The sequence below is a fragment of the Vespula vulgaris genome, chromosome 9, assembly GCF_905475345.1.
Source record: "Vespula vulgaris chromosome 9, iyVesVulg1.1, whole genome shotgun sequence".
NCBI classification, from domain to species: Eukaryota; Metazoa; Arthropoda; class Insecta; order Hymenoptera; family Vespidae; genus Vespula; species Vespula vulgaris.
In genome coordinates, this window is record NC_066594.1 from 4,533,129 (window position 1) to 4,605,217 (window position 72,089).

Sequence of the window (72,089 nt, forward strand, 5' to 3'; positions counted from 1 at the left end):
GAGTAAATCCACTCGTACAGCCCGTTCCGCTTGACGTACATATTAACATTAACTATATTAAAAATTCTAAATACATTCCCGTGTACTAATATTTGTAATAGCTTATTTCTATGTTCTGCTTTTCCCGGTATCAGAGGTAGAAAATCATACGCACGGACATATAAATAGAAACATATTAAATGTGTTATACTACATCGTGATGGTGAATTAAAACGTACCGTATACGCGATGAAATTTTTCATTACAATCCAATTCATTCGACGTAACAGTGATATCGTTCTAGTAAAAAGCAACTTTGACGAGTCGTTTCCGTACACTATCCGGAAGGTCAATCTTGTAAACAAATAGATAAATGTTTTACCTTTCGTTGCGTTAATGATTAATGATATTTCCGTCCAAATAGGAATAGTAAAAGTTTACGTTATCTGCTTGAACGAACACAAAGAAAGTTTCGTCACATTGTATCAAAAAATAGTGTAAGATTTACAACGCGCTATTCTCAAATAAGAGATTACGAGATCTTAAATAGTTTATTGATTCAATGTATTCCAAATTCCACAACTATCGTGCACAAATTTTCATTAATTTTATACAATTTTAACTATTTAACTTATTTAATTTTAACAAATGATAGATAGTTATCTATAGGTAAGAATAATAACTTTTTACTTACTTTTTGAAAAAAGGATACTATTACGTGTAAAGCGTAAGGATTCCCTGATTCGAATTCCGGCCTGTCCATGACCTACTTTTTTGAGCATCTATAGTTGCCTTATACAATAAGAATTACGAAAGAAACTCGCGAGCATTAACTTTCTTAAAGGTGGAACGTTAAACGGCTCTAACAACAAAACCTGCTTTGCTTGCTACGACTTACTTCCATTTACTTCGATCGAAACTTTTTCTCCGTTTAAGCATGGTACTTTGGACTGCAAAGTGTCATTCGAGGGAGTGGTTATGCTGTTAGTACGTATTACTCTGTAATCGTTAACTTATAGAGGTGAAGAAAAAGCGACATTCCGTCCTCGAAATTCTAAGAAGTTGTAAAAGTGCACCGATAAAACGTTTAAATGTTACCGCAAAGAAGATTGCATCGTCCAAAGACACACAATCGGAAAAAAATATAACTGATGTATCTCGCAACAGATGTACTATTCGAAAAACAAAATACAACGACGGCTTTGCCACTAAGAAAATTATATCGCGATCTTCGTTAAAGAAAGAAGAAAGAAAAATAAGAAAGAGAAGCGGAGTAAAAGAAAGCAGCGTGCCTTCCTTATTTCTTCCGTACAAAAGTTTATTTTATCTTTCTCCGTCATCATTGTCTAACACACATATCTACCTTCTTCTTTTCTCTCTTTTCTCTTTTCTTTATATCTACAACTACTACAACCAGTCCCGTTTCTTCTTTTCTACATGATTCAGTTTCTCCACTCCGCGTCATTCGTATCCTGCGAAGGCAGACACGTGCCTCATGGAAAAGTACGATAGACACGATTGCGGTTCTGAAAAGATTATGCGGAAAGCGATGAAATGGAATTGGAAGAAATGCGTCTTTACTTTAAAATGCCGAGTTCGACATTCCTCCGGAAAAAGTTTTTTGTAGATCCGAGCTCCTTTCGAGATCCGTTGCTACCTTTCGAAAGGGAACATGTCTTTTTTATCATTTTTAAAAAGTTTCCGCGAAATGGTATTATTGAATTTCTTTAAATGCAAATTGAAGAATAAATTTATTAAATCGAACTAGATCGTTTATGAGGAATCTTCGATTACATGTAATTCGATTCTTTACTATCATTTACTACTGACTTGTTCGACGACGTCATCGAAGCCGTCGAAAGCGGAAGAAAGAAATGGTGGAAACGAGTTCAGATAAGAAGTTAGTTTGTAAAGACGCCAACGAGACCGTATGTTTCCTTCGAGAAGCAAAGCTACGGTCGATAAGTAACGAGCCATGAAGCGCGATTAAAACTTCGAAATGGTTTCTTTGGAAGACAAGTCCGCATTTCAACATCGACACCAACTTATTCAACTGTGCTGCGTTTTCCACTTGTCTGAATCATTATCGCGAATAACCAACCGGTTGGCACTATGAATTTAATAAATGATATATATATATATATATATATATATATATAAAGAAAGTAAAAAGGAATATCCTAGTTGTTGTAGAATACTTGAGAAAAACAGAGTTATCGATACTAATTGTAACTACGCTCTAGTAGAGGCTTCACATACCAACGTGGGTTAATTAAGTGGCCGCCTCGAGCGATGTCTTACGTTACTCGAAGGTGTTCCTTTCCGTTCGTGACTCTTTCTTGATGTAATCAGATAGCTCTAGCGTACGTTTCGACGGTACCGTTAAGGCCGCTAGATCGATATCGAGAAGAACCATAGAAAAGGAAAAAACAAGTGTTAATTGTTACGGAACATGCGCCGATAAAGAACGACAGATAAAAATACCGAGTCGTTTTCGTAAACGAAATCGAGTATGACATGACTACCGTGCGTAACTCAAAAATTAGTGTAACCTCACTCTCGTTTTATCCACTCCTCTGTCGGATAAAGATCACTGCTATGCGCATTCGTTCCCCTTGCGTTTCACGTTTCGATAATGGACCGTATAAGATAACGCGAGAAAAGGGTGATGTTGAAAAAAGTGTGACAGTTCACGCCATTTCTCACTCTTTCGGCTGAGTATAATTTCGTTAAAACGAAGAAACTACACATACAAGGAAAACATCAACGAAGATGTAGTGTTATCTCGTTTCTTGCCAAATTCTTGCTGAACTGAATTTTCTCAAATATATTTCAAATTCTTTTGACATAACTTTTTGGAAGAATGAAGGTACATCGTAATTTCGTATAAACAATATAGAAGAAGTTGACAGTGAATGTATATAGGTAGATATATAAGTACGTAAGGGTGTACCAGCGTAACCATAGTCAGAGAGTCGTGGGGTAATGTTCAAAGTGACCGCGTAAGTGCCTCGCATATCGCGTTGTCGTATAGTCTAAGTCGTTATCATTCCGTGCTTTACGATCGTTTTCTATGGTATCGCGAATACGCGCTACAAATTGCACGTAGTTCCTGTTTCATAACTCGTGAACCTCCCAACGCTTAACGATACTCAAGCTGCATGTAATGACTAACTTTTCGAGACCTCGAATAATCATTATATTATAGGAGTCATCGCGTCGTTATTCCACGTTCCTTCGTAAATATCATTTGGAATTTCTATAATCCTTTGAAAGCTCAATAGATCGTTTCGAAAGTACTTTCTCCTTTGATTCGCAAAATTATTTAGAGATATTTCCGATAATATCCTTTATCGATCTATGTTATATACAATACTAGTAAATTAATAGTAATTTCAATTCGATTTAAAAGTTAATCATTCAAATGCATTTGAAAGACAAGAATATTGCGATCCGTAATCGTTGGTAACGCGGCAGCATTGACACGTTATTATTTTTATGAGCTGTCGTTCCTCTGGGAAAAGAAATTTCTCGACTCCTCTTTTATCCCTTTGCTGTCTCGCATCCTCGCATTTGACACTGACATATCGTTCACGCTACCTATGACTGACGAGCTTTCACTATTGGCCGATGCCATTCTCGCGTTTCTCGTCTTACCCAATTTCCCCTAGGAGACCATGACCTATCGAGTCTCCGACCACTATCATCTTGGATCCCATCGACTTTTTCTTGGCCTCCATGGAAGTACCGCCTAACCGCTTCTTATCTAATCTGATAAGGCCTCAGGATATAACTGTTGATACACGTTACGTAAAATCATCTGTATTGGCCAACGGAATTACGTTATAGTTAAGATATACAATCGTTCTCTTTATAACACGTGACAAATAGATTGATTTTATAAATAAAAAAACTTTTATCGCGAATTGCATTGTACAAGAAATGTCTGCGTAAAATATCTTGTTGAATATATATGTATATATATATATATATGTTGCTTTATTATTCGCCTATTTAACCGAATTTCTGCTCTATAAATGTTTCATTAAAATTAATGCCATTTATCCTGTTGTATTAATCGCATTATTGTATTTACTCTATTATTAATAGAACATGCTAAACTCGAAATTATGATTAATTATAATAGCAATGGTGATGATGATAATAGGAATATGATCATTAATATTTCCATAAAATTAACTAATTTCGTTGGTTATCATTATTCATTCGTATCAAGATTACTATATTCTTGTTTTGATGAATAAAAATAACATTTTGTAACCTGGTAAATATAACGAGTATGAAAAGAAACAGAATTAACTTAAAATTTATTCGATTTTTTCAACCTCCTTTCCTGTCACAAATCGTATATGTTGGTATATCGCTGAGTAAATAAGTATGTATATGCATGCGCTCTATGTTCAAAGAAATTTACTTTTAAGAAATTTAATTTTTGGAAGAGAACGCTGAGAAAATTTTCAATAATAAAATGAAATGAAAATTAACTCGATACAGGAAAAAACAATTTTGTGTCAGTTTTGTTTTCTTTTTAACGAATTTGATCCAATCTTCGAACGAGGGCCAGAAAGAAAGAGAAATAGAGGGTAAGAAAGGAGCGAAAAAAGGATTCCTGCTCACTTAACGGTAAATTTGTTAAGTCGGCCGATAACTTTTACGGAAAGTAGGGAGATTACTCGAGCAAGTTAGTAAATTAATCCACCCTTAACAAACCATGGATCCCTCTATTACTTTCCATTCTCCCTCGGCATCTTTCTTCTTGCAACGAGGGCGAATGAGGCAACGAAACACGGAGGCGTATTTTAGACGACTCGAGCTCGAAATTGCTTAAAGAGAGAAATCTCCAAATACGCAAGTCATGGTCGTTAGTCGACTGACATGAATTTGCGAACTTCTAATAATTGTTTCACTTAACTTAGCATACCGAAAATGAGCCTTTCTCCCGCACTAAGAATAACTTTAAGAATAGACTATAGTTCGCTCTAATGCTTTGAAAGTTGCTTAGGAAAAATAATAACGGAGAATATAAAACCTTTGCATTTCGATTAGATCTCGTTCTTTATCTCGAATTATTTATTTACCTCGTGGATCACTTTATATCGTACAAATACGATGATTTGATTCTTTCTTTTATCATGTGACCGTTGCGGAGTAAATAAAATTTTCTCAGTAATTTCTTTCGAAAGGGCGAAAAGTCGAGGATATATGTACCATAAAATAAGTGGGTAAGCACTTGTCTTTTTCCCTCTTCGCTTTATCGTGATTACAGTTCGTTTGATATAGGTTTGTGTCCACTTATTTCGAGAAAGTCAGACAACTCTAAAACGCAACCCAATGGTGGAAACAATCGAATACAAGGACGAGACTAAACGGGGTGGACTCTTACCTCCGAGTAAACTCCGATTCCACTAGGTCGCGTGAGGAAGATCGAGTTGGTGGTTCGCACCGTTTATCTCACTTCCTATCCTAGTCTTTTCCTCTTGTCTCCTACTCCTTTCCTGATATCCTTCTTTTTTCCACCTTAGTGAGAATCGACGATAGAAAATAAGTCGAAAATAAGTCGTTCGATAGGAAACAATACCGGAAGCCGGAATTGCCTGTTTTACTAAAATTCAATCGGTAGTTGATAAACTCTTGATAGAAAATTCTAAGAAAATCGATGATATCTGAATTCGTCGATACAATATTTATGCACATACGGTAGAGAAAATTGTAAAAGTCGCGAACGACGGTTTATTCCGGAAACATTGACCGAATGATTTTGCAAAAGTTCGAATTAGATAAGTTCGAATTAAATTTGGATTTGTATCCACTTTCATATCGACTTCACTTTTATCAATCATTATTAATCTATACGATTAAGTTCTACTATGATAGTAGAAACAGAAGCAGAGACAGACAGACGTAATGTTTCCGCTATCTAATTGGCTCTTTTTACCACCGTTACGATGTTACGATGTTATTTGAAGGTCACAAGTAAAGTCACGAGATCGGAAGACGTTTACGGGTCCCTTGATGCCGATAAAATGGTTGTGAGACATCCAACAACAAACTCCAAAGTATTTCTTCGAACTATTATTTCCTATGCTTTGAATTCTTCGAGCGAAAACGTGTAAACTAGGAGAAACGCAGAAAACATTTTAATACTCGCTTTTTGTCGAACGCGATGACAATGGAAGGCATTGAAAATTGAAAGAAAGTGCTCAAGACGGAAAAACACTAAAGTTTTGAAGTCCTTCGTCTGTTTATATTCAATGGGACAAAGGCAACCATCGCAATATGAAAAACGACATGAAAGACAAGGACGAAAATATAAAAGTCCATTGAGATAAATAAACAAAAATGAGTTTCTACATCAGACAAAATAAATCCTATTGAAGACAACTGCTTCGCATAATTTAAATACGACTACGAATAGCATTGGGATACGCAGCAACAATTTTGGAGACAGGGTAAGAGGAAGGGTAGGGGAAGGAGACAGAGAGAAAGAGAGAGAGAGAGAGAGAAAGAGACCCCTTACTAGGATCTTCTCCTCGAACTCCCTAGTCGGTGACAGTTATAGGACGTCTCGTTTGTAACTGTCGGCACGACAGGATCGAGCACGAATCCCCGAGATGCATTCTGTGAAAACTAGGGGAAGAGGAGAAGAAGGGAAGGTAAAGTCTGACGAAGAAGAGAAGGAGATGGAGATTCGAGACGACACACAGTCGGGATACATCGAAAAATATTGGATTCGACGTGTCTAAAGTAGAACGAGAAAGAAGATAAAGAGAAAATGACGAAAGGAAAGAAAAGAAGAAAGAATGAATACAAAAAATCACATAAATTGATAACCGATTTCTAGTTTCAATGGACGTTAAATAATTCATTCCGAGGATGACTTTCGACTTTTCGTAATTGCGGCGTGAGATCTTTTTTTCTTTCTTCCTGCGTTAAATTAGAAAAATATCGCAGAAGTAAAAAATATACTAACGTAGTTCTTCTCGGAGGAAATTAAGGAATGGTACGCCCGTTAAAAGAGGGTGGCGTAGTATGAGAAGCAGTCGTCTCGAGTGAATGAGAGGTCGCGAGGAAAAGATTGCGCCAGAGTGGAAGTGGGATGGAATGTCGGAGAGTAGCTCGAAAGACGGAAGAACGGTGTAGTGAGGTGAGGGTGTGCTCGGGTGGTTCGAAGAAGTCGGTCTCCAGGAAGGAAACTGCGGCGAATCGGTTCGTTAAACCTTCCACCGAAAAAGAAAAGTCAACAAGCTCGATACGATTCTGAAGATCCTCTCGCGGCTTCTCGCCCGCGTGTGCCTTGATATCCTTTCCTGTCTATTCTTTAACATGTACAAGAGAAGCTTTTCATATTTTGTACGTCCGAAAGGGAATCTCGAGTTCTACCAAAAATTTGTGCCTGACGAAATGGAAAAGATGAATTATATGAAAACCGGATAAATTCAAAGTATAATTAAGAATAGATATCAATATGTCGAGTACAGGATAAGTTTAGTTAGCTCATAAATAGAATAAATTCTTAATCTATGCTTATTCATAGTTTTTTATAATTCTGAAAAGAACAGATACAAATTTTCATAATTATCATTTATTCGAATAGAATTCGAATAGATCTTGAAAATTTATAAATATTGCTTTAATTATACTTTAAATTTTATTTAAAATACCGATTAATCGATATTGTCTTTTGTAAAGTCGAAAAGCTTCGTTTCTTTTTTCTCGTTAACGTGATATAGCTGTTACATTGACCGATAGGTCATACGAACATTTCACCACGATTTAACGAATCTCATCGAATCATAAACACTCGTAGCGCTACAGAGAGCAAATAATTCGATTATTTGTCACATTAGTATTCATGTTACGCGACTGCAAGTGGTGCGAATCTCAATAAAATCCCTAATAACATATAACGGACGTCGATAATCGTCGCGTTTCGAGGATACATTTATTATCGCGTCGAGCCACCGCTACTGGTTCACCATACCTCCGGTCAGGTTTCATATATATTCTTCCGATTGTATTTTCTCCAGCTATTAACTAGTTCAGCTATCATTGTGTATCAATAATTAATGAAAATTACATCGACCACTCAGAAAAATCCTTTCGCCGAGAAAGAAAAAGTGAAATAAAGGAAACCTATCGTATTTCAAAGATGAATCGAATAAATAAGAAAAAGGAATTTAATTAAACGCGCTAATTGTCATTCGTGTTAAACGAAATTACTTCAAATTATACAGACCGTCTTGGCTATAAATAGATAGGAGCTTAAGAGAAGACATGAATGAAATTAAAAATAACGTGATAGAAATTAAAAAATAACGAATACAATAGAAAATGGTGATAGCTACATATGAGACAAGAAGCGAGTCAAGGAAAGTATCAATGCCAATGTGCAAGGTGGTCTCTGCGCAACGAGGAACGTGGTCCAAAGAGAGCACACTGGATGACGGAACGTGTCCCAACTTCGATGCTGGTTTCCGACCCTCTTGAGGACTTGCTAGCCACCTCTACCCATGCTGTCGTCCTTCTCAACTCACCCCTTTAACTTTAGAAACTCTGCGCAAAATTCAGCTATTACAAAGCGCCAACCGTCGTTCTCGCTCTTTCTTTCTCTCTCTCTCTCTCTCTCTCTCTCTCTCTCTCTCTCTCTCTCTCTCTCTCTCTCTCTCTCTCTCCCGACTATCCCTCTCGTTCCCTTTAATACGTCCGCTGTTGCAGGTGCATCTTCCAAAGATGATCATCCTTTCTTCGTCTTGAAGAGTCATGAGTAGTTTTCAGGAGCTGCCACGAGTAACGTTACCGAGTTTTAACGACACGAAAGACGATGTATTTCGAAAGTTTGCTAGGACGAAGGTACTCGAGATTGAATTTTCAAATACTTTATTGTATACGTAGAAAATACGGTTAACAGAGATGAAAACTCGTGGATGCTCCTCAATTGCTCTGCTCGTAAACTCAACTTGTTGACCTATTAACCTTATATCTGCTCATTCGATCGATTTTCCGTTTAAGTTTTCTACTATCAATTCTATTATTATGGTATACTTAGTTGTTTTTCAATGGATAAATGTGTAAGTGATAGCTCTAGAAAATTTTAACGACCAACTTTTCAAACGTGCAGTAGATAATGCATCAGGCATATCTTACCTTAGATAAAGAAAGACATCAGATGTACGTGTGGTTTTAGTCGAAATAAAACAAAACGATTTTTATATGTATGTATGTGTATATATGATCGAGAATACTTTGTCATTAAGTTTGGTCTTAATAAAGTTATCTTAAAGAAATTGGAGTTTTTTATCTTAACTCCCCCGCCTTTTTCCCTACAATTTGACTCGATTCTGCATAGAAAAAATAATACATTGGATAGAAGAAAAAATGATGAAATTAATAAAATATCAAAAAATATTGTCTAGATTTCTACGATTAGAACACGTACGAAGTACAAAAGTCGCTCGCAATAATCATATGTCTTCTTTTATTTCACGATCGTGATAAGTCACGACTTGATGCATCCTGGATTTCGTATAAAACTGACGCTGAACGTATGACGAGTCAAGCGGCAAGATTTACAGAGAAAACGCATTTCGGGCGAACGAATCCGTCTTTCTCGAATCGCAGAGGGCAAAAGAGTACGTATGTCTGTATGAGAGAAAAAGAAAGAGTGAGAGCAGGATTGGAGGAAACTCGAAATGTCTCGCAAGACGACGTTAGCTGATTTCCGTGGCGACGACAGAACTTTCATACGCTTTTCGAAAAAGAAACGGGAGAAGACGTGCATAAAATCAATGTACGGATAAGTCGAAGAAAATTCAAATCCTGTCAAATTCGATTATAGCTAGCCTACTTTCTCGTCTTCGACAACAGTTCACCAATCGAGAAAAATATATCTCCATTCGCTTTTTCGTTTTTAACCGAAAATTGGAAAAACGCGAACTTTAAGTAAAATCGCACCGAGTCCTTTTTCGTTTCTATCATCGAGAAAAGATTTTTCCTACGTACATACACACTCATCTATACGACTATGAGAAATCACGAGATGGATCGATTTAAGCTCGCGCCGTTACCTTCTCGTTTCACGTTCTTTTTCGAATGGAGAACGACGTGAATGAACGACCGAAGATGCAAAAAACTTTTAATTCGCGTATATCAAATATAAAACGTGCACGAGTATAACATTTAAAAATGGTCACAGTATTCGTTACTACTGTCAGAGGACACGTAAAAAGAATGAAATGAGACTAAGAAATATATATACGAAAAAAAGTGATATAGTATAGTATCAATAATTCACATAATCAGTGAAATCTTCAAATAGACGAAAAATGAAAGCAGTGCAGTTCGCTTAGTCGTAAAATTTGTAGTAAGGTGAAAGAAAAGAGATAAAAATGGTGCAAGCTTTTCTACCTTTCTATTTCTTCGATCATCAAGGTGGAAAGATAAATAAAGAATGAGAACTCACCTAATTTTTCATCCGAGCTGAAGGAGATCCCGGCGACGTAGAAAAGAGCTTCGGTTAGTCCAAGGAATAGCACTATACTCCACATGTTCTCTCTGTATTCCTCGTAATCCTCGTCGCGAAAACTAGACGCGGTTAAGCTTTCCCGGATAGAAAAAGCACAAGGGGACGTCGTAAATCCAACTAAAGAGACATCCACTTAAACGACTTAAATGTCAGCTTTCGTCGTCTCGATTCCTCGCTTTCCCGGATAACGGCAACGGCATGACGCACCACGTAGAGAAGACAAACAGTTCCTCCCGATCTTCCTTTGCTCGCGCAAAGATCAACCGATCTCTCTAAGATCATTACTTCGTGAAAGAGAAAAGAGAATGAAGAGTTTTGAATGACGTCACCGTCTTCGTTTGCGTATCGGGAACATCTTCCGTACTTTTCCGATAGAATTTGCAACGAATTCGAAGTGAATTCAAACAAATCGAAACTGTCAAGTTTTCTGGATCACCAAGCAGTGATGCGTTTATGTCAAAAACTTTTTCTATCGGAAGTATATCGTCGATTCCGTCCTGTTTGTTCGATTAATTTATCAACGTATTAACGGGCACCATGCGACAGCTGTGGCTGTCGCTGATGATCCTTCCGTTCCTTCTATATCCATTCGCTCGTACATATGTTTTTTGCCTTTAATTAAATACTAATTAAAGCTCCCACACTCTTGACCTTAAGCATACGAGAGCGCTCGCGCACGTCTTCTCTCTCCGTCTCTCCTTCACCACGTTTTATCCAGTTTCCAAGCGATCTAGAGCGTCATTCTTTCTCGTCTCTTAGCTTCCCTCCTTTCTTCTTTTTTTTCTCTTGCTTGCTTCTTATCTGCTTTTGTGATCTCTTCTTTACCGAGCAGATAATTTCTTCAATATCTTGATCGTGATTGATGATTAGTGCGATCTCAAAGCATCTCTCTCTTTAATAATACGATTACGCAATTTAGACAAATCAACGTGATATATTTTAAATACTGCAATCGAAGCGTCATCCACGAAATTTTCACGTATCTTCGATAGCAGCTATCGTATATTATTCGATGGATTTTGGTTCGACGAAAGTTTTAGACGAATTGTTGCGTCTATGTGGATTTCTCTAATGCGATTTCTCTCGCTACTTGTGACAAATTTTACCAAAGTGATATTAATATCTGGTAGCGTACACATATATGTAGATGAAGCAATAAGACGAAGAAGGAGAGGTAGAGAGAGAGAGAGAGAGAGAGAGAGAAAGAGAGTGACCGGTCGATACGATCTTCGCCTTTAGGCCCGACACCCTGAGGAGTACAGAATGCGACGATATAAAATATCTTCATCGATTCGGGTCATCCCAGCCGATGCACAGAGCTTATCGTTGTCCCGAATAAAAGTGCTCGAGTACGAGAGAGAGAAAGAAAGAGAGAGAGAGAGAGAGAGAGAGAGATAGGGAAAAAGAGACGAGCAGCAAAGCGACAACGACGGCACACACGACAACGATGGTACATCCACGAACACGGCACACAGAGATAGAAGAAGGGTCGTGGGGACGGGGAAAGGTCTTCGGTGACTATTTTAGGTTCATGGACGGCCCACTCGAAGCAAATGGTAGGTCAGAGAGTGTCTAGGGTGCTGGTGAACGCACGAGGGACTCAAGGAAGGGGTTGAAGACCCTCGTGAACAACACTCGCGCGTGATAGCCGCGAAATTCGAGGCTCCTTTGGTGTCCAAAGAAAGAGTAGAACCTATGAGGGACGCAAGTATGGATGTGTCCTCATCGATCGTTTTCCTCCTACTCTTTTCCTTCTTTTTATATTACCACCTCCGGAAGAATTGAGCTTCGACAAGCTTCGACAAGCCGCTCTGCTAATCCAAATACCGATAATCCATTCTAAAGTCTCGATATTCGTACATTTCAGCCCGATCGTTTTCCTTTCTTAAGATCATCCATAAAATCCAAATCCAGAAGATAAATCAACATTTTTATATTTTCCGTTACCACCGTTCTTTCTTCGTTGTCTTTTTATTCTTTCTAATTATTTAAAAACCAAAAGAAGAAAGAAAGCCAAAATTCGTATCTGATGCGGCACACGTGCGAAGTCGCGAAGGATCGATCGGTTATACGAGTTATACGAGAAGATGTCGAACGAGGCACCGATTTCAATCAATTTTTTTTCTTTTTCATTTCTTCTTTGACGTTGTCGAGAAAAGACTATTTACACTATATTTTCGAAAGAAAATACTTAGATGGGATAGAAAACGAGAGAGAAACGTGGCTCACAATAACACGAGATCCTCGACCGACGGCGGACGGCACACTGACGGAAAAGACGAGCAAACGGCGCGGCGACGGACGCGCAGCCTGCGAAGCTTCCACAAGAGGTAGAAATGCTGCTAGTGGTGGTGCTGCTAGTGGTGGTGTAGCTAGTGGTGGTGGTGGTGGTGGTGATAGTGGTGGTGGTGGCGGTGGTGGCAGCAGTGGTGGTGGAGGTGGTGGAAATAGTAGTGGTGGTAGAACCGGTGGCAGAGGTGGAAGAGGTGGTTTGCAGAGAACAGTCGGCTCGAAAGGAAGGGAAAGGGGTTGCTTCATCGTACAAGAGCACCAGCTATGCCTGCCTACCTTCTACCTATCTACTTATGCTACTAGACAGTAGTATAAGCTCGCAAGCCTCTCTTATTGACTACCGTCCTTACCAAAAAGGATCATGTTTCTATTTCATACTTAACTTAAGGACGGAATCCTTTATACCTTTGACTACTTCTTTCTTTTTAGAAAAATATTACTTTACTTTGATCGTATTAGAAAAAGAATGTAGAAAATTATGAAATCTTCCAAAATTGAGAATTGTTGAAAAATACAAAATATTTAAAATTCTATTGAAACTTAATGGCAAATGTTCAAACACAATACATATTTTTCTTTAAACGTTGGATGTTCGATAAACTCATTTCGTAAGTTCGTACTAACTAATTAACACGGTCGCTGGCAACTTAGATCGGAAACTGCAATTAACGGAGAAAGGGGATGAAAAGGTGAATGAACGGACTGCGATGGAACGTATCTAGGAGGACAGGTACGAGTAACACGGCAGTCGTTCTTTATACTGAACGAGCTCTTTAGAAGTAAAGTTTAATGCTATTCCACTTTTAGGTACCATCTGCCTGCCTCACTATAGATAGAAAAAAAATGAGGAAAGAAAAAAGAAAGGGAAAGAAAGTGGCAGGGGAAGTAAGAGGTGCCAAATTAATCGATCTACTGATTATACTATCGGTGTATTAAATTATTCCTGAGAAGAAAAGATATTTTAAAGTAGAAAAAAAAATGATTTGATATGTTCATATGCAAAATTCATTCCTCGTGTTTTTATCGAGTTTTACATTCATATGATTTTAATCTATTAATACATTATAGTTTCATTCAATTACATTTTACTCAATTATTCAATTTATTCAATTTTTGTAGTGCTCGTAGAATAGTTTTATAGTAGAAAAACGAATAAGAAGATTTTGAGTAATTATGAAAGATGCTTTGAACGTTCTAAACTTTATGTTCGTCAAATGACGATTAGCGTCCATCACGAACAGTCCGAAATGTTTCAGAGATTAGTGAACATTTTGATACCGGTCGGTCGGTGGGAGGTAGATAACGTGAGGAAGAGAATCGAAATAGGGTGAGAGACCTCGAGGCAAAAGGTAGACGAGCAAGTGAATGCTTTCTGACTGGTGTCACGGATCATGGTCATCTTGAAAGCTTCTAAAAGGTAGGAATATCTCGGTCGTCCTCTGAAAGCTATCTTTTCGCAAAGGGAATGACTCAGTTCGTTGTGTGCGTCGAATATGTTACTATATCTGTCGAGAATTTCCACTCACCTTTCCCCTTCCATACTATTGTAACACGCCAATAGCCAAGAATAGCAAAGGATTCTATACTTGATTTTGTTTACCTTTCATTTAACAGATCATAAAAAATGATATCTCTGTTTGTAACTTTCAAAATTGTATATAAGAAATGGAAATTAAAAAATTTAATCGATTCAAAAAATTTGTAGAAAGATCTATTCTTTTGCAAAATGACAAAGCGTTATCTCATTTCGCTATGTCGTATCTTTGAAAGGGTTCTCCAAAGGACAGCGGATTAATGCTACTGATAGATTCGAGTGTGTGAGTCTGATCACAGTGAATCATTTACTCGGTTTAAATCGAACTATGCTTCTATACTAAGATCATTTTGTACTATTATAACATGTACAGCTATACTAACATACGAATTTGTAAATGATGGTGGTGTATGTTTAAGAGCTAAAGTAAATGAAATAGGCATAAAAAAGAAGATTTTATGATGAAATGTATGGATGGATTTGTAAATATATAATACATCTACGTATGTAATTACTCTATCGAAGATACATTCAATTAGATCAGATGAGAAGAATTGATTAATTACTATCGATTGAGTAACGTTTAAATAACTACACATATATGTACGTGCAATGTATATACGTATTTATGCGTTCCTATTTACCTTACGTTCCTATTTAAGTAAAAGGAAAAATAAAATAATACTTGTAAATAATGTTGAAAAGTAGTAGGCAGTCGAGCGTGTTGCTGGAAGAATTATAGTCATTGTAAAGGCAAGAGTCGAATACCGTTTTGCATTCAATCGCATCGTATCGATCAGTAGCATGCTATTACGTTCGAGTTATAGCGAGAGATCGTGGTACGACGGCTAAAAGTCACAGTGCTTTTAATCTTTCGAGCTGACCGATCGAGATGCGAGATAGTAGTCGGCACGACGAACGATCGCTCCTTCACGCGACACCGTTTATCGGATTTTTACGAGAAAACGTTCGTTACGTGAACATTCCATGAAAGAAATAGAAATCGTCTCGCATATAGGCTCTTGATTGAAAGATTTTTGCGATACAATTGTTACGTTAACGTTAACTCGATCAAAATTTTTGAAAAACGCATTAAGAATTTTTATTCATTAATTATTTACCAATTTTTTTTTAATTATATCAACAATTTCATTAAAGAAATGTTCTATTAATGACTACCTTAAGAAAAGAAAAAATATTGAGATAGTACTTTTACTTCCTGCAATATGGTGTCTAGTTAATATTGCGCTGCCGGAAAGCTTTTAGTATTTGTTTCATATTTTTTTCTGATAAATTAATGATTAAGTATATAAGATTAATGGATTTTTATTCCGTACCATCAGAGCGAGGTTTATTATCGCGTTTCTTTGAGGATACCACCGAGGCAGCAGTAGCCGACTATAAAGTAGTATTTTACTTTACCGACTATAGATCAGACGACAAAATTAAATAAATACTATAATTCTATAAAAAATTCTATAATTCTGTAAAAAATCTTGTTTAATTCGTTTTAATATAGAAAAAAATGTATTTAAATAATTTATCTATTCATATTATCGCTACAAAAAATTAAAAACTATATACGAAAACATTGCGCAAAAGTTTTATTATATTTTATATGCATGTATCTATATATATTTTATATCCCTAAAACATGCTCGCAGGCAAGAGACAAGGCGAATCATCGAGACGAATTGAAACATTTAACCTTCGTCCTTCTCAACGACTTATGCTATAGGTTTTCTATAAACGAACGGTATCATATAATATCCAAATATCTACCAGAGAAGTCCTTAAAAAATCTTTAAATAAGATAAAAACAAGAAATATACGAACAAACAGAAATAGATATTTTAGCCAGTAATTTTCGCTGGTACTTTGAAGCAAGTAATAATATCATTTCCATTTCGTAGGGCGTAGTACACAATTAAATTTACCTGTAAAAAAGAAATTGTGTGTTATATTGAATAAATATATTATTATTGAAATATATAATTAAAAATCTTATATCTTCCACGTCCAACAAAAAACATAATACTGATTTAAAAATAGTCTTTCACTTAGTTTACATATTCTTTTATCGTATTTATCACGATTTTTAAGATATTAATATATGACATAAAAATTTAAAAACGGATATACCTTTGGATATATTTCCAATATGGGAAAATCAGTTTTGTAGATATACGTTGTACCTTTCTTCACAGGACATCCAACTTTGTTATTATTGACATCATAAATATTATCGCACGCATTCGTACCATCTACGCCTATGAAGGGCAAATCGATACCAAGTAACGTAGCATGAACAGATGTTAACAATTCATTAGCATCATTTTCAGCTACAAAAGTTTGTTCTATGCTAACTCGAGTTTTCTTTTTTAAATTACACGGTGGCGAGTCGCAGCCAGATATTTTCACCTGATTTTCATCCTCGAAAGGTATATCTAAAAACAAAAAGCAAAAAATAATGGCATACATAATCATTCGTAGAAATGTGACGCATCTAACACTATTACATAAATATTTAAAACATTATATAAGTCATAAATTATATATATAGGACTGAGGTCAAAGTATAAATATTTGTTATGATAATTTCGTAATTAACATTATTTTTATATTTAATAACGACACACAAACACACAATATTAGTATCTATATATTTTATGAAAAATATTTAGAGGATGATCCGTATCTTTATACATATATGCTTAAATATAAAAAAAAGTTAGCATTTCGATTAGCATTGCTCGAAGCAGATTACCTTGACTTGACTGGATCTGCTTTATCAATGTTCAAAGTCACTGCTATAGCTATATGTAGCATAAATTATATTGAAATACAAACAAAGAATACTACTTTCTAGAATATTTTCAAGAAACGGACTTATATATATTAACACAAAAAAAGTAATTTTATTCATATAAACATTAAACAATTATATAATAAATATCTCAATATGATTTCAATGTGATCACATTACACTATGTTTTAATTATAAACTCCTTTAAAATACAAGAGTATGAAGATAATATGAAATTATGAGTTTTTATTTAATATTAATAAAGCTAGACTTTAACACAAAACAATAAATATGCATACCTGCAAATAGTTAATAGTATCTACTTCTAATATATCAATATGTTCATTCTAATACATATACATTCATTTATATCCATAAATCAAGAAAATGATTATATTTAACGCATATTGACAAAGTTTTTAATAAATCATAAATTTTTTAATGGTTGTTAGTTATTTGCTTTTAGTAATGACAATTTTTGCTAACTACAAATTTTCCTACGTCTTATGTGTATTCACATCTTATCGCAATTTATTCTTTCTTAAATTTAAGCCTTCGGAGATGAATAAACTTATTTTATTTAAAATTATATATTCCTTTTGTTCCTTCTTTCCCCTTCATGAAAATTAAGATCTTCTCGACAATTATATTTCCACGTAAAAAAAAACTTGTCGTAATAATTTTAAATTGCATCTGAATTAAGAAGAAAAATAATTATATACGACACACGAGAAAATAGAATATTTCGAAAGTTTCATAATCTGTACGATCTTAACGGAAACACGACACACATTATTGTGACTACGAGGCCGAACGAAATACAAGTTTTATTATTATCCGTACAGAGATGATTTCATAATGATTGCTTTTATCGTATTAAATATTATTAAAGAGAAATAATTCTGTTTTCAATAATTTAAAACATCGTACAGGATAATGCTAACGAAATAAGTCACAGTATATACTTCGAAATACATCACTTCAAACGAATATTTTCTTTAGAAAAGATTCTTTACTAAAGTTGCACAGCATGTAAAATAATTTTACTCTTACGTACCGTTACATTGATTAACCTGTGTTGCGGAGACAAGAAAGACGACGAGAGCCGCGAAAACGAACAACGTTTCCCTCAGCATGTCGAGTGAAAGTGAACCGTCTTGATAATTATCTACGGAAACGGAGAAGTATGGTAGCGAAGATTACTGTGGTTGGATCCAATCAGGGCCAAGTCCGGCTGTCGACTGAGCGGAACACCGAGTTCACATAACGTGGTATCGAAGCTCGTCCTTTCAAAAGACCGTCTTAAATAGAAACGAAACAACATGTTTCTGGTCGGTCATGATACTTGGTGGGGATTCCCTCTCCATTCGACCATGTTTATCTTCTTATTTGTCTTGTCTTTATGAGTAAGTATTTCGATAAAAAAAAAAAAAAGAAAATGGTTTTCAATTATTTTGACCCCTAAATTAACAAAAAATATTAGCTCACTTCCCTCGATAAACACGTTTGAGTCATACAATTCTACGAAAAACTTTTGTTTTGCATCATCTTAAGATTATTACAATAACAATGTCGTTCACCTTGAGTAAAATTTATTTGAAGGATACACGCATATTTATCTGTATTATTACTCCTCTCTTTTATTATCATGAACAAAAGAATTGAATTATCTTTATGCATTCTATTCCTGCATTACAGCAGGAAATAATTTGTTCGGTCGTTTCTCCCATCGTCTTTGGTGGTCGACTTCCTGATAGTGTCTGTTGCATGTTTATTTTGTGTATATCAATAGGAAATGAATACGTGAATACTTAATATTCCGGACATTAGTTTGAACGCATCGCGTACGAGATGGTGAAATCTCAAGGAGAATACGAACGATAATACGTCAGTAGCCCTGACCTTGTAACGATGAGGAAGATTTCTCAGCAACTACTATCCGGCAATGTATTATAATGTACCTTTTTTATAACACCCCAACTTAATGATATACGTTTTTATATCATATTTATTTCCTTCAATCGTTTTTCTTTTATATTCTCGCGAGTAGAATAGTAATTATTCCTAACAAGTTTATTGAGATACATTTTAGAATTGTAATTTTCCGGAAAAAAATTTTCAAATGTTTTTTATATCATTTCCAGTTTTTTCTCATAAAATACTATACTCTCAAGTAATCAATAACAGCTTATAAAACATTTTTATTGTTGAATGGATTAATTACTTTTTTCTTATTTTTGTTTTCAACTTATTAAAATGTAATTTTTTTTGTCATTACATAAATATATAATATTAATAATATGTAATACTCATTAAATCAAAATAATTTCTTTTCTTCTATTAAAATTGATATTCAATGATACTAGCAATACAAATTAGTAAATTTATGTAATTATTGAATAAATTAAACAAATCGATAAATAATACTTAATAAAGAAAATAATGCTTGCATATTTTATTTATTTATGTTATTATTTAACAAATTTGTTATTCACAAATGAAATAATCGTTCGATGATCATGCAGCAATCTGTCTTATCAACAGCTGTTATTTGTATGAACTTTAACTTTGTAAGATAATTTATCAGTCAGTAAACATGTCTTTTTAGAGAAACTTTCCTTTTTTGACTTTAGACGACGGTAAATGTATATTTGTTGCTATATTATTATTTTAACATTAACATTTAATAAAATAAATGAAAATGGTAACGATCGAATTTCGATACAAGGAATAAATTCATTCTTTTTCTTGAGAATAAATCAATTTAAATATATATTTCTTTTTTCATATATTTTTCGAAATAATTATAATATTTAACTCGTAAATAATATTTTATGTATAAATGTTCAGAAAAGAATATTAACATAAAATGAATTAACAGTATAGCATTCTGACTAGTATTTATAATTAAATCGAGAATATACGAGGGCAGAAAGCTTCATCCCTTTCTCACCTCAAATCCTCGTAATCCAATCTATCAGCACACAGGTCACGCTCTATCTCTAAGAGTCCTCACTAATCATTTAACAACAGGGAAAATTATTGTTTTGATATTAGATATCATCGTTTTTCATAATACTCAAGTGCCATACTGCTTTGATCGAACTTTCAATCTCTACATTAGATTGAGTAATTTATTAAAGGATTGCTACATCAAAATTTATGTTTCTCTACAGCATTTATTAGCGAACGCGGTATTTACTTTGTTTCACGCATAAAATTAAAATTTTAATAACTTCCTCTTTTGTAACATAAAACCGTCATTAATTCTGTTGAAATACGACTTCTTAATTTTAGCTGTTGTCACATTTCTCGTGCATCGAATAATCATTAAGACGATCGAATAAACGAGTGTCATTTTCAAAAGTAGACAGCATATAGGGAACTACGCTTTTCAGTCATTTCTACCACGGTGTTTTGGAATATGACTGAAAATAAACTCATTTTAAATTCTACTTTCGTCGTCACGATATATTGGAAACGGTCAGGACGACAAAATAGAATCCTAGCTCGTTGAGGTATAACGTATTGCAATCAGTAAAAGCATTATTTCTCGATAGAGCCTTAATGAGAAGAGATGAATTACAAGGTAAATGAAAAAGTAAAAAACCGATGAAACTACTATTGATAAACTCTGCTTATCTTATTCTTCTTACTACTTCCTCCAACTTCTGATAACTCAGGAGCGGGACTCAAGACAGAGAAAAATGAATAAATAAATATACCTATCAAATATAGTATACCTATCAAAGTTTTCTCGATTTAACGTCTTCTCTCCATCCCCCCTTTTTTGTAATTTAATGTATATAGCTTCGAGGCGATTAAAAAGAATAAGTAGACAGTCATTAAAGGATGGATAGGTAGATATTAAAAAAAAGATTGTCATTTTAATAAATTTTGTAAGAAGATATTAAATAAAAAATTATTATATAATCAACGTTCATTTACTGGAGAAACTATTATCCGCTTACGTGCCGATCATTAGACGTTTCCAAAAGTAATAGGATTTCCTTCGTATTTCGAACGATTCTCCGTTTGCAACGTGCACTTGTCCGGCGTCTATTTTCGAACCCACTATATTTATAGCTAACCTTACCTTTACTGGCTCGATCTACGCTACCTCTTTCACGTAAATGGTATTGCGACGATTCTGCTGCTACCGTGGCGCAAACTGCTTTAGTTCCAAGATATCACCAATATTTCTTACCCAGGATGGAAGGATCGCACTGATACTACACCTTTTTCGAGACATTTCATATGTCTACCGAATGTTTCCGACGAATAGATCTTCCTTTATTCCTAAGTACATGACGTTTTACGTTTAACTATACGTTAATAAAAATAATTGGAGCAATATAAAAGCAACAAAAAAGCGACTATGAAAATAATTACAACGGACAAGTATATATCTCAAGTGTTATTATAATAAGCTGAATAAATAAGCTTCCTCCTAAGTACACTGAGAGGAGTTCGGCACTCTTGAAAAGTAGCTTTCATGGATATCCTTACCGTAACAATGAGAGGTCTGACGCAAAGAAAGAAAATCGATGTGACGGAGATAAGCTACTGCTGTCTTTCGAACAAGGATGGGATTCTTATGATGGTCGATGAACGACGGACGCGTTTCTCGAAGGATTTCTCGAGCTTTTGTTTTTTTTCTCTTGTTATCTCTTATTTTCTCTGATCTTCTCAAATTAATCGAATATTATCAAATTCGGTATATCTTACGAAATACCGTGTGTCATACGAAGTGGAAATTTACTCACGATAAACCATTAAGCAAAACACGAATGAAAGATAAATTGAAAGTACCATCACACTATATTCGATCTTATTATCATCTTATATAAAATATATGACGAATGTAATGGTCAGCCAACAAGTTCTTAGGATAATCTCGGAAACGAAGAATAAATAACCAGACGAACGGTAGACTGATTCATTTCATCGTTTATATTTGGATTGCGATCTTTTTTGCTATCACTGCAACCTTGTGTAATTCCTACAGATGCGTCTCCATCCGTTATGTGTCATTTCTGCATTCTCATATTCTTAAGTCTTTCATTAAAAATGAACGTGTTAATATCATCGAATAAAATAATGCATTAGAGCATTAAGAGTATTGAATAAAAAGTAAATATATTTTATAATCTCATTTGTATGAGTTCCAAGAAGAGTTACATACTATAACATTAACCTAAATGCTTGGAATATTTTTAGTGAAATTCGAATCGCGTTAAATACTCGACAATTATTTGCTATTGGTTGAAAAACGATACGAGTAATTATTTTCACTTTCTCGACGATTTTTATTTTATCGACTGTCAAGACCAAATTCAATAGATATGGAAAAAGAGAAACGCTTGATCCACTGATAGAGAATAAAGAGATGGAAAGAGAAAGAATAGAGAGAAAGACAGGGAGAGATTGAGAGAATGAGGGCGGGAAGAAAAGAGAGAAAGAGAACTTTGCTCTGATCGAGTTCCCATGACAAGAAGGTCAGGTCTGCGCCACGTGATTCTATTTTGACTTGTACTCATCAGCGTCCAACAGAAAGTTGTCGAAGAAAAACGAGAAGAACGAACGAGAAAAAGGGAGAAACTGGGACGAGGAAGGTCGAGTTCCCATGGGATCAGCAGCGGAATCTTCTTAAAACATCCCGAATTCTTTCTATCGAACTTAACTCTGCCACACATCATTTCCTTATCCACAAAATTTCATCTTTCACCTAGCGAAAAACTTATTTCTTCTTTGTGATGAATTGAAATATAAAATACTTAAGTGCATATATATATATATATATATATATATATATATATATATAAATTTTGGACTTCTTTCGCGTCACTTGGAAGAAAAAAAAATGAAAAAACGATGATTGAAAATAGGTAGGTATTTTCGATTTAAAAAATCGATGCCGCCGTAATAACGCATACGCTTTTCGTATCGAATTATGAGAGTATTTTATCCAGGAGCAAAGTAAATTTAGCTGCATGAGTCAGAGTAACTTGGGTAAATAAAATACACTCTATGCTATAGCGTTGCTATCTTTGCATTATCCTAAAAATCTATATAACTATCTAGTAGGAAGTGATCCTTCGTTGAGAAAATACGATAACAACTTGTTTGCTTCATCATGCAAAGGAAAAATTTTTATATCGTGGATTCTTATTATTTTCAACAGGTTAAAAATATCACATCGATCGATTAAATCTGCGAAGAAAGTAGTGTCTAGAAATTTTTCGATTTATGGCTCGATATAAAGCTTCGGTCCTCCTGTTTCGAAATTTAAGCTGTGATGTACAGAATCTGATGTCCAGCGTGCATTAAGCGACTTACGTCTTACGACGATTCTACGACAGATTCTATGACGACAGAAATAGCCTTCTACCGAGTGGAAAAGACCGAACGAATGAGAGAAAGAGAGAGAGAGAGAGAGAGAGAGAGAGAGAGAGAGAGAGAGAGAGAAGTCGAAGTAGAAGAGAAAAAAGAGGAAAAAGTCAAAGAGAATAAGATGAAGAAGAAGAAACGGGCGACTGCGTTCGTGAGAACGAAGAGAATCTTTGAAGGGAATAAGATAGAGGGAGAAAAAAGAAAAGGGAGCGAAGAAAAAGGAAAGATTTTGTGAGCACACGCGCGCACGCGTGTACGAGGAAGAGTTAGGTAAAGGAAGTGAGGGAACAACTGCAAAGACCCTCACAGATGGATAAGACAGAAGAGAGGGAAAAGGAAAGGTCGAAGAGGAACGAAGAGAAAGGAGACAAATAAAAAGAAAAGGTCGAGGACAGAGTGTGAGATGCGAAGAGAAATCTTCCTTTTCTACAAGGACAGGTGCTTGCCTCTATTTTTGCCTCTATTTTAGCTTAGTCGAGAATATCTTGTCCGACCCTATGTAAAATCACGACATTCCTTTACTCCTTTCTCTCTGTCTTTTTCCTTCTTTTTTTCTCTCTTTTTTGCTCGCGATCCTCCTTTAGCTCGCGTTCGTTTCTAAAACTTTTCACACTGTAAAACTGATGCTTTTGCCTTCTTTAATCCTGTTTTTCTAACTGCAGCGGGTAGCAAATAATGGATCTGTGATGTGAAGGATATCGTGATAATGGACATTCTAATTATCCTTCTTCTTTGCTCGATTACCAAGTAGAATATATTACCGTAGACTAAAGAGAAAAAATTCGAAAATATTCGATAGAACAATTCGTACTTAAAATCGACGAAAGACTTTCCAAAGATTAAGATCTCTTTCAGGAAATATCTATATTAATTTCATGCAAAAAGAATGTCTACAATTCTGCTCTTTTGTCGAATCGCGTGAGTACCGGAAAAGAATCATAAAATAATCCACGAGAATATCGAGAAATAAAAATGCAAACTTCGAGTGGAACTTGGAGAGTTTTGTTCGTATTAATACTACCGATATTCTCGACAAAAATTTGACGATAAAATTGTCCAGCTTTGGGATTAAAAAAATCTTTTTCGAGTTGTACCCTTAAACATGCGAGATTATTCGATGCATGTTTTAAAACGGATGGATCTCTTTCGATGATGCAAAGATAAGTATGGCGTATCGATCGACGAAAGGAGAAATATTACAATCACAAATAGTATCATCACAAATCTTCAATTTGAAAGAATTTTAAAAAGGTCTATCATCATAATACGACATCTGACTTTTCGATAATTATCAATACATTTATGTCGCCATTTTTTCGTTTTGCCGAGAAAAAATCCGATGTATAAAGTTTTTTCTTCATTAAATTAATGTTCAGCCCTACTAGCAGCCATACTTATTATTTCTTCAGACATTTAATTAATCAAAGTACTTTCTAACCGAATGAATTTCAGTTATGTCTTTTGTTCTCGACTCTGTTTCATTGAATCGTTTTTCGAATTTAATTTCATCGACAGTATATGTAAATTCTAATATGATAGCGAAATCGTTACAGGAATGAAAAGCTATCTCTTTGATCTTTCGCGAGGTCTTCAATTCTTCTCTAATTAAAAAGGAGAAGGATTTAAAGACTTTAAAGGAGGAAAGAAGAGCAAAATAGTTGCACGGGTTCTCCCTTAATGGAACGCAAAAAGAACAGCGGTTCTCCTCGAAAACTCAAAGAATTTAGGAATGCTGAATTCTTGGCGCCAAGAACGTAAAGCGTGGTATTTCACATCGCCATCGTCCCTTTCTCACTTACTTCGAGATACTCTATCCCTCCTTTTTTTATTTCACTGCCTTATTCTTCAATTCGGCTTAAATATAACGCGACCTTACTTAAATACTTGCGAAAACTTTGATGAGATAAGAGGAAAGAAGGCGGAACGAGTATATATACATACTTATCCGAAAGTATCGAAACTTTTCCTTTCCTCTTAAGCTTCAATCGATTAATTCAAACTGGTTCGATCAAATCTTTGAAAAATTCGAAGACGTACAATCTTATGAGACAGACCCTGAGTAAAACAAAACTAAACTCATTGTATCGTATCTTCCTGTTTTCGGTTGACCTCGTTCGAGAATTAAATAAATTAGTGTTCTCTTCCTTTTTCTCTTTAATATACGAGTATAGTAGATGTTTGTTTCTTTTTTCGCAGCGGCACCTTTTTAAGAGGACGAAGGTCCGAATAAAAAATCCCGCACGCGTAGAACCTCTACAACCTAACGCAAAGTGCGAAGGAAGAAATCTTCAGCACCATCCGAAGCGTTGTGACAGAATCATAACACATGTGTTGGCGAACGTACGCGCGCACACATTGGATTCGTACACTTTGAAAGGAGAATATACACGCGCATATGTGTGGATCCGTGTGTGTTCATAAAAGTAGCGTCTGAACTTGCCAGGAGATTTATCGATGCATTAGTACTCGTCCAAAGTCGTTCGACAAAATCGTCTGGCAAAACGTCCTAGATATCATTTCCAAACTTATGATCGGGATCGCTTTTGAAACGTTGGAGTTTATTCAGAGATACTTTAAAATGTATCATAGTAAGAAAATAAATAATAAAACAACGTTGGTTTTTGAATTTACATTCGTCATTTTTGATCTCATTCTCGAGAGAAACGAATTGTTGACGGTTTCAAGTATTCTCGAAATCTACAACCAAAGGATGGCTTTTACAGAACGGTCGATTTACCAAAAAGAAGGCGGCAGTTACGCGTGAAACGAGAGCGTTTGAACCCGAATACATCCTACGGACATACGAGAAAGCCTTTTGATATTCGTAGAAGCAACCTTAACCCAGTAACTATCATTGCACGAACACTCGTAACTCGATTCACCAACAGGTGTTGCCGTTCATTAAGGACAAGACGAGACGTTTACGTTCTAGTTCCGTCTCGGCGCAAGATGGAAAGGTTTTATGAAAGGAGCATATCAAATATACGGTTTCAAATTAATTTATAAGGGGAATCTTTTGAAAAAGTAAAATCTTGATTCTATTACAAACGATGAAACGTTTTAATTGTTGTTGCAATCAAAACTATAATATCATGCGAAGTTCGAACGTGGGATTTCTGTCGATTCATAGTAATAGACATTGCACGAGGGGGATGGTTTATACTTCGAGTATGGTAAGAAGAAGGGTGACGGAAAAGCCTGTAGTCTCATGAATCATGTTACCCACGCGAAAACACCATAAACATAATAGCGCCTATGTCATGTTATGGGAGCCGTGACTCATCCATCGACTATGATACTTTACTAGATTTTATTTTCAAAGGTCCCATACGCAAGCATCTTTTGAAAGATAAAAACATTTTAAAAAATCATTACGATACAAGGAAATATTATATGGAAATTTTAACACCAAAGAAAGTACACTTTCATAAGATAAAATCGAACCTTATTTGCCCTCTTTTTCTATTAAGAATAAAAAGAAAAGAGACTAGTATTACTGAAGCTATTATTGTGACGATCAAAAAACGAGAGAAAAATATCGAAGGCTGAAGGCATGAAAGCAGAGTAATGCCACGTTGATGCATCGCTCGGGCTCGACTTTTATCTTTCCAGATTTATCGTGTTTTCGTATCGAGAGATTGTAAAAGAAACATCGGAGAGCCTTCGGCCATAGGGAGCTGTACACGAAAATATCATCGGTAGGTTGGCACCCTCACAACAATTCTTACCGCTCCACGCGGAACGATATCGATCTCTCTTTCTTTCTCTCTCTTTTTCCAAATCGGTCGTCCTCTCCTCTCATCGTTAGTCATCGTTCTTTCGTGCCGCACGTTTCACGAGTTACGAGAACTCAGGCGCTACTTTTCTGAGTCACTAATAAGTTGCGCTCTTTCGTTTCTATATACGATATTCTAGAGAATCGAGGAGAAATTTCAAGGGACCTAAGTCATAAAAAACAAATGCACTTTACAGAATCATTTCGAAAAAAATCAACTTTTCCAAACTGGGTATATATTGTTAGATTATGTGAAATATTTTTAATTGAGTGCAAAAATTTCAATGTATTTCTTTTTATTTATCTTATTTAATATTACCATTTTTTCTTATAATAGGGTATTAAAGCAACACACTCATTTAAGATTAATTCCGATTGAAGTTTAGCAATTATAGACATTTTACTTTATAGGCATTTTAATGATGATAATTTATTTGTTGGATTTTCGTCTCTAAATGTTAACAATTTTAATGTTAAAATAGTTTTTGTATCTTTATTATTAATAGTAAATTAAGAAATATTTATTTTTTAATTGCGACCATAATTATATACGTAATGTACTAATTATAAGTTAATATGTATTTACTAGGTTAGAAAAAGCGTAATTTGTCGAATAAAAATATATAAAAATGATTAGTATAAATCACAGCAACTGTAGCTCTTCTCGTGCAATTCGCGTTGTTTATTTTATATCATAGTTAAAGAGATAATGACTCGAGAGAGAGAGAGAGAGAGAGAGAAGGTACTCGAATACAGGGGCTCTTTGACGACCTCACGCACGCCACTTTGCACCGGAAATGTCATTTTCCTAACCCGCATCCTTGACAATTTGTCTTCTACTCTTAACTCTATCGAGAAACTTTAACATCGCGGAAGTGCTCTTCGAAATTTGACTTCTCTCGAAACCGTGGATTATCGAGATCAATTGTAACGATGCAAATCGAATATCTTTCTTCGAAAAAGAAATAAATGTTATTTATCATACATCAGAGATCTGTTTGAAAAATCTACGTGCCCTTTACCTATTGAGTTTGATTACAATAACAAAAAAAAAAAAAGTGGAATGAACTACTTCATAAACGATGGCGAGAAAATAAATACTGATCCAGTAATTCCTTTTGTGACAACGATACGCGCTAGTACCAGATAGTACGGTTTATGTTTAACAAAGAACAACAGTGGGAAATAACTGAAACATCGAAAACAGCCAGAACTGTATTAACTCCGTTTAAACGTTCAACGGTAACTTCCTCTTGTTCCGGGTTTTGATACAGGCGCGCGCTCGCGTATCTACATTCTACACAAACGAACGATTTCCAAGCGGGATATCGAATAAGCCATATAAAGACCACCTACGGGTAGTCATAAATTTCGCTGCAATTCGTAACAATTACGTATCATCTCTAATTCTATTATTTATACCCTTCGAAGGGCTAAACTCGGTCATAGTTTATTCGAGGGTAGCAGCAAGATATTGATCTGTCCTCTCTCCATCTTTCTCAAACGAAACAGAGCGTCCTCGAACTTCGATACTAAAGTACATCAACGGGCGGACAAACGGAAAGCATATATCTAGAATGCAGAGGTAAAGAGGAGATCGTTCGAGCTCGATACGGCTTTGGCAAAATCCGTGGGGACTGCTTATAGGAAAAGGAATAAAATTGCGTTGATATCTCCGGCTAGAAAAGGCATAGAGAGAATAACAATGACGCCCCGTAGCTTTCGTAGAATACACTCGTGTTGCCTAGAGATAACGAACGCTATCGTATATCGACGATTTTGCTAGGAGATTCTAAACACGTGAAATATTCGATACAGAACTCACATGGTAAAGAAATCATGTCACGAGTTTTACACGCATCTATATCGTCATATATCGAATGTCGTCATTCTGTCTACTTCTAGAATTATTTCCAAAATCCCCGAGAAAAAGTTTGAGGAAATAAATTCTACTTTCCTTCGATCTGTCGCATCTTACGAAAAGCACGTGGAAATACACAATCTTGAAATATACGAAAGGAAGGATCAATCGCGTTTACTGAGCGACTCACGAATAACGCGAACTCAGTTTGCTTGATAAAGGTCTCTGGAGAAAACGAATGAATGGTATCTCGCTTAAAGCTATAACTAGGTACGAAGCGAGCGCATTCGCACGATTAAATAAACGATTCGCTCTAAGCCGAAACGATCTTGAAATAATAAAAGCGTGAAGTTCTTTTCCAGAGATAGTTGAAACGAGTAGATTAGAAAGAAGGATAAACCGTGTGCGAACGCGCCCAATGAATTTTTAATGAAAAACGAATCCAAGGTTCGCGGCCGTTCGAAAAAAAGCATTGATAAAAACACGAGGATTCTTGAAATAGATAGCAGAAAGATCGCGTATACATACATCCTTGCGTCGTTCTACTAAATTCTATTGGAAGTGGATGCACTTATTTCAGTTAAAAAAAAAATCGTTCGAGCTTGGGTACGAACGTGCAAAAAAATATCGTTTACTTGCGCCACGAAAGGAAATTCCATTTTGAGTGGGACACGAAATCGATATTTCCTCTTAGTCTTATTTACAAACGTTCGCAAGGGTAAATTAACACTCGTCTTTGGTTCGTGCGCGCACGTACTGAACCGAATACACTAGCAATAAAGAAATTTACTGTTTAATGCCACGTAAACGAATTAAGCAAATTTTGTTCCATTATACTATAACGCAATGATATTATCCATTTAAAGTCATACTCCAAGTTTTAATACATATTCCTCTTTCTCATTTATTATTTTTTTTCGTAAAGTTTTCTTAGAATATCGAATTTCTTTATTAGAATTTACGGTAACTGGAAAAGATTTAAAGATTGAATAACTTATTCTGTAACTCTCTTATCGCTAATCGATCGGCAATCGATGATTAAAAGGATCAACAAAATTTGTTTAGATGCGGGACACATTCGAGACCCTCGCATAAGAAGGAAACGCCCTCAAACACGGGCGACGAGTGTTCTCTCTCTCTTTCTCTCTCTCTCTCTCTTTCTCTGTCTTTCTCTTCGGTTCACTCCCTTCCTACACGATCCAGGATCCACGTAATCGGGTGTACCATGATATGCTAGAAACTCACCCCACGTTCATTCCACCATTGCGCACTCGTTTTCGTCTCTCCCTCCGTCCGAAACACATGGAGGAAAGGGAAAGAGAGAGATAGAGAGAGAAGGGGTGGAGAGAGAAAGAGAAAAAGAGAGAAAGAGTATAGGCAGGAGGGAAAAAGCAAGAGCGAGACGAAGATAGGTCGCCCGACACGCGGCGAAGCGGAACGCGCGTATTTCGAAGCTTCTCGGTTGAGCGTGCGCACGAATGTGTACGCGTCTTACCATCTATAGTCGTATATTAAAGTTGGGACGTTGGGATGCGCAGAGATTGGAAACACATCGAAAGAGGATAGATAAATCGATTACTACGAAAAGTTTTATTTAATTTTTAACAATGACGCTACGAAAATTTCGAATTCGTCCTTCCTAACAATATACTAATTTTTTTTTCTTATTTAAAAATAAAAAAATATCATAGGGAACAGAAGGGAACAAATGTCCGATCTTTACAGAATGTTTTATTTAAATTGTAACAATGACGTTCCGAGAAATACAAACTCATCCTTTGTAAAATATACACAATGTCTTTTTATTGTTCCTTCATATATATATTTGCAAATCCAAGAAATATCATCGATAACTATATCAATATAATTGTCCAACTCTAATTTTTAAGATCATACGAGGTGCAATAGCGCGTATGAAAAAAGTACCCGCGCGTTCGACCGTCCACGAGCACGCAACGTAGGAATATCTATCGGCCGGTTACGATTGGTCGAAAAGACCACGCGGTATGTGCGTGCGTATGTGCGCGTAAGCGAGCGAGTAAACGTGCGAGCGTGCAAAGGCACACACGAGAACGAAGAGGCTGCTCTCTGGTAAGTAGTGGGGGAGACTACACGCGTGTCTTCGCTTTTGCTTTTAGTTTCGTGCCAGTCGTTGCCGTTGCGACTGGGAAGAAGAAAGAGATTATCGTCGATCGCACTTTCATTTTACGCTCATTTATATAGAAAAAAATTATCGAAATCAAACTTACGAATATCGATTACCGCTTTCGCGATCTGAAATCTTTCTTCTTTGCCAAGAAGAGACGCTTCAGGAACGCTTCGAAATTTCTGCCACGCGTTTTCTGCCAGGGCGGAAATTCAAAATGATTTGTCGTCATCCCTCGTCTTTCAAAGTTTGCCAACTTTTCCCACCGTTAGAGCAATGACAAAACAGTCACGATTTATCGTGAACCCTCCATAGGAGATATAAATAAGTGACGTTTCGATGTTTTCTCGGTAGTACGAGAGCGGTGACAAGGCAGAAGCAATCCGTTCGTTTAACGATCACGGATATTCAAGGAAATTCTATTGAGAGAAATTTTCGAGAGTTCGATGTTCGACCGATCAAAGGAGACGACATACGAGGAGCAGAAGTCTTGTAGAACGATGACAAATGTAAATAGAAGGGTAGAAGTTGCTTGAAGATTTAGCCACCTGATCGTGGATCTAAATTGAACGATCTGCTGTACGAAAAAAGGAAAACTATCGCTAAGAATAACGCGTAAAGACGTGAAAGAGAAACAAATAAGAATAGAAGGTTTATCCGTCTTGAAGATACGGGATCAAAGTTGAGATTCTTGTAAGAGAGGGTGGACACGAAAGAAGAAGAAGAAAAGGACGGGAAAGAAGAGGAGTAAAAAAGGAGGAAGACACGGAGGAAGACGGATAAAAAGAAAAGAGTAAACTCTCGAGAGAAGAAAGGGAGAAAGAAAGGGACAGTCGGCGTCTCGACGTCTCCGACGACGGGACAAGTATTGACCGAGTCAAAGGAAATATCGGCGTGTTGTGAGGGAGAAGCGAAAGGGTTGCCGAGCGAGAGTTGGTGCGAGAGAGGAAACAGGAAGGGGACAAAGAGAGGTCCGTTGCTCCGACAAAAAGTGCGACGGCTCGTTTTGTTAATCAAAAAGATTCCACGGGCCGGCCGCGACGTGTCCGGCGTAATAACGAGCACGTGTGAGCGAACGAGCCAGTGTCTAGCCTTCTCGCGAGATAAGGCTCGTGAGGATTGTAAAAAAGAGAAAGCAGAGTGAACGTCCATTGGGAATGTCTTAATTTCTACGATCCCCTTGCTTTTTTCCATCGAAATACTACGGAACTGCTTTCGATTAGTCAGACGAACGAATATCGACATTTTTCGTTTCTTAAATCGGTCTCGCAATTTTGAGAACGTTTTAACGGAATGATTCGAAAAAACGCGATTTCTCGCGTTAAAAAAGAGAAAGAATAAAAAATACGACGACGACACGACACGATCGAGAATGAGAAGAAAATCTTACGAAAAGAGCGAGAGCTCGCGATCGATCCTATCGACCGCGGTGCATCCGTTCGAAGATCGAGCACGTCCGGAGTTTTTCAAGGAGAAAGCTTCCCGTTGATTCGTTCGAGCTTGCAACTCGAACGTTCATCGATCGAATGAGGAGAAACGGTTGTGGGGGCGGTGTTTCGCACGTCGGCAAGAACACCTGAGCTCGATTCGAGATGCGCTCCGCGATCGGATGTAGTATCTTTCAGACGAGTTTACTGATGTTGCTGACATTGCTGAAAACACGAACGGGCGAAGCGACTCCTATGCCAGAGGAAAACCCCTTTCAAAACAAAGGTACGAGTTATTCCAAAGTTTTGGATATTAATGCTAATTCATTTCCATATACGAAAGTTCGATTTCCCGATGAAACAAACCGTTCAAGATTTCTCTGAGCACTGACCCTCGATAGCTTTTAAATAAACTACAAACTTAGCACGAAGCATTTTACCACTTCTCACTGCGAACCGGAAGGATTTAAATAAACTCGTACGCTCGCATCCGCGACCCACTGACTTTTTTGCCTTCGAAAACTTCAACCAAAGCTTTGTTTCTGCTACGTCTTACAACGAGAATAGACCTCCTTCTCTTCGAACGTTCTACTTTCACTTTCTAAGATAATAATAGCACTGCCTTTACGACTATTTTGCTCCGCGCGAACCTGAAGAGACGAATGCATAATGTTTAGATAAGCTTCTCCTTCTCTCTAATAGACCGCTGATCGAACGGAAATATTTTCCTCGGTAAATTTCAAGCGAACCTGTTTAAATGCTAATATTTGATAAAACTGAAATAAAATGAAGGATATACAGGACTTCTAGGAAATAAAAGGAAACAATTTTTTATTATTTTTTTTTTTGTTGAGAAACCTATATTATTTATAAGGTTAAACTTTTCTTTCCCTAATAAAACGTACTTGGAAAATTAAAATGTAAATTTTTTCATTTAAAAATAATGAAAAATGCCTGATTCTCAGCCATTGGCGTAGATGTTTGCCAAAGTGTGATATCCATATAAATTTGCACGGCAATCCAGAGTTGGAATAAAATAAAAAGTTTTAAAGCGGAAAAGAAAATTTAACGGATGAAATCGATTTAGAATCACTAATTGAACGTGCCAACTACCCTATTGCTGTTATCGTTATTACTTCATTATTTTTCAGAATTTTGATCCGAAATTTTAACTGAATATTCCTGAAACTATTTAAGAAAAAATAAAGAAAAAATGGATTGTTTTGACCAAAAGAAGTCATGCGTTTAATATGACGCGTCAGACGAAAGATGTATAAAATTGACGCGAGATGCGATAGGACGAGACGGGTGGCGATTTGATTTGGCAAGCTTCGCGACGTCGTCCGTTCGTTGAGACTGTAATTACATTATTAATCTCTGGCGCCAACGGTACGACATCCTGTTTCTTAAAAGAATTCTGCTAGGAATTTCTCGCCATCCGCTTATTTCTGCTAACAGGTTACGGAAAAAATAGATGTAATTTAAATATTTAAATCGCGCTTTGATGTTATATTTACTTAATAATAATTCATATATTAAGCATTTCATGATCTTAAGAAAGTTAGCTTGGAATTTCATGTTACGAATTCATTATTTAGAACTTATCGTTTTATAACTTTTCAACGAAGTGTTTTTTCAATAAAAAGTAAAATAAAGGAATGTAATATCTCGCTCGAAGCGTTAAATCGATAACGGATTGATAAAAATTAACGAAATAACTTTCAAGTATACCAGGCACATAACTCGATTTTTTTTCGAATTCCTCGATATCGTTTTGCAGGACAATCTTGAACATTGAAAAAGTTGTTACAGAAAAGATGTTTCGTTGCGATAAAACATCGAAAGAATTTTAGTGAAACGATGAATATTTGCTTTTAAGTATTTTTGCCTTCGCTGCTTTGGATTCCAGACGAGGTAGAGTACTCAGGAGGTTCCAAGTTCAAAGCGAAAGAATTTGCACGATTTATTTTCAGCTAGTGTAAAAAAAAAGACATTAGCGAGTATTGCCCCTGCAAAATCGTTCGCCATCTGGGAAACTATACGACGAATGATATGCATATGTACCTATATTAGTAAATGGATATACTTTAAAACTGCAAAAATTTTGTTTTATTCAAAATCGTATTTAATATGGTTCCCACTAAAATTTGAAATTTAATATTTGTCGTGAGGATGAAAATTACTATTCTATTGTCTATAACTACTGTCTATAACTATTGTTCACAATCTGAGTACTTATTTAAAACATACCATGATCGCAAACTACCCAAGTAGATATCACGAGTGCATATTGCTGAACATTATAAATTGCACAAGCCGTCTAGTAAATGAAAACACATAAAGTTCAAAGTGCAAGAGCGAATATATCCTTTTTTTAATTTTATCGTTCCTTCTCTTTTTTCGAATATATTATAGCTTTAAAATTTCGATATCATTTATCTTTCATTAGTTTCAAAGTAAATTTCAAGAAGTATTCTACGATTAAGGATATTCCGTGTAATAAAGTTAGCGAATCAACACGAGTGATTGCCTATGTAATTGAATGCTATTCCAACGTTACAAACGTAGCCAAGATTATATTAACCAAATCGAGCGCAATTTCGTTCAAATAATCAGAAAGTCGAAATGTTTGAACTATAGTTATGAAAATGGTTCTTATCCGAATAATTTACTTCGGACTTTTTGAAGTACATATGTATGTGTATATATATATATATATATATATATATATATATATGTTATCTCCATTAAATAAAGAGGAAGATTATTGATTTGAATGAAACTTATGAGCTAATGGAACTTACTTATTTTTTTTTACATTTGCATTATATTTAAAAAAATTATTTAAGCGTTTATTTAGCAAAACATTATAGTCTCTTAATATAACTTGAATATTTCATGCACTTTAGCGTAAAAAGATTTAAGTGTGATTTATCCGAACAAAAATTTGATAATCGAAACTGGGTTTAAATAATAAATTGTATGAAAAACGCGTGGCTCTTTATGAAACGCACCATCTGGTTCGCAGCTGTTCATGAAGATCTTTATCGACGGTGTTATTAATCGATGCAAAATTTTCAAACGTACATGTGCCATTTTTCACTGTATTATTGAATTCTTTCACTAATTAAATTTTCATCTTTATTATTTCCTCTCCTTTCATTTCATGTGCATAAAACGTTATCGATTTTTCTTTGCGATTTAACTTCTATTTTTTTACGGGCCCGACAAATTCTATCATAATATACTTCAACGTTAAATAATATCTGCTGAAATTTTATTAACATTATTTAACATCTTATAATACCTCACATAATAAACAAATACTAAACGTGAAAATCGAATTATTCTATATATGTAAATATTATAGATGAAAATATATTGAGATTATAGAAATATTAATCGCGACGAGTAAACAAGTGGTAACAATGATGATTAACGTAATAGTATGTGCGAATCGCAGAGGCTAAAGAGTTAAATCGTTGATAAAATTAACATACGAAACGGTCATGCAAATCCTTATTCTTTCGTGTGAATCCTTATACGGCACGACACGAAAAGTGGAATCGTTAAAAGGGAAAACCAACGTTAACCTGGATCGTACCCAAGAGAAAAAGAAAGAATGGAAGGAAAGGGAGAGAGAGAGTAGCGAAAGAAACTGAAAAAGTGGTCAACGGGGAAGATTAATTTGCGGTTTGCGTAAACGAAATTATTTTCGAGCTAAAAAAGATAAATGATCGTAAAATGGTGTACCTTCTAAAGTAAGGAAATGTAAATCTAAGTAACCACCTGTCGGTGGTGTAGAAGATAAATCTTTCTTCTCTGCACTTCAAGTATATTTGCAGTCGTGAGTGTTTCCTTAACTTCTACAAAAAATAAAAAGAATAAAAAAGAAACAATTAACAATACGACGCCAATTGAAAAGTTTCGTATGCTATACTGATATAAATTCTTTAATGTAAAAAAATATTCGATTGCACGAATCATTTGCTTTTTGACAAAAATATATGCCTCGGATAATTGTTTTTTGGAAGACTTGCAAAGATCGTGTCAAGAGAAGCATAGTTACAGGCCCTAAATGGATAGGAAGAAACATTGGTTCGATGTGCGCCGTTGGTGTGGCACTCGAAGTCTTATCGGAAAACTGTACTTCTTGCGGATGGAATGGCAACAGGTGTTGGTCGCTCAGAGTTAGAACCAAGCCAGGAGAGAAGTGGAAAATGCATCAGGTATATGTACTTGCGAAAAACGAATCCATTTTAAACGTTCCAATAACTATCTGAGGTCCTTCAAATTACACTTTCAACTAGCCGTGTTCAACTTCCAAGAATTTAAATCATAAAGTACCTGTACGATCTTAAGAAATGTAAATTGAGTAGTTTTTCTTAAATATTTCAAAATAACATGAAAAGAAAGGAAGTCGTTGACAAGAAATAATGATTCAGAAGAATTAAGAAACGAGAAATAATAAGTTTAAGGCTCAAAAAAAAAGTCAAACTTATTCAAACCGAGTCGGCTCTTTTCCTTTCTTAGTTCTTCCTCGGATAGAGTTATATGTACTTTTATAAAAATACTTCAAAGAATTACAACGCGTTTTCTGCAACGTGGATTTGCACACCGCGATGTTAGGCTGAATAGAAAAGAAAGAAAGAAAGAAAGAAAGAAAGAAAGAGCTTAAAACAACTCATACGAAAATAGATGAGTCAGCGGAAGTACAATTTCTCAACGAACGTGATACAAAAATAGCTAAGTTACCCTTCGAACAACTATTATTTACATAACTGCATCTCGCCTTGTCAAAGACTTTTTCTTCAAGCGTACACCAAAGTTTTCTAATAACGAACATTGCCTTTATACACGTTGTAACAAGAAAGAAGCTTGATTGCGAATGTCTCTGAGATTTTATCTGGGTCAAGAGGGTCATAAAAAAGTGAAAGAAAGAGAGAGAAAGAGAGAGAGAGAGAAGGGACGATGGAAAGCACACACTTGGCTCTCGGTTAATCTTGATTAGCGGAAAATGTAGGTCCTGTTGATTGTCCAGTCGCGCGCGCGCGCCCTTCAAGCGAGTCGAAGTTTTTGCGAGGGACTCTTTGTTGTCATCGAGAAAAAACTGATAATCGATCAGCTCCGAAGATAAATTCCTAATAAGCTAGCTAAATTCACCATCTCCATCGCGAGAAGGCGGAGAATGAAGTAGAAGGAAGGTTTCTCGAAGCGACGAAATGTCCTGTCGAGAGGGCAAACTAGTTTCGGTCGTTTTGTCTGTCAGCAGCGCGTTTCAGTAAAGAGGACGAAGGAGTTGTATGTACGAAGGGAGAAAGCTAAGCCGGAACCGCTGACGTGGCTTACGAAAAATAAAAGTGCCTACGCGAATCGCCCTTATACCGTGAGAGCATTTTCTTTATCACCACCACAAAACGTTTTTCTGCTATGAATTAATGTTTTCACGCTTTTCTTCTTCTATCTTAAAAAGTTTATCTTCACCGTTTATCTTTCTCTTCCGTTGTATTTTCTTTCTTGGTTTATCAGACTTCTTAAATTATTATTACAAATTTTATTAATTTTTATACAACACATGACGTTTATGATAAATTTATTTGTTTTAATTAACATTTATTTATTTCTAGATAGAATTACGTAGAATAATCGGACATCTTTATGAATCTTGATTTTCAAGCGAGTGAGTACAGTTGAAACGTTGTTCACTTAGAATGGATGATTTATAAGCTGATATAATTTTTCTACTTTTAACGTAGCTGAAAAAAATGTGTTCATTCGGATTAAATGTTGAAAAGGATGTTGCGTATATTCTTGCCAAAAACTACGCAAATATATCCTTTCTCTCCAATTTATTGAAGTAAACGCTTGCCAAGTTTTATTCGTTCTTTTTATCTTACGCGATATTTATCTAGTGCTTACCTTTATGTCCGAAAAACGAAAATTTTATGCAAATGAATATTCTATATTGAGAGGTTAAATTGAGATCCTACTACTGCGAAGAGAGCTTTTTTAAAGATACTAAAGAAACGAATGCTGTCCCTCTTTTTCTTCTCAACTATTTCATTCTGATTCTTTTATCATCGGACGATCTATGGTTTTATTATTTCAAAAGCTGCTAACTTTTCCAGATTGTGTCTGTTCATGTTGCACTTTTTACGAGATTAAAACTTATCTCTAGAAATCGAGTTCATTTACATAGCTATGTCTACAAAGGAATTTCGTAAAATCTTCGTTAAAAAATCTTCAAAAGACAATTTATATTCGAGTAGGTCTCTCAGGTACGAACGTTTCTTTCAAGAGTAGAACGACGAATCTGGGTTCGATGCACGATTCTCTGACTCGCATATCGCATGAGCGCAATTTAAACTTAGATTCGCGAAGATGTTATGAGGCATGATACGCGGAGGAAATAGAAACGATAAACCGCCATGATCCTTGACGCCGTTGGAAACACGTGCGTGAGAATTCGGTGTTAACGTACACTTTGGTATGCCATTGACAAGCGACTCTTTGGCTCTAGCAATATCTTCTACTACAATATATCTCATCTTCTTATTATGAATAATACCGTAATATTATTTTCTTTCCTTAACAGTACCTGTCAGATTGATATGGGCCAACGAGGGAGATGACGTGGAATTACCATGTGACATAACACCACCGACTCCTACCGATTCCGTTAATATGGTACTCTGGTTTAGGGATAGTGCCGGCATACCTCTTTACAGGTAATCTTATAATATACCATAAATTATTAGATATTTATTATTTGAAAAATTATTGTATAGTTATTGTTATTGCTATTCAAGATTTTAATGTTTCCAGAATAATAGATTGCTATTTATTTGTTTATTTTTCTAGAAGTACAATTTTGTGTTTTGATTTGATATGAAACGTAACAATTGCTTATCTGATAGTATCCAAAGAAATTTGTATGGATATATATATATATATATATATATATATATATATATATATTTAAAGGTACGTCTAAAAACGTGTATTAATTAATATTACGTAATTTAATCGTCGATAACAATTATATCAGTTATCAAAGTGCTTAGATATTTTTTTGCGATTATTAACACGTGTTTATGGCAAAGAAGACATTTTTTGGCATCGCTTTACGTTCCTCCATCGACTTCCTGCTTTCGTAGAAGTTAGAAAATGATTCACTCGAAGAGATTTCTTTCAAAACTTTCAGTACATTAGGGTACTGACCGCGAGCGTTATTGAGAGATACCATTGTTCTGATGCTGCATCTCGAAATATCTCACAACCTAAAACAGACGGCCTCTGCTCTCAAATCTCAAAGTTCTATATTATCTTTCACCTAGACTTCTTAGATCATTATCGAAGGTGATATTTGAGATGACTTGAATTTATAATCAACATAATAAATTTAAGTATTGAGTTTTGCCAATAAGAAATGTTGGAATTTTCAATATTTTGTATATAAATAAACAACATTAATTTCATTCTTTATTTTCTATCAATAATATACTAGTGGATTGGTAAATAAATAATATCACGATTTTCAATATTTTATATAAAACAAAACCACACTAATATTTTTTATTGAAAATTTTAATATCAGCTATTGACCAATCAAATATTCATCCTAGTTTTCTTTTGAAAAAAATAAATATACTCAAAGATAAATGTGATGTTTTGATTTATAATAAATTCTACAATAGATGTAACATTGTTAAGAGATCGATAAATTTAAATCTATGATTAACAATAAATTTAAATAAAGAAGAAAATTTTTAAAAAATTAAGTGGTCATTGAAGAAACGAGTTAAGTCAGATCAGTAATATATAAATAATTTAAAAGTATTTCAGCAATCGGAAGCGTAGGTCGATGGAATCCACCAACGTGAGCCAATCGCAAAAATAGAGCAACCTATCGAAAACGTTTTCGTCTGACACGTCTATGGAAATGTGAGTTAGGATTATCGAGTTTATTTAGGAAAACGAAGTAAGCTCGGTTGTAAAGCAAAAAATTTGTTCAAAACCCGTTCGCGCACGTGCCACCACTTTTGCATCGGTAAATACTCGTATGCAGTTAGAAAAAATTTACGTTTTACGGTAGAGCTTATGAAATTCACTCTCCATGGAAACGTTTTACGAAAGAAAGTACAGTGTATATATTATATTACACGTATATATTATATTAAATTGATCTGTGTGCATGTGTATACCCAGCTACTTAACTATCAGTAAATTTAATCCTAGTAAAAGGTTCATCTTCCATTTTCACATTATTTACATAATTTGTATAGAAAAAAATATGATTGTATGTCGGAAATTTTTATATGTGAAAAATTCGCATATCTCTATAAGCAAACGAATGAGTAAATAACTGACCTGCACGAGATAGCATTGATTTCAATTCGTTCTTCAAATAAAAATTATGCATTATAAAGAATGTATAAAAATATAATATAAAAATAATAATTACGAATATATTGAAAAACCACGCGTGGCTGGTCAATGTTTACTTATTTGTTCATATTATTTTTCCTATTGATTGTAGAATTTGTAATATACATGAAGACATATTTATAATGTGCAATCATATTATTGGGTAAAATAAAATGGAAAGGGAAACTTCTCATATTGACGTAAAATCGACTGGTACGCTATTATTGACTGTCAATATATGTACATACATTTACATGCATACATATACTTGCTCGAAAATGTTGCAGTCTTCGTATATCATTAACATAAGGTTATTTATACTTATTTCATTCCAGTATGCAAAAAACTATTAAAGAAAAATCAAAAACTACTACGATAAAAGTAATATTACTCTTTATAATTTTTAGTTAAAAATATAATTTAGTTGATTTATTACTCATAAAAAAGTTAGACACATAAAAGAAGAGATAATAAAATTATAAAAGAGAAATGAACAGGTAATATGTCAAGCGCTACAAAAAACAGATTTCTCTTTTGTGATCTTTATGATTCTTCATTCGATACTTCCCTACGGGACCTCAATGAAAAATAAACAAATTTGACTTTGAACTGAATGTCGAGTGAATGTCAAATGTACGCTTTTTGTTTTCTCACTGGATAACTATATTTTATATCATAGTAAAAAGAAAGTTTGTTTGCTTTACCTTTGTTTGCTATGACGACTTTGTTGTGATATTTGTTTCTATACTGCATGAAGTTTTATATTTTACCAATAAAGATATTTTCTAGCCGAGAAATTACCTTTTAAAAGTACAAAAATAATAAAAAAGAAAAAAGAGATTAGAAACAGTGAAGATACGAAAAGATTTTTAAATGTATTACAATGTATATTAAAATTAATTTACAAAGTAAATATGAATGGATTAATAGAATATTATTTATTAACAAGTTATTATTATTAAAAAACTAAATATTATTTCTCTTTTTTTTTAAATAATATAAAACTTACAACTAAGCTTAACATTCCCAACAGTTCTATTAAAACGAATTTTAAAAACTGAGTTCATAATAAAAAAATTAGTCAATCATTTCACCGAGATTTTTTATTGAACAAGAAAGATCAATAAAGTGTAGGTATATGAGTAAAAATTTAATGAGAACTGGAACAATTATTATTATATCAGCAATGATAGATGATAGAATGAAATAATAGAGATCGAAATGGTATGATGTTTGAATGACGACGACTACTTCCATATTTGTTTTATCTCGATTGCTTCGATTCATTTTTCTTTTTCTCTTTTATTTTCTTTTGAGAAACTCGTCATCTTACCATAACGATTTCCTTCACTTAAATTACGTAACACGGTTGTCCTAAGCGGCAAATCTAAATCTGCAAGCATTCAGCCTGCCAACTATCCTTTTTTCGTCCGCGAATAGATACCGTTTGCGAGTTAGTCACCAAGATTCACCGAGCTCATGGCAAATACTGTTTACACTCGAACGTTCTATCAAATTTGGATGGTTTCCATGAAATAATTTCCTAGAAAATTTTACAAATTTCTTGTAATTCGAAAGATTTTTAACTTGAATTCGAAGATACTCATCATAAAGTCTTGTTTTAGGTTATTAGATTAGATTAGAATTACAACAGTTGTTAACAAAGACGAGGGATATTAATTGTCAAATGTCAAGTATGTCTATCGCAAAACTTATAACCAAATAACTTATAATTCTAAGCAATATAGATACTTGATGTTTCGTTCACAACTAACTTTCCGTAGCCTAGACGCAAGAAGCGGTAACTTAAGCGCGGCAATTCATTGGGCCGACGGAGATGACCTTGGAAGGCGCACTTACTTTCAAGTGGGCGACGGTCAACGATCAAAATTGAAGATCACCAAAGTCAAATATAAGGATCAGGGTTTATTCAGATGTAGAGTCGACTTTGTCGATTCCCCAACAAGGAATTTCAGAGCAAACCTCATCCTCGTCGGTAAGTATCAAATTACATTTGAGGCTGTAATGTGTTTTCAAAGAAAAAAAAAAAAAAAATTCGTAGAATCGTAAATTATGTTTGAATTGGAACGTAGAACGTAGCTATAAGCTACTTTTAAAGGACGAATAAATAAAAATTAATTGAAGATTTTCATCTGGTCGTGAAATCGACTATGATCGCCTTGGGAACAGTCTGTTTAAGTTAATAGGAAGCAATTAAAATGTACTCTATGCTAAACGGTCGCACAATTATAACCCTGATTCTAAGAAATTTCGTTAGAGCGGCGCCTTTTTATATTTTTCAGAGAAACCGACGAAACCAGTGATATATGATGCCCAGGGACGCGAGGTAACAGGCATTGGCGGCCCTTTTCTCGAGGGTTATGGTCTTCTTTTGACCTGCCAAGTGTCAGGAGGTAAGATTATCTTTATAGTTCACACCTAAATTATATTCAAAAAGTATAAGTATTAAATGTGTAAAATATTTTTTTCAAATTGATATCGAATATTTTTTTTTTTTGATTTTAGGAAGACCAAAACCATCAGTAACGTGGTGGAAGGACGGTGAGCTACTCGATGCTGTAGATGACACTCCTACAATCGGTTCGTTGAGCAAGTTCACGATAAATCATCTCTTCATTGGCAAAGTTACGCGAGCATTATGGGGTACAAAACTTGAATGCAGAGCTCAGTCTGCACCAATGGCGAAACCTATTATTCGAGAAGTACCTCTTGATATTTATCGTAAGTAATCGTTTGAAATTACGTGTATATTATCGATATTAACGAATGCGGTAATATTTGTCTTCCAATCCCTCTTTGCAAGGTCACGTCATTCAAATGAAATAGAAAATATTGAATAATTTCATTTGATTTTTACCGACTTAGCAAGTTTTTATGATCTTTACCGACTTATACAAGTTTCGATAACTCGAATATATTCAAGAAGACGTCGTTGGAGTTGAACGTATTGTAAATTCCGCTTCTAACCTCTAACGCAGCCTCCTCCTCGGCTTAAAATTAGAAAGACCGAGTTCTGACACCCTCAAGGTCATTCCCTTGATTTTAAGCACGCTCTAAAGGGCATTCGGAACGGAACTCTCCTCGTCGTTTTGCTTTGTAAAAGAGAATTCGGTTTTGTTTCATTACGTTTCCTACGATATCTTTGAGAAAAATAAAAAGAAACAGTATAATCAGATCGTTCTTGACGAACTTTACGATTGAAAGTGAAAGCAACTTCGCAGCGACGTAAGCAAAAATCCTGAAAAATTCGGCCAAACTAGCTGACGAGAAGAAACGAAGCTCTTTCACGATATCAGCGAAAAAACTTTATGCGACCGCGAAGAAAGAAGTTTAAATTTAGGAGAGTCAAGCGAACCGCAGCGGAAGCAAAGCGAATTCCGGCGGTTTCGCGCGCTCTTCTGCTTAACTCCTTTGGCGGCTGCATTTCGGAGAATTGTCGTCGAATATAAAAATACATCCCCCGAATGGCGACCAGACGAACGCTTCTTTTCGATCGTTACTTTCATTTGCATTAAAACGACTGCTTATTTCACGCATTTTACTGACTTGAAAGAAAAGATATTAAAATCAAAAACATTAAAGAGAGGTCGAAAATTTCCGAAATATTGAAATCAATGCTACAAAGTGTCGTTTCTATCAAATTCATTTTGATAATAAAATGAAACGTTATTCTATTTTATTCTTACCACACTCATCGATTTCTTCGTTTGTTAATTCAGTCAAACCGGCCGTGGTAAAAATCAGCTTGAGCGACGAAGAGATGTACGCCGGTCGTCCGATCGCTGCGAAATGCGAAACTTGGGGTAGTTCTCCAGCTGCCAGAATCATTTGGAGATTAGGCGATGAAGTGATCGGTGATCCTATCGTTTCTATTACGCAGAGAAGTAATTCCACGGTCAGTAAGATCGTTCTTGCTCTCGGAAAAAATGACGATGGCAAGGAACTTGCTTGCAAAGCCGAAAATCCCAGATTTCCTGGTGGAGTGCTCGAAGAAACAAAATCTCTTCGCGTTCTTTGTAAGTTTTCTAAATTATTTCGAAACTCGATGTTTTGCTAGACATTTAAGTTTCTTTAATAATATCAATCGACAGACGCACCGGTCCTCACGGCTCATCTAGCAACAGGATATATTCTAAATACATTGAGAGAAGGAGATGATCTGAAATTGGTCTGCGACGTTCAGAGCAATCCTCCACCGACGAAGGTCATTTGGTATCACGACGTAAGTTCGCTTCTTTCTCGTTTCTTCCTCGGAATGATATCGCTAAAGATAACAGAAAATAAAAAATATATAAGCTATAGAGATAATAAAGAATTATTTGATTTAGGATATACGATTAGAGCACGATGTGAGCGCCGGTATTTTGGTATCCTCCAATACGCTCACTCTTCGTGTTCTCACTCTCGACCACTCTGGTGAATACTCTTGCGAAGCTACAAACTTTGTTGGACAAGGGCGTAGTTCGCCTCTTCTTATTCACATGAAGTGTGAGTATGGTTATAGAGTAAATAAAACAAATAAATAAAATACAAAAATTGTTGAAAAAACGAAATCGTACTATTCGATGACGTGCAGATGCTCCAAGATGTAGAGAGGGTTATGAGAGGCGAGAAATAGCGGCTGTTCGACACGAAACGGTGACCCTGAGATGCGAAATCGAGGCAGTTCCAGACGAGTTGATTCGATTTTCTTGGAGCTTCAACGGAACGCGAGGCGACGTCCTACCGCTCCCAAATTCAAGAGTTCGGGATAATGGCCTCGTTAGTTTACTGGATTATACTCCCAGTGCGGATACTGATTACGGTACTCTCGCTTGTTGGGCTAGTAACAGTATAGGAAGGCAAAGGTTACCATGTTTGTTCAACGTAGTACCGGCAAGTAAGTACTACTATCCATTAACAGAATCGATCAAAAGATGAACGTAATAGATATAATACATACCTTCATATATCATAGTAGTATTTTTGGTCTGCCATAAAATTGTGAATCTTCTTCTCGTTACATTGACGATCCACCGAAAATAGAATACTAGTGTAGAATCCAGTAATGCGGTATCAAATAAAATTCAAGTTATTTTACTATTTATAAAGAAATTTTTGAGAATACTATTCGATAATCGATATACATATTTTTGTCTAAATCAATAATTAGTAATTATGGATAGATCAATGAAAAAGATTATTTCTGATCTAAGAAAATATTTTTCTCCTTGGAAAGCTCATTCCAAGATATTGCTTCTTTCAGAAACACCACAAGCACCGATAGATTGTTCGTTACGCAACGAAAGTACTTCCTTAGAAGTGAATTGTATTCCTGGTTCGGATGGTGGTTCACCGCAGCACTTCCTGCTGGAAGTTCGCGGTCCCTTTGGTAGTTCTGGTATCGTACAGGTCATCCCACAAACCCTTCAAACGCCCCAGAGCGATCAAGGTGCAGTGAGCGAAGTACCGCCTATATATCAAGAAAGAAATCCAACTCCTACTTTTCGACTTCACGATCTTAAGCCAGGCTATGATTATACTCTCTATGTATATGCCGTCAACGGACGTGGAAGAAGCGAGCCCACTCTTCTTAAGCACGTACAAGTTGCCGAACCAATTGGTGGAAAGCTCGAAAGTACTGGGATTTTTCTCGAGGATTTGAAGAAAGCCATTCCTCAAGTCGATTCCCAAAGCATGATTATCGTGATGGCTTTGATAGGTATAAACGCAAACTTACTCTTCGATAGCCAACGATCTGGTTGTATCTGTATTTGTGTTGTGCGTATTTGATGGAAATACGGATATAGCTCGGAGTAGTTTCAAAGAGTGAATTTAAGAGCCTATCTCTTTATGTTTAAATACAATTTAATATAGTTGTTCCTTATTTCCAAATGTAGGTGCAGCGGCATTGATTTTAGTAGGCATCGGCGTAGTGATCGGCTTGGCAATTTGCAAAAGGAGATCCAACAGGCCCGTTGTTTCGGGCCCTGATGATTTTACTACACCAACATATATACCCGCACAAAGAATCGAACCTAGAATTAGGTATACGGCCGAAGGTAGACACTCGCAAAGAAGAAGCTTGTACGTAGAAGAAAATCGAAATGGTAAATTATAAATTATTATCTATTAATATTCGAAATGCGTAAATGCGTAAAACCGATATAAATACGAGGAACACGTCCGAACTCGTCGAGCGTTTGTAATATACTACCGCACTAAAGGCGAAAACCTTATTGTGACATTGAAAGTTTTTCAATGATATTTGAGTGATATTACCTTCGACAATATAAATATGTATTGTGTACGATATCCAAGGACATACATATCTACGTAATGATCGGAATCGAATATAAAACAATATTGAATAGATATACGATGTTTCTTTTAAGTAAAATGAAATATCAATTTTATATTTCTTTTACAGATCCTGATATTTTGCAACAAGTGGAAGTCGACTTACAAGTCTAACGGCGAAAATTTGAAACGAGCGACGTGACTCGCTTACGGAAGCATAATCGTACGACCAGTATTTTAATTAAGAAAATGAGATCTATAATTGTAACTTTCACAATTTTCCCGATTAACTCGCAAAGTGTAAACATTAGCATAGATAGTATTATTCTCTGAAAAAATGGTGTACAGTATCTCTTGACGAACGAGTAAAGCTTATTAATAAACGTTGTCGATATGTTAAATATTTTACTTCTTATTGTATATTAGATTTTAGTATAAAGCGCGATAATTAAGATAATAAAATTAATAATAAGTAGATAAAGAAAAGTATAAATCGCTTAGCCAAAGATGTATGTACATTTATTTTTCCATGGCTTGCGTAGTACATGCGTATTGTAATTCCAATAGTAATATCTATTTTTGTCGTAATTCTACTCTTGATATAAGTAACTTATAAAACATTATACCTCATTCGAGTAAAGCAAGCGGGCGCCAACTTAAGAAGCGCATAATATATTTTAAGCTCATCTTTAAGAAAATGCCATTAGCGTAACAACAAGCGTAGCCGATAAAGTTTATCTTGCTTTTGTATGTAATCATGTAAATATTTTTGAAAAATAATGTGCGTATCGAAGAAAATTAAAGTGAAAAAAATATATTGTAAATTATAATAATCTTAGAAACAATGTTCCTTGTAAAAGTTAAATCCTCATGTCCTGTAATATTTTAAAAAAAGATTCGGAACAAACCGAGGACTGATTTGAAGATTTCTTCATCGATCTTAATGAGTGTTACACTATTCCAGGAAAATAAATAAACTGAATCACTATATCAAATCAACTATGTTAAATTAGTTAAAAAAATAACTATGTATAGACATATATTCAATTTAACTAATATCGAATCAAGTTATGGTTTATGAATGGAAAAATCAATCAGTGGAAAGTACTCGATAAAAATCGTTGAACCAATTGCATTCTAGTATTTTTGATCGCGTCAATTATTTTGAATATTGCAATCAATTTACATGTATGTAGATTGAACATATACATATATCTGCATATATAGAATGATCGTGTGAATTCTGAAAATCCTCCATTCAAATTTGCGGCCACCATCGACTTGCTTGCATTCTATCGAAACTTTTTACAATAATTTCGTGGACGAATCTGCTTTACATTCATGGTCATTCGCCGAACGTTTTCCACCAAGACCAGTCCAACAGTCCATTAACGTAAACCTCATCAACGTCAGAATAATCATATCACAAAACAGGACAGATATTCCATTTCCACAAATTAGCACTCGCGCATGGTTATGAATCGGAGAATAAATATCATTAGTGACGCCGGTAATATTTTTGCTAATGGCGCTTTGCGTCTGGCCATAATTTTTCATTATGAAAATCTTTCAAAATTCGCTAACCAGTGTCTGAAACATTATTGGACGACAACTATGAAAAAGAACTCGTCGAAATGAAATAATTTTACTTATATTTAATGTCATTTAAAAAAGAATAAAAAAAAAGCGAAATTAAATTATATTTCTTATGGTACGAAAGTCGGAAATTTTTTTTTCCATTAATATTTTACGTAGCCGAGGATATAAAACAGTAACTCTATTTGAGTAAAATTGACGATAACTCCGAAACAATTTATTTTAATTCGAATGTTTCATCGCGAGTTTATATGATGAAAATGTTCGAAGCTCCAACGAGACGATATTCGTCGGATGATATCGACCAACACCCGACGCGGTGTTAATTTTTCTGCTATCTCCGTATAACTCGAAATAATAATTCCTCTTGCCTTTACCTCCATCATGGATTTAAAGCGTGACTCGAGCGTAGGAGAGATAATTTGGTTACGGTACAAAAAATACCTAAAATTGAAAGTTGACTTTTCCATAAGGAAGAACGACGTTTACTTACCACGTTGCAGTTTAGAAATAATTTGAGAACGATCTAAATATTCGAGAAAGAGCGACTTCTTTATGAGAGAGAGAGAAAGAGAGAGAGAGAGAGAGAGAGACACACACATAATGTCATACGACATACTCTCGCGTGTTACGACACGTACGTTTTTCGTGTGCGTTTCGTGCGCGTACGTGTGTTTGCCATCTAGTCGATTGCACACGTTTCATGGTGCTTTGCATGGTAATCGTATTTATCCTCGAAGGTTTTTCCACGAATCTGCTAAAAAGAGAGCTAGCACCAATCTCGGAAGCGTTAGCGACGGTATATACTCTCCTACCTTTCTGTTTCGTTCCTTAATCGAAATTTTAATGGAAAGATCACAAAGTCGGTAAGCCAGTGCACACATGCGCATTGTCACCGTTGTCGTTCACTTCACTTTCAACGATCACCAATGATATTATGCTTCTTTTCAACCATATCGTACTGTTTACATAATCCTACCATATAAGAAATTTTGAACTTTATTTCTCGCGTACACTTAAAAGAAAAGCCGGTTAAAACAACTTCAGTAATTTTTGAAAACCGGAATACCTTCTTGGAATACTTCTTAAAAAATATATCGGTTATTAATCTTATATTTACAGCTTAATCGACATATAACGAGCGTAATTTTCGTCTGATAGACAATTAGGTAAAGTTAGGTACACTACCCAATTCTTATCTCAGATTATGATTCAGAACAATTACGATGCTTCAAAACCATACAGAAGTTATAAGATCTTTGAAAGTACTTACAAACAACAAACAAATATATTGAAGTGTTTATAGTTGAATTAAACTCGAGTAATATGGTTCATTTTTATGAAAATACATATTTTACGAAATTACAAAAGACTTTTACAAAAAAATGCTATTGTAATAAAATAAATTTGCGATAGGGAAGTTTAGGCAAATAGAATCCTGTTCTTTTTCTATCTCTTTATCGTATCCCAAGAGATCCAAAGGAAACACAAGAGATAAGAATTTCGTGGGAGATAAAACGAATTCCATAATCGACTATGCATCCGGTATTTTACGCGGCTCCGCATATTCGACGGACACTTGGAAGACATACGAGACGATCCTTCCGGTTTTAAGAGTAGGTAGGTACGAGCGTTCCATCGTAACGTTTACGGGTGGATCTTTGCTGTTTCCTTCCTTCCTGCAGGCAGTGCCGTAAGGTGTTTTATAGCGTGACATCCCACTCTTACGGTAACAAACTCGCACACTTGTACATACAAACGCAAAGATGAGAAGTCGGAATGTAAGGATATGGTAGTAGAGGGTTGCGAGTAGACACCAAGAAGGAACGACGAAGCTAGTTGGAAGGAAGCAAGAAAGCGAACTAAACGCTATAGAACGAGAGAGAGAGAGAGAGAGAGAGAGAGAGAGAGACAGAGGAAGAGAGAGATGGAAGGTGATAGGTGGGTGTCGAGCGAGCATGCGGCTTACGTAATATCTCCCTGAGACCGTCGTCTGTGCTCTCACAGGAATATTTCATGCTTGTTACAGAAAATAATTAGTGACGGCAAGCAGGCGAAGCAATGTACTAAGCCGCGTCGGCGTTACGAAACAAATTTGCTGGCCGTGCAGGGCGTACCGCTATAACGCGTCGGTCTAGGCTGCCGTCGGTATCGGTGTTGTTGGCCGTGCGAGCAAACGAACGAGGATGGTGCACGTCCCTTCTCAACCTCACTGCCGAATGTTAGACATAAAACGTTTACGAGCAACGATGGCTAAGCCCTCCACCTCCAATCTGCCTACCTCCAACCTTGCCCACCCTTCCTCTTTAGCCTTATACACATTCTGACCCTCGTATCCGCTAACCGTCGAGCAGACGCACGTTCGCTCACTAGCCGATAGCACGCTAGCCGTTGGAATTAAGCTGGCACCTTTATCTGCTCGATTTGCAGAGCTGCAAAGTCCTCCGAGAGGCTATGCGCCTACCCTTCTACCAGATCTACGCCTTTAAGCCGCGACTAATCGAGCAAACTTTAGCCCCGGTCTTACCATGTAAATATCTCTAATTGCCGGTGTATGGGCTCGACGAGCGAATGTATACCGAGTAAACGGAAATCGGCTGACAGCAGGTGCGGGTAAGAGAGTCTGACGTTGCGAGTGCGCACCAATCCAACTTCTATATATCTATATACTATCCGTTAAATATAAACTACACGAAAAGATCGATGAATCTATATAAAAGTATCGAGTCATGATATGTTGTCGAAGATCGGAAAAATAAATATTCGTTCATATTTTTTTGTTTTATACTTTCAATATTATACAAGTCGTACTTGCATTATATTTATATTTATATTTATATTATATTGTAATAAAAAGCTTAATATTCGAACGCATAGACAAGCATTGAAATATGCACGATATTTATCGTGGAAAATGATATAACTACATTAAAAAGAAATAAAAAAAGAAGAGCAAAGAATATGTATTATTAATTTCGCTTCGAAACGATGAAAATAACAATGCAAAATATTCTAGAGATTAAAATATCTCTATAGCTTCTCTCGAAAGTCAGAAAAGAAAAAAATCTCTATAAACTGCTTTCAAAACGATACTTATTAAAATTTTTTAACTTGCAATATTTACACGGACGAAGCACCGAAAAGTTTCATCCGCATAACATTTTATTTGATTATGACTTGATTACTCGTTTAAAGTGGTGAACTGACGCGAAAAACGGAGAACGTCTGTAGGAATGAAATTAAGTAAAACCGTCATTAATAGTTTTCAACAATCGTCCTGAACTTTTAATGAGGCGAATTCGAACTTAAGAATCTCAAGGACATCAAGCTTAAAACGTGGGATATTTACTTATTATTGTTGCTAGTTCTGCACTCGATTTATTTTTACATTCAGAAATGATATATGGTTATCAAATCGAAGTTATGTTATTCTTGATACTGATCGACTACTAATTAAGGACGAATTAGTCGTCGATTTGGTCTGTGTTAGAATTAAAAGACGTACACAATAATTTTTAATTTTTCTTTTTAAATCTCGTCGCCAGATCGTGTCGCAATTTTTATCAAATCAAAGTTCAGTGTTATCGAATATTTTAGAAAGTTCAGCGAATTAAACGATCGAATGGCTGATGTATTACATCTTTACGTCATGTCGTTCAAAAATCACGTCAGAAATAATATCGGAATATCGGAAATTGAAAAGTTCATGTGCTGAAGAAGAGGTTAAACGGAGAACGTTTGGAGAAAAAAGATGTCGCTTTTAAATTCCATTTTTGTCAACCTCAATCAGAATAGAAAGAGAAGTGAGTCAAAAACCGCAAAGCTGATTCTTTATGCCGCATTGCATCGCCTTGCTAAAAGCATCTGTTTCTTTGGAAAAACCGCAGCTTTTTTTAAGGATAGATTTTCTCTCTTTCTGTTTCTCTTGCTCGTTCCGTTCCTTTCTGTTCTCGTAGGCTTGTTCTCAAGTGGCAAATCGTTGAGTATCATAGGGACATGAAAATAAGTGACCCGAAAGATTCATCACAATGAACGAAGAAAAAATTAGAACGGTTCGCTGATGGCTTGAGACAAGCCTTGCATTTAACCGCTACCGAGCTCGTTTCTATCCGCACGCGCGATTTTTTCCGCGTTCACTGGTTAAGCGTTTCACGCATGCATGATTTTTCGAGACGGCAAGTCTTACCTTGAATTCCGCGAAAATTCGCGATTTAATGCCGATCTCACAAAACCTTTCTACGCTGCTCATAAAACCAAGAAAACTGGAGATTTTCCATGCTGGAAGAAAAACAGTGGAGAAAAAAATGAACGTACGAAGCGCACAATAGTCTTTGATAAAAGTCGAGTATAAAACTATACAAAAATAAAAAAAAATGAAAAAGTAAAAAAATGCTGACATTGAGTTAAAACGTGGAGGGTAAAAGGAAAAAGCTGTTTGTTTTCGTCGACAATTTTTTGCGAACATAAAACAAAACGAAAACCGAGTGTCAGAAGCGAGCAATTCGAATGCAATTAAAAATTTTCTGTACATCCTGCTTGCAAATTTACGTGCAATTTTCGGAAATCGGAAGTGTCGCGCACGCGGTACAACACGGAAGCATTGTTGAAGCATTGTTGGAGCGTTGTCGGAGAGTCATTGGAGTGAGACCGGAGCGGGGTCGGTAGAGGAGGATAGGTCGATGCGACTAATTGTTTGCCATCGGAAACTTCCTCGACGTTCTCGAGTCGAGTCACGCACGGGAACGAGGCGAAATCCGTAGGCAAAATGCAATTTAATTAATCGTACATTTGTGTTCGCTGCGCACCCGTTGGAGCCACGCAAACGTGTAAGTTACAAAACGCTTACAGACTGCCATATCGTAATAAACTTTTTATCCAACCGACGGATGTTGTTCCCGCATTTCTTACTGACTCTAAAGTAGGAGGCTCGCGCGACATATTTATCACGTTTCTCTTATTTGTACGTTTCGTTCGCATGGGAGTACTTAATAATTACACTTATCATCATATTCATAAATTCCATGCCCTTCTTATTAGAAGAATGTTCTATATGTTAGTATTCTGAGAAAAGAATTTAAAAGCAGATGTTGATTTCACGGAAAAAATAAAATTATAATTAAAAAAGGTATACAAATAAGGACTCGCTATATATGCATCACTATCAACCCTGTGCTATTCTCAGACTATTCTCATGTCTGTCCCATCTTTTCTAAATACTATCACTCATTCCCATACATATACTCTTAAAATAAAGACTTATCGTAACTTTTTTTTTTAACAGACATGAAAAGCTATAATTAAAATAGAGAGATAAGCATCATCATAAAAATGCCACGTAGGCACTTAATCCCATAGTAAATTTATGTGTTGCGTGTGTACATTGATCTAAACAACTACTGACATTTAGTCATGTATCGAACATTCTATAATAACTTTGAAATCGTTATGCATCGTCCATCAACTCGTATACAAAGCCATTTCGAGCTAACGTTTATTCGCCCAATATATTCAAGTTCTAAACATCCAACTCTAACTTCACCATCAGGTACAACAGCAGCAACGTCTAAGTAAAGTCTGTTTGGAATTAGACTTACTAATGAATTCGTCAAAGAATACCTTAGCGTATAAAAATGATACATCATCGAAATTCTCGTTTATTTTACGAAGATTCGTGATCATTAATTACATTCCAATGAGTTTTCGTGTATAACCATTTTCTAGATACAACGAAAAATGGAATTTTCGTGAGAGAAGAGAAACGCGTCTTTCCAAGAAAAATCGTAACCATATCGTGAAATAACGAGATATCTTCGAATTCTTCCGTCTGTCGTGAGGTGTAGTCCGTTAGACGGCGAATAAAATAAAGACGGACGGAGTTGGTAGCGATGGTGGTAGATAGAGGTGGTGTTATATAAGAGGGAAGGAAAACTGTTCAAGGCTCTCAGGGGAATATTATGCAAAGTGGGAAACAGATGCATGACTCTCTCGAGCATGATGCTCTTATTTCTTGGCTCGCCGCAGAGCGTTTCCGTTTCTTTTTCGGTCAGGAAGATTGTAAAAATAAAGGAGGATTGCAAAAAAAGAGTCCACGTGAAGATCGATGTTTTTAACAGACGGGAGTGTGAAAGAAAGGCGAAAGGAAAAAACGAAGGGAATGGAAAAACGAAAGCAATAATAAAGTTCCATAAAGTTATTTGGAAAATATTAGGAGATCGAGCGACGCCATCTTCGTCCTTCATAGATAATAGCAAGCGACCTATCTACGGTTTTATAGGTTTGCCTCTTTAAGTTCATTGCTCGTTAAGCTTATTCGAAAACGACATTTCTATTTCGTGCGGAATCGATGAGTCGCGCTCGGTCGCGTGTCCACCAGAGTGGACCGATCTTTCCATTTCTTATTCGATGGAACAACGGTATTCCTTCCTCTTGGTCCCCCATCCTCCATCCTTTCTTCGTGGTATCCCTTGATAAATTACTTCCTTACCTTCTCCCCTTCATTAATCCTTAGCTTTACGTCTTTTTCTACAAACACGCTTTCCTTGGAACTCTGATTCGTAGGAAAAACGGCCCGCACGCAGGACTCGCGTTAAATGTGAACAAAAACTGCAGCGGCAATGACAAATGCGTTCTGGAATCGTGGAGCGAATTCAAAGGAAAAGAAAAGTTGCTTTTGTCTCGTTCGACGGTGATACGAGCGTCTTTGTTGTTACGTTATTAATATTGTAGTCAAAGGAAAATAAAATGTGTATATATATATATATATATATATATATATATATATCCTATACTTTATCAAACAAGCTATTCTTGTGTATTTACACAATATATTTTTTATATTTATCTGTAAAATTTCAGATCTTTAGTAAACTGTATAAATCTTTTTTCCGATCATTGTTTAAGACATTATCTGTGAGTAAATAATTCTTAGAAACAGGTCTGAAAAGAAAACAATATTTTTTGTTTATCTTTAATGATTTTTCCTCCCTTTCGTATATGTTGATCTCATTTTAAGTTTTTCTGTCATATCGTGGACATAATACAAAATGAATATAACTTCTCTTTACTGTGTGCACCTCTGGTTAGATAAATCTTTCTCAGAACCCTACAGTTTTAAAGATATTTAAACGATAATAGCTACTACCTTACTCTTTATAAAACTGTAACTAAAGCGAGTCCAAGAGTAAGACAGAGAATAGGAAAAATGTCGGCACCGTCGTCCCTTCAACCACGGTTATAGAAGGAAGCTCTGAAATATTCATAACCCAAGATCATCTTTAGCCCACTAATTGATATTCCGCACATCTGGAGCTTCCTCATACCAACAGGTGTTCGTATCTTTGAAGCAACGTTCATACTAGCTTAATTCTTTCCCCGCAAATGATTTTAAAGTAAAAATTAAATTTTATCGGCTGCATGAAAATTTTACCATAGAATGAAGAATCCAAAAGTTTCTTCCGTCAATTAAGTTTATTTTTAACAAGCCGTCAAACTTACTCCAAATCTTGCAACAATTAATTTTCGTTTGATTAATATCAATCTTTAGAAAACACTCAACCTACATTCATAAGATTGAAACGATAAATCACCTTGCACGAATAAGCTAAAACTAATATTGCATGTCGTCTTGTCATGAAAAATGCGACTCATCTTCCAACGAGAACGTTGTACCGGATCTTACTTTGAAGATTATATCGATGAGGTAGGAAGTATTCACGAGACGAAAGCATATGTGCGGTGTGACATGCTAAAAAAGTGATAACTCTATGTTGCGGAGTCTGTAAAAGGAGCTCGATGATCCTACGAGGTCCTTGTGAAAAAATTATATGCTGCGAGTGCCATAAAAAGTGATAAAAGTAACTTGCAAAAGCGAGACGCAAAGGAACGTCGGGCGCGCGAAAAGGTGCGACTTTCCTTTGCTTCTTATATATTTTATACAAAATAGTTATATTAAAATATGTAGCAAATACTGAAGTATATTGAAATACCAAAATGTAAATTAAATTGTGCAGAAAATTTATTTATTTTTTATCGTACCGAGAAAAATTATATATGTTTATTAATGTCAAATTTCAATCGTCATACAATAAAAGAAATCAAAAAAATTTTAAAGCTAGTCATTAAAAAATGTATTCGAAAACGAGCAAAGCAAAGCGTGATTTGACGAATCTCATGAATCGGAAATAAAGTCATGCGCGAACTTGATGCATTCGATCGGATAGAAGTAAAACGCGGAAAAGTGAGATATTTCGAAATAACGTATCATCAACTTCGTGGCTTGATTGATCGTCGACACGAAACGAACTTTTCATAACGCGCTCGAACGAACGAACCTAATGTCCGCGAATCATAATGAATGTGCGCTGACGTAGATTTATCGATAATAAACTTTCCTCCTGTCGTCGTAAGCAACCATTCGTACGTCCATATGCATTCGTTAATATTATAAGTTATCACTCGAGGAACAAAATAGTGGTGTATCGTTTAATGTTACTCGATAGGCATATACATGCATGCATTAATTAAACTAAACTTAAGTAAATGTTTATATTTATATTTATTTCTTTCTACTCTCACAAATCGAAATAGAAAAGCAGTTAATGTTAGACGAATCGTAAAAAATATTTTTAATTTTTCTTATTATTCAACATTTTGATAGATTCTCTACCCGGTTTTCCGCGCTATTGTCTATTATCTATTCTCGTTATCTTCGCCAGATTTTTAAAAGACTTCTCGGATAGAGGAAGAAAGATGTGTTGGTTTTTAATCGATTTCCCGTCGACGGGTTCGCGGTTTTTTCCGTGAACGGATAGATGAATGAACGAATCGGCTTTCTCGCTAGTTATGAAAACAAAATTTCCAAGTTCCTTATACAAGGAAGTCTCTCGAAGTAGATGGCGGAGACGTTTACGTTAGCTGTTCATCCTTCGAATCGGAAGAAGATGCTTACTTCGCTTTGATCCTTTCTTAGTTTTTTTTTCCTCCTGCACTTACCTCATACACATGCTTTGTGTACTTTTACATATATCTAGATATAACTATACGTATTCGCGAATATAGCCACATACGTGTATATATATATATATGTGTGTGTGTATATATACATACCTACTTGTGTTTGATGACAAACACACGTGAAGATCCTCGTAAGATTTCGCTCACGTTCTTGAATCGCGAAGATATCGCTCGAATATCAAATATAGAGAAGGCGTACGTTTAAGATAAAGGATCGGTGCCCGTTCAACGATGCTCCCTCCGCTCTATCTCTTGGAATATCTCAAGCTGTGAGTAGCCATCAAATCGCCGGAAAATCGTATATCGTTTTCGCTCCTATAGCGATCTCCTTCTTACATTCTCCCTCTTCCCGCACATATCCCATTATCGTCTCCTCTATACTCTCTCTTTCTGCTATCCTCCATTTCTCATCGTAGTTAGGTATACGTTTTCAAACTGATACTAGTACGAAGAAGTAGCATCGTTACTAGAAACTTCCAACGACGGTAGAAGAAATATCGACAGTTTTCTTTTTTCAAAAACGTCCGAAGAAGAGAAGAAAATCAATGTTGGATAATTTAATTTTTTTAATGCCGATATGAAATTGACTATAAATGATGTACTAACGTGCGGCCACGTTCGATCGCTACGATATCGAAATTAACGGACCGTGTTCTCCAATTACCACGATGCATCTATTTAAACGTTCCCAAACATTCTATTTAGCTTATTCCATTAGTGAGATTGTAATTCATGAGCGCTAACTTCAGAGAGAGGTAAAGCTTAATCTTCCTACGCCTATGCGCTCGTTACATACTAACAAAGCTCCAATGTCCCAACACTAATTTAATATAAATACATATCTATATATATATCTATGAGATGAGTCACCACGAGAATATCTCCGTTTTGATACTATATAGAAACAAATTTCTATGAAAGAATATGTTTGATATGTTGCAGGAAAGGGCTGATGTATTGGAGGAAAAAATTTTTACCTCAAGTTTATGTTTTTCACAGAAGTCATTGATATTTTTTTAAATGGAACATGATCTCTTGACAATATAAAAATTGTCAAAAGATCAAGCGGATCGAAATAAATGAAAAACGTTTTAAATTTTTAATACTATTGTGATTGGCATTAAATTACGGAACTACCTATGGCATTATTATTCTATTGTTCTTGACATTACATATTAATAGTTTTCATTATTTACCAAGAATTCGTAAAATGGCTTTTATGCTTCCATAGAAAAAAATATATTTTCCGCCAGAGATTTATTACTACATATTTTATTAAGAAAAATATTCTCGCATTCGCTAAAGTGATTTACTTGGTATATATATATACATTTAAAGTTTTTTTATAGTCTGTGGTTGACGAATGATCGATTCTTAACGATAGAAATTCTGGAAAAGAAATGAAAACGAGAAGAATCAATAAGAGCTTTTTCCATTGTCCGAGAGTGATTCGCTTGAAAAGATATTGCCTGATAGAAGAGAATTGTAAAGAAATACGGACAGAGACAGGTAACGGTGATACGACATAGATCGAATAAATCGAGCTGATAGAGAAAATAATACCCCGAGATATTCAATCGGTTTGATCGTTATACAAAGGGTCATTTTATGGTGCCTTGTACGTATGTATGTACCATACGATCTTCTTTTACTTTGACTAGAAATCGAAATTTAAAATTCATCGAATTGAAACACGCATACTGAAACACATACATATACGGATTTTCTATTATTTTCTTTGTTTAGAACTACTTTTTTTCTATTAGATAGATAGATATGATATTTTTCTCGTTCATTGGAATTGGCTCGGACGATACAGTCGAGCTTTCAATAGGACGGATGGAGTATAACAATAAGTCGTTTGGCGCCTCGACCGTACAACGTAAACCCTCGAGCTTGGCGTCTTCCACTTTTAGAGTTGAAATCTAGGGCGCGCCAGGGAGCAAGAAACGGTATGCCTGGACGGTGAAGCAAGAGAGGATAGCTCTGGAAACGAAAGAGGCCATGAGATACAGTAGAAAAAGAACGGATAAAAAATCAAGAGGAAAAAGGTGTAAAAGGAGTCTGAAAGATTTCACGTCGGATTTCTCCTTTCTCTCACTTGTTCTTCTCCTCTATCCTTTTCACAACCCTCTATAGTTATTTCTACTTTCAGCGTAGCATAAGATCTTTCATTCGCGACTGCATCGTTTCTTAAAAACGAAGAAAAGGGAAAAGGAAAAAAGAAGAAGGACTTTCACGAACTTGTTTCAATATCCATTTTGAGAAAAAACCGATCAACTTTTTTTACTTTGTTCAACCATTAAATAACATGTAAGCTAAGTCATGATTTTAGACGATATTTTACATTACCTGAGACTTTTCAAATTCACAAGATAGTATCGCTTAATTCGTATAATTTACCTTATTCGCGCGTACTCTTATCTTATCTCTACTTAGAAAGTAGCTGCAAGTTAAAAAAAAAGGCGCGAAAAAGAAGAAAAAATAAGACAGTCAAATTAACGAAAAGTTAAATTAACCGTTAACGTCGAAATGGTTTGGATTCAAAAGGAAGCTAATTAAAGTCAGTCGGAAGAACAAGTACCTATTTCGACAAAGATGAAAACCATAGAACGAAACGCCGGCGGATAGCGGCTGATTCATAATTGTTTTGAGGAGATATTGAAATTCAAATTCAACATCCCTCGCTTGTGGGAAAGTTTCACGGGTCAAGAGAAAAACTCGAGATCTCCGAATGTTCTATGACTAAAAACCGAAATCTGAGAATTCTAAGATTTTTAAAGAGCATAGTCCAATTCTTTGTTTCTTCGGAAAATTTAATCCTTTAAATTGATTTGCCACATAAAAAGGATTGAATTGTCAAAGGTTTTGTTGTATATATGTATATATTGTCGAATGTTTCTCGTAACATTGTAGATGGCGATGGAGAGTGATGGATAGAGTGTAGTTTTTTTTAGAATTACTGATATAAGAAACGAAATCTTAACGAGGGGTTTGTACCGGAAACTTTTCCAAATGGCTTTTACGTCTCGTAAAATGTAAACCGCCTGATTTATCGTAAAAGAGAGGGGGAGAGAGAGAGAGAGAGAGAGAAAGAAACAGAGGCAGAGAAAAAGAGATACAGTATGAATCGGCAAATAGTTATATCGATTTTTCTTTAATAATCCTCAATCCGTGATTAATTAAAAATTGCTGAATATAACATTCAAGTTTTATGTCTTTTTTCCTTTGCCTTTGAAAGCTTTCTGTAAATTTCCTATAAACGTGATCTCATTTAATTCCGTATTCAATATTCACTGGTTTATTCATTTTTTAAGACAATCTATAATGCCGAAGTGACAGGATATGTAAAATAATCTATCTTTATATAAATTGTTGTTTATAAACTTGGGATTAAATAAATGATAATTTCACCAATTGTAGATTATTCTGGTTAACGTTTAGAAATTCGCTACCTGCGCTCCACTTTCCATGGCACGCTTAATCGAAAATACATGAATGATAAAGAGGATGCGAAAGCACGAGATAATATAGTTATCACCTAAAATTGATCATTTTGTTGTATAAACTCGTAATACGCCTCATCAATTTCCCTTTCTATCTGTATATTGTAATCCGTGGTAAAAGATATTGGACCTGATATAACGAATTACTAATAACTAACAAATGTTATTATGAAAATCAATTGAAAATATAATAGTTAATTGAAAAAATAACAAATAATGTTGTTGTGAATATCAATTGAAAATATTTCAGATGAATCGTCATTGTATAATAATTCTATCCTTATACATTTTATTAAAAATGTTGTCTTTCTTCGTAAACAAAAACGCAAGTGTCCTTAAAAGTTCTTTCGTTTTATCCGAGTATGTTCTAAGATGGAAGTAAATCAAAGGGATGAGAAAGGTGCAAGGCAGAAAGATATTGGCTTAAGAACGTATAACTTGGGAGATCGATATCTCCGTAGCATCCAAGAAGAGGTGCTAATTTAACTTTACTAACGTCTACGAACGAGGTAAGATCATTGGAAAAGACGATGAAAGATAATATTACTCATAAGGATGCGGATAATACAAGCTCATTGACGTGAACGCGCAGCCATCAACGAATGTAATTAAGAAATTGGATTAAGAAGCCCTTCTTCACATCGGATAAGACGGTCGACAGTAAGATCTAGAAATGGATATAAGTGCCATTTTATACGAGTATTCCTTTTCATTTCTTTCTCTCTCTCTGTCTTTCCTCTTTTTTATTTCTTTCAAGCATGTCCTTTGTTCTCCGTTACTCTCTCGGTTTGTTGACCTTTATAGATTTCTGACCAAAACCTTAATAATTGCTCCTTTTATTAAATTCCACGTAGTCTTATTCCTTTTTCTCATTCTTTGTCAACTATCTCAAAGGGAAAAACTACGTTTGCTTTATCGTGTCGTCAAGAAAACGAATCTTATAATGAATCTACAGTTTGTAAATAGAAAGAAGTACATCGTTCTTAAAAGATCGATGCAATAAAAAAGATGTACGAAACAATATTTTAACGCTTAGTAACTATCACAACTAGCAAAAAGAACGCGTTCATATAAACTCTGCCGAAAGCAAGTTCTTCTTTAAAAATACCTCGTTCAATTTGATGGAACCGAAGAACGATGAAATAGCGAGACGATTAAAGTCGGATCAATGTCATCGTATTGTACGTCGATCGTCAATTATTACTTTACTAATCAAGTGAAGTGCAATTTCCAATTTGGTTAGCACAAGCTACGTTCCCAGACTTGCTACTACGATGCGTTTCGAACGCTACTTTGGATACACTTTACCGAGCAAACAGGAGAAAAAGCCATTAGTTCGATTAATTGTCAATACGTATTTATGATCTCTCGATCTAACGAAAAACGAACTTTACGAGTGTTTTTGTTTCTTGAAAAAGTATCAAACTGTTTTTAAATATCTAAATATGATTGTTTAAGTGTGAATATGTACTTTACTGTATTTAAGTATGGACTCGTAGTCTTATTTGATAATTATTTTAAACATTAAGATTTCTGTTCGGATTTAATCACCTATCTTGTTCAATATTATTTTTTGCTATTAAAAAAATTACAGTTCATTTAAAAAGCTTCTCAGAAAAACAATAATTAATTACCTTTGAAATAAAACTTGTATTCATGCATCATACTGCAATTATTTTACGTTTATGCATTATTACAGATGTATTGTATACGTTTGGTATTCATTCGCTACGTAGAAACATTTGCAATAAAAACGTACGAAGAGATATTTTATTCACATTTATTTTTATTCTGCGAAAAATATTATTTTCTTTCAAGTTTCATAAAATCTTTAATTTCCATTATAATGCACAATTTCGTTTCTATTTTAACTTTTAAAATGCTTTTGTAAAAGAAATACGAATGAAATGCTCTTTCAAACGATATGAATTTGTCTTATCATTTCTTAAGATTTTATATAAAAAATTACTTCATTTTCATTAGACGAATTTAAAGAAAGATTAAATTATTTTCACTAGGTCGTAATTTGTGAAGAATGCTGTTTTCAAGTGCTTGACTTTATATAAAATAAATACGAATGATGAAGAAAGGTGGAGAGAAGGAAAAGGGGATTGAACTATGCAGTTATACGAATTATGGACGAATCACCGACTACCAGACAAGAATTTACATAAGATAACGAACCTAAGCACGATCCAGATTACATGGAAACGTTGAAATTGCGGGTAACTATACTACGAGATGTAAGCTTCATCACAGATTAGCTCTAATATCATGCCTCTCAAAACTCACACCAAACTTCATCGTCTAACAATATCGTCGCCTATTTGAGGTAATAACAATAGGGCAATATCGTCGATACGAAATTAAAGTCAACTGATACACGTGTTATTGAGATTATTATGATGTTATTTATATTTTGCAATATATTTCCAAGAGAAGAAAGGGCTGCAAATGAAAGACTCAAAATAGGACAGTGCGTGCATGTTCAGAAATGTATAACTCTCAACGAATAAAATATATATTACATTAAGAAAAAAGAAAAAAAAACATACGTATAAGATGCAACAGTTGCATCCATGAGAAAAAATAAAAAAAACTTTCTCATTAACTCTGAAGTATTGGCATGAAAAAAGGAAAGGAAATTCGACATCCTAGATAGATATTCGCAATATCTACAATATATGAATCCTTATTCTACGAGAAAAGAGTAAGAATCGAGAAAATAATAGAGAAGTATCATAAAGCGTTTGCTTGAATGCTCGTATATAAGAAAGGATTCTTCAGTTTTATTTTTGAACATAAGCGAATGTCACAGGAAATATTACAGATAGTTCTTGCTTTCTTTTCTTTAGCTTTTTTCGAAGAAGATAAAAGAAAAATTCGAGTTATTTGGAAAGAAAGCGCAAAGAAGAAGTGAAAAGAATGTTGAAATGTCCAAAGGAACTTTGTTTTGTTCGCTCGCTAGTTCTCATCACAATTTTTTGATAGGACGTGTTTGATTAAAAAAAAAACGTCAGTAAACTGCTCGATTCATTTTATTTATTTTCGATTAATGTAAAAAATGTTTAATTTTCATAAATACAAAATAAAGTAAAGCGTATAGTTTCAAGGCTAATGAGAAGACAAAACGAGTAGATATCCATTATTATTGACCCTGGATGATATTAAGGACAGAGACAAGGGCAGACAAGGAAGAGGGAGAGAATGAAACAACGTCCGCAGAGAATTCGATACAAGAGAGTACTGTTCGATGCGGCAGAGGGAGTTGCATCTGTGTGGTTAGAAACACATTATGCTATTCGCTAGACATTCTCCGGTTATGTATCATTAACGGAAACAATACGTCGACGCGTACTTTCCTACATAGTAATTTACCTACGTAGATTCGTACTTACGTAAATTCGTCTTATCCAAAGTGCAAGACCTCGTAAACTTTTTCAATTTTCTTCAAATTTGATTAATCACGTAGGTACGAGATTTCTCCATTATAGTATACGTACAAACATTCGTAGGAAGATTTGTTTATTGGGCCTGAATAATTTAATTAGAAAAAAGTTAAAATCTTGATAAATTTTTTCACAGATCCTATAATTATGGATATCATTGGCACGGATACAAATTTCGTAATGCAATTGAACTTAATCATCACTTTGATATAATCTGGAGGAATGTTAATGCGGCAATGACGAACAAATTGCATATGGAATAATAAAATATGTACATATGTTATTCGATCTCATAGACGATACTATGAAATGCAAACTATTCTAATGTAACATACGTTATAATAGCGTATGTATGTCACGAATATGAAAAATAGTTCGTTATAATCTATCATCCAATAATTGGCGATTTTTCGCTTTGCAGAAGAGAATATGTTGGCAATAAATATAAGCGTGTTCGGTCATTGGGATATTAAACGTGACAGCTGAAACGAGTATCCAGCGGGGACGATACGCATCGATGCAGCTAGGACTTGAATAATAAAATGGACGAAGCACGGCGGTGCGAGGCAAACCACCAATGGAATTACCATACAAAATGATCAAGGACCGACATACGAAAACCTACCTTTCGATAACCTGATCCTATCGATATCGACAAATACATCAATAAACGATTGCGAATCCTCGTGCATAAATGCGTCATTGCTATTATTATTATAACTAGAAGCGTACGAATAAAATATCACAAATGGATATCAAAAGGTCGTACAAATATATAAAAATCAATAAAATCGACAATTGTAGTGTTTACAAAGGCACATAGAACGAAACGTATAAAAACGGGGAGATTGATGTATATCGTATTACATTGATTTTGAAGAACAATTGGAGGTCATCCGAGTATTTGGAAAGATCGTATCACGATTCTCAAGCGAGAAATGTGCGCATAATTTGTGGGAAGCTTCACTGGCGACCTAGCCGTAACATCGCTTTGCACTTTACGGATCCGTCAGATGTGTCCCGAGGTCCCTTTCGGCCATGGTTGCGTCACCCTGCGACTGGGAAATTAATTTTCACGAAGGCATGAAGGGCTTAAGCGATAATCGCGCACGATCCTTCTTCCAAGTTGTAGCGTTCAAGCTAGACGGAATTAGTAACGGGTATTGTTTGCGAATGCGTCTCAATGTTCCGTTGAGTGTCTGGCAACACGTATAAGTACTGTGCTCTAAATTGCACTTTCATATCTTTCATACTTACGTAATATCGCACTCTTATTATAATTAAATACAGTCGACAGGTAAGTTAACGATTGTAATTATTAATATTTGGAATTTCAAAATACTAATATCATCATATTGTTATATCTAAGTATTATTTGCACTGATAATATTATAAAGAAATTAAGAATAACGAATACCTTGATTAAAAAAGTATTATAAATCCTATAATTATTCATTTGTGTACAGATAAGCTAAATAAGATCACCGAAATATAATTTATAGTATAAATAAAAAAATTACCAAAGCGAAAATCGCACTATTCTTTATTGGATTGGAAAATAGGTATTAACCTACCATATGTTATACCTATTGTAGTTATGTTATCCTATCGGCGTTTCAGGAAAATTGTTTTCTCAATGGTACGAAGTAAAATAAATTTAAATTATTATCATCATTTTTTTTATAGAATAAAGAAGATTATGAAATTAAATGTATAAAAATAAGTAACGAAGAAAACCGAATAATCTTTATAGAATTGTTATTTTTGAACGTTAAACGTTTAAATACTTCACGACTTAACATTTTAAAAACGCATTGACACGATAGAATTTTAATATGAAATTTTCTCGAAACGATATAAAATCAAAACTATTTTTAGACTATAATATCGATCAGAAGTTATGAACGCTATATACTATGATCCCTTTAAAATTTGTCAGAATAATTTACTAAAATATCACTAATAGCACAGTGTAAAGTCCGTGGAAAGACAAGCGTATCTTCTCGTAATATGAATATGTCGCTTTCAACATATGTTACGTGTCAGAAATATAACTAATTAATTAACAGCAGAACATATGCATTGCAACGATCAAAATTGCCATGTAATCATACAATTAATAATTCGTTATCAATCGGAATCGTAAATAGCAATGGTAGAATATTGGACATGTAACGCAATAATACCGAGTTTTGAGAAGTTCTCGATAAAGTAGCTCTAGCGAATAAAACGTATGACGAGATCTAAACTGGATAACATATTACGTTACATAGTTTATCCTTGTCACATTATCGTCACGTTGGCGATTATCGTGATAGGAGAAAATGAGAAATGCGTATAGTAATGACAAACCACGGAACCAATATTCACTGGGCGAGGACTCGGTAATCCACATGCGTACGATGGATACATATCGTGCATTGACTTTGACTTGCGTTATTAGTCTGGCTTACCAAAACGACGAAACCGTCCTCTATCCTATATCTTTTGCTATTCACGTAAGCTATGCCATCCATTCTTTAGCAACGTGTATGCGTTCTTTGCGAAATAATGAAACGGATCGATATTTTCGCAATCGGGAAAGTGAAATCTGGTCGGGAAATGGAAAAGTGCTTCCTATAACCGTTATAAAGGAGAATCTTCGTAAAGACTCTTTTGGCCATCGCTTCTTTTAATGTTCCTCGTGTTACAGCTTTGCTTCCTCCCTCTTATCTACTAACTCACCAGTTCACCTATTCGCCAGATATTCTGAAAACGAAACGCTTAATAGGAATTTTCTAAAACTGTCAAGTGCCGATAAAAACTTGGCCGTAAGTAATGTTCCTTCGAATATGGAGCCATGCTCTGGCCGTTGCCACGATGGCCAACATTACGGATGACCAGGCTGTAATTCCGATGTTTACTGCCATCGTAAAATTTTTCATGAGAACCCATCGGACTTTACTTTTTTACGCCGGCAAGAACGAAGCTCCGTTTTACGGCGGAGCTATATGGATTTTCGCGACTTCTCTCCTTGCATAAATCGACGAAAAGAAAGCTCCTTCGTTCGACCTTCTGATGCATCTTTTTAAAGTTCGAGGAAATGTGCATTGCAAGTTATTTAATTGCAAGTATTGTTACAACAGTAAAATCTTAAGAAATATATACTATTTATTTTTCTCTAACAGTAAACAATCTTAATGGTTTTGTACATCTTCAATACATATTCGATTGTACAATTTCGACACATAATGTAACTTTTTTCTGCAAGATAATACTGAAAAGATATATTAAGCTAGGTTCTATTAAAAGCTTTTCCTAATATAATGAAAGTTTCCCTATTAATGGCTAATAATAATCAACTCTATACATACAAGTATTTTTTTCTTCTTGCCAAATGTGTTATAAATTACCTTTTGAAATAGAAGAAATTATACCACGTAAATGCACGGTCCAGAACATAAACGTACACACTAGTTATAATTTATAGACGATGAGAGAATGAAAGTAGGAAATTTCAAAATGTCGATAATTCTACGAACAATGCGAAAGCACAAAATCTGTAGTACGCGAATGGTCAAAGAGTTATAACTAGTTTCGTTAACAGGCAACGAACAAAAAGTATTGTCATTAAAGATAAAAGAACGGATCCATGCTCGCAATTAGTTTTCATTTCCTATACATTCAACGTTCACGAGCGAAATACATAAAATTTTTCTCTCTTGCCTGATCACGAATTCTACAAATACATATAAAATATGCATTATAAATTATTTATAATGACGCGCACTTTCACATTCCTATGTATATTTCTGCGAAGCGTCGCACAGTATTATCGACACAATGGTCATATCTGTTCTAGAAATTCGAATTCTTCAATTTCGATCTCACTGATAAAAAAGTAAAAAATAAAAACTATATTTTCTCTTTTTCATAATAATATTATTATATGATACAAAGGAAATCAAACTTTTCTATCACCTTTCTATTTGGAATGTATACTTTTTAAAACGTTACGTATCGATTACTTTCATGTGAATTTTAGTTCCGTCCACGTGACCCACATTATTGCATTTGTTATAAACGCTTATAAAATGTAAGGTATGATATTTATGAAACCAAAACGATAATTGGTGGACACATGAGAAGTTATACGTATATAAAATAACGATCTAAATTATAGCTATAAAACAATAAAAAAAAAAAACTAATTTTTCGCTAGTACGATGACTATAGTTCTTCACCACGAAAAACTGTTTCTACACTACGGGCGATTAAAGTCTCTGGATATGTAACACTTACTAAAATAGCAATATGCATTTGTTGATTTATTAATATTTTGCCCATAGTACAGTATTCGTTGTCCTAATCTTTTCCTACTTTTTATTACTATGGTTTTTATTTTAATTAACAAAGAATGATTAATGAATGATTTTCCAGTTTCTTCTTGATAGACAAAATGTTGAAACAGCATCTGATTTCGTCTGAATAATTAAATATCTTTTGGGACGAACCACACTCTTGAAAAGGAATGAAATATGCGTCTCATATAAACAGGAATCTTAATAATTTCGGCCAACGACAATATCATGCAACTCAGCTGCAGTATAACATTCGACATTCCATTATAAGACATGAAACTGATTGGGTAATAGAACATACCACAAAAACCAGAATTTACACACTATTCCTTCTGTTAAATTTTCACGTTTAAACATTAGAATCGAATGTAGCTAGCTGAGCAGAAAATGCAAGTATGTAAAGAATGTGTAGTATTCGGACACATTGTTGCACCAGCATATAAATATTATTTGTTCTAACGATCCTACTAACGATAATTACGAATACTCTTCTCTCTCTCTCTCTCTCTCTCTCTCTCTCTCTCTCTCTCTCTCTCTCTTCTCGAGCATTTCGATTATATTCGAATTGTGAATCAACACGCGAAGTCTCAAAAATGTTAAAATATAAATCCAATTTAATTTGAATCCTGTTTTTATAAATCGAGATATCGAACTAAAAAAAAATCATGAAGGTGTTTTAAAGGTCTGAAAAAAAGGAAAATTATCTAAAAAAAATTCAGAAGTGAAAATTTATCTAGACGAAAGAAAAAGGAAAAGACAATGGATTCGTTTACTCTTGGAATGAGAGTATCTAGAAAAAATATGGCTTGTAGAATCCGCAGCTTCTGCACCAATAAAAGTGTTTTTTCCTCCTCCTCTCATCGTAAATATTGTCCTTTGACATATCTCTGCTTTATTGGTCGATTCGTCAGTATTTTACTGACAACAACCGCGCTAGAGATACCTACACCGTCGACGACGCACATTTATTAGAAAATAAACCCCTCCTGTTGGTCGATACGTTTTAAGGGCGATACGAATTCGAGCTCTTCTCGGTACAATTTTTTGTCTCTTTCATAAAACCTATTCGTAAAGGTCAAAAACGTATTCTTTGACTGATATATATATATATATATATATATATATATATACACACACACACACACACACACACACACCTCGGAAGGAAATTATAATTTCATTAAAAATAAGATTCTTGCACGTTATAAGAAATATGGATGATATTCTATTATAGTAAATACAAATGATACTATTTCTATTAACAAGATAACTCTGATAAACTTCATTATCTCTTCTAATCTTTTAAAATGTAATACTTCGTCGATGCATGAAACTACGTATAGCTTTAATTGCTTTCTTAGCAAAGCATACTTAATTAATTCTTTTTCAGTCTTAACTGAGAAAGTTTTAAAACAATTGTAATACTCATTTTTCATTTTCATATCTTATTTATGCTATAACTTTTTTCTTCCAATAAAATTGTAACACAGATTTATGTTTGTATTTTATATTGTATAATGGTTGAGTTCTCGTGAATAAATGAATAGTTATATAAAATAGATTTCATATAGTTTTGGTTCATACTACATTATTATTTATTCTAGCATACATTTGTATTACGATAAGAGAATATTAACGAACTAATATTTGTTATATCGAACAAATCGAGAACAGAAATGCGAAATAATCCCGATAGACGATCGCACGTGCTTCTCGTCCCTTTCGATAGATATCCTGCTTTAATTCACGATACAATAGCGATTGGCATGTTTATTCCAATGTAGGTATATTGATCGATTCGATACTGCGCTCCTCTAACTCCACTATCCGGGACTTATCGTATGTACGATTTCAAAGAAAAGAAATGCGAAAGCTATATATTATTATAGACGCGTCAGTAAAAAATCTTTTTTAAAATCGTTTTTACGTAACAGTTATTCGAAACAACTATGACGCGCTTATTTCGAATTTTATGCAAATAATCTGTGTAATTCTTTATAAATAATAGAAATATCTGCGTGGCTATAGTGTATAAATACATATATTGTGACAGGAAAAAAGCATAAATACGAATAAATGACGTCTATATACGTATAAGGAATTGCATTGAAGACACCGGATAGGTATACTCTCTTTGCCGAGCTTCTCATTCTCCATTTTCTGTTATTCCTCCGTTTCTATCCTCTAAATGGAAATATCCTTGTATACACTCGATATTCATGCATGCGTTGAAGATATTCTAAGCTATAAACAACTTTGATAAATATATACGATGAACATGGTAAATGCTATAAATATATCAACTATCTTTTGCTTAATTATCACAATATTGTCAAGGAACATTCATTAATATCATGTTTCTTGCAATTATCAATTACTTACAACTCATAAGGTCTTGAATAGTGTATGTATACGATGATATTTCAAAAGTTTATAAAATTGAAGTAGAGAGATAAAAGAAAACATGAAAGTAGAAACTTAGCGAAGTAGAAAGAGAGTACATTTACCAATCGCCATTAATATATATGATTTGTACATAATTTTATACATGTACATGTATGTATACATAAGTACGCACACATAGATAACAAATATGAAATCGGAGTAGGATGCAACTCTAGGAATACGAGCATAAACTAGGAGAACGTTCGTACATCTCTGTGTACATTACTCCCGAGGGTTACCCTATTATACAGCCTCTAA

At 35.0% G+C, this 72,089-nt stretch overlaps 3 protein-coding genes and 1 long non-coding RNA gene across 5 annotated transcripts in view; 1 reads left to right on the forward strand and 3 right to left on the reverse strand.

The window, feature by feature from the left end:
• The window catches only part of LOC127066456 (nephrin-like), a 268,358-nt gene extending 255,462 nt beyond the window's left edge, over positions 1 to 12,896 (reverse strand). Inside the window, exon 1 of one of the 2 annotated variants that reach the window (XM_051000231.1) lies at positions 10,460 to 12,896. In XM_051000231.1, the coding sequence (XP_050856188.1) occupies positions 10,460 to 10,544 (85 nt within the window). In that variant the 5' untranslated portion in view covers positions 10,545 to 12,896. The remainder of the gene's footprint in view (positions 1 to 10,459) is intronic. The other variant, XM_051000230.1, reaches the window with a different exon arrangement.
• A 3,033-nt stretch (positions 12,897 to 15,929) lies between these two features.
• Positions 15,930 to 18,444, reverse strand: LOC127066460 (NPC intracellular cholesterol transporter 2 homolog a). Its single transcript, XM_051000238.1, has 4 exons — positions 18,212 to 18,444; positions 16,491 to 16,795; positions 16,185 to 16,285; positions 15,930 to 16,091 (listed from the first exon to the last, which is right to left on the reverse strand). The coding sequence occupies exons 1-3, from the start codon at positions 18,288 to 18,290 to the stop codon at positions 16,202 to 16,204; spliced, it is 468 nt and encodes a 155-aa protein (XP_050856195.1). The 5' UTR covers positions 18,291 to 18,444; the 3' UTR covers positions 15,930 to 16,091; positions 16,185 to 16,201.
• A 12,853-nt stretch (positions 18,445 to 31,297) lies between these two features.
• LOC127066058 (neural cell adhesion molecule 2) lies at positions 31,298 to 48,473 on the forward strand. Its single transcript, XM_050999298.1, has 12 exons — positions 31,298 to 33,042; positions 39,352 to 39,484; positions 42,968 to 43,179; positions 43,487 to 43,597; positions 43,710 to 43,925; positions 44,924 to 45,220; positions 45,296 to 45,426; positions 45,533 to 45,692; positions 45,781 to 46,083; positions 46,450 to 46,905; positions 47,084 to 47,293; positions 47,614 to 48,473. The coding sequence occupies exons 1-12, from the start codon at positions 32,922 to 32,924 to the stop codon at positions 47,655 to 47,657; spliced, it is 2,394 nt and encodes a 797-aa protein (XP_050855255.1). The 5' UTR covers positions 31,298 to 32,921; the 3' UTR covers positions 47,658 to 48,473.
• LOC127066059 (uncharacterized) lies at positions 45,296 to 46,459 on the reverse strand. Its single transcript, XR_007782263.1, has 3 exons — positions 46,147 to 46,459; positions 45,764 to 46,026; positions 45,296 to 45,468 (listed from the first exon to the last, which is right to left on the reverse strand). It is a non-coding gene; the product is annotated as an uncharacterized LOC127066059 (long non-coding RNA).
• Positions 48,474 to 72,089: the final 23,616 nt, after the last annotated feature.

Bases quoted from the DNA above. Each gene is read 5' to 3' on its own strand.
- LOC127066058 (XM_050999298.1), top strand. From the start codon at position 32,922: ATGCGCTCCGCGATCGGATGTAGTATCTTTCAGACGAGTTTACTGATG. The intron at 45,427-45,532 runs GTAAGTTCGCTT...TATTTGATTTAG, and splicing joins AGGTCATTTGGTATCACGAC to GATATACGATTAGAGCACGA. The intron at 46,906-47,083 runs GTATAAACGCAA...TTCCAAATGTAG, and splicing joins TATCGTGATGGCTTTGATAG to GTGCAGCGGCATTGATTTTA.
- LOC127066460 (XM_051000238.1), bottom strand. From the start codon at position 18,290: ATGCTGAGGGAAACGTTGTTCGTTTTCGCGGCTCTCGTCGTCTTTCTT. The intron at 16,796-18,211 runs GTACGTAAGAGT...TTTTGTTTTTAG, and splicing joins ACAGGTTAATCAATGTAACG to ATATACCTTTCGAGGATGAA. The intron at 16,286-16,490 runs GTATATCCGTTT...TCTTTTTTACAG, and splicing joins TATTGGAAATATATCCAAAG to GTAAATTTAATTGTGTACTA.